We start from the raw sequence: 62152 nt of genomic DNA on the forward strand, positions 1-62152 counted from the left end.
TCAATTTACATGCACGTTTTAATTTATCCAGATCAACATCGAAGTTATCGATCTTAATAATTGATCAATGAAAAAATTAAATGTACATTGTACAGTATAAATGTGCATTATGTCAATACGTAAATTGGAGAAAAAAATCTCATTTTTTTAACTACTAGGATATTTTTTAAATTAATTTTTTACCAAAACTTAATAAATAGCTTGATTTAAATATATGTATATAGGGAAAGATTATTTTGTCAATTCTAATTATCCTACATGTAGACCTTACATTGTATGTTTTTGAATTTTTGTAACTACTTGCAAGACAAAAAAAATGCTTATCACTTTCCTTCGCGTCGATATATATAATTATACAGGTTTACATGTTCACGAACCTCTTACATGTACTACATGTAATTTTCGAAATACTTCATATGGATATAAAAAAATACTAGACAGGTACGTTTTGTACTTGTGCATAAAAAGTACACGTAATTCTAACATTAGTAAATTGAACTTGCAAAGATACCTTAATACGAAAACGTACATATATCTTTTCATTACATAGGTACCTGTATTTGAACTTTGTAATTGTCACAACTATTTAATTTTAACACTTTAATAATTATTGTTTCGAAGTGAAGCTAAGGTCATCACGTGTCGGTAATCATCCACATGTTTCGAAGATATTTCGGGTGCTAAGAGCAATTGCGGTGGGTTTTTTTTAATTGACCTTGCTAGCTGGATGTATACTGTCTCCATGGTCACGGTATACCTGAGTATATACTCCCCCTACATTCGATGCCCCTTAAGTTACATGTACCTCGTCTGGGCATGTTATCAATGAGAAATTCAATTATATATATATTTTTTTTTTCTTTTTTTTTTTTTGGTTGATTTTTGAATTTGGAAACGTCATAGCTCTTTGGTACGTTGCATGAAGAGTACATGTTTGTGTAATTTGCTGCCACCTGAATGCTGAAAATCAGTAAAATAGCTTTACGAGAGAGAGAGAGAACACTATATATTATTTGAAATTAAAAACGCTACAACCGGCCCATAGAAAACAATTCGAGTACGGAGAGGAGTGGGGGGCTCATCGAAATAAAACAATATAAAAAAAAAATCGGGCGTTATTATCTTGATTTCATCTACTTAATCATGCGAGTTTACAGTTATTGAATTCTTGTTTTGTTTCTTTTCTTTCTTGTTTTTATTTATTTTTAAACATTTAGAATTTTGTTTGTTATCATGCCGCTCCAGTATGTACATGTATGTAGTGGGGGGGGGGGGGGGGTGTCATGAACCAGTAAGGAACACAAACTATTCAAATGATCATTTACATGTATTTCAAAACAACTTAAAAAAATAATATGTCCTTATCAGTGGACCAGTTATTAGTTTTTGTTTGTTTTGGTTTTTTGATTGTTGTTTTTTTATAAGTCCTCCGTTGAACTCGCCTTATAAAACAATGATTTATAGCATGGAAGTAAATTATAAACGAACTGTAAAACGAAACTCAAGTTACACTTTATGAGAATTTTTAGTGATTATCACGACCTACATATACATGTAATAGACGACAACCTAGCTTAAATGTATACTGCTAAATATGAAAACTTTTTTACGTGTACAGTATGTCTCAGCTATTTCATAGATAAGATCATAATTCAGTTGTTTGTCTTTTAAACATTTAAATTACGATTTAGCAATTGCAATTACAATTGGAAGTTCCAACTTATTTTGAAACGCACGAAAAATGTAAACAAATGAATTTGAAAACTTTTTTTTATTAAGATACTCTTATCAATATCACTCCATCCGATACATCGAAAATAAATTTGACAATTTTTCTTTCGAGATATACTTAGCTTATAAGTTAAGAAAAATAAAAGTGATAGTTCTACGTCGAATGTACGGTGAAATTCTTGAAAATTTATATCAACGTTCTCCATATTGTCACTTACATGTACATGTTTCGATCGCCATAAAAACAGTAATGATCGATTTCACTACTGTATTTGGAATATACAAGGGGCGGGGCTTACTGGCGGCAAGATTAAAGCGGGGTCCGCTTCACGCATGAGTGCGTAAAGCGAACCCGGAAAGCGAACGCCGGGTTCGCTCTAGCGGACCCAGAGCTGACCCCGAGCGAACGCAGAGCGAACCCGAAGCGCACCCAGAGCGGTCCCAAATTTTCTGAAAGCGCACCCGCAGCGGACCCCGAGCGAACCCAGGAAGCGAACCCGGGGTGCGCTTTGGGTTCGCTCTGGTGTTAGGTTGTGTCCGGTCGGTACTGTAAGTGTCTTGATGCCAATGACCTTAAAGTGGCTACATATACACATGTCTCAAAGACTAAAGTAAGTTTGATTTGGCAATAGGATATCAGTTTTTGTCAAAATACATCCATAAAGCATTGAATATTGACTGTAAAAAATGAATTCAAGGTATACTGTCTAGATAAATGTTTGGTTTTATAATGAGTGATTACTTGCATGGTTATTTCTCCAGGATATATCTTACTAAATAATGAGGAAACCCTTCTCAAATCTTCACATTTCAACCACTTCAACATGTAAAAACAACCATATTAAGGAAACGCCTCAAGTAATATTTTGCCTAGGATTTATTCATAGCTGCAAGTTCCTTGAAATAATTAAAAAAATGAATACAAATATTTCTAATAATTCGTGTTTTAAAGTGTCTTTACTGCATACGTTACTTCAAGATCACAAAATAGGAAGATAATACGTTACGATACCTCTTCCCATCAAGTCATTTTAATGGTTAGGACATTAAGATTGGTGATGCACTTGCGGTCAAGATACTTTAAACAGCTATTTCTTTCCAGTATATTTATTGCTTTTGCTGATCTTATCTTAATCATATTATAAGTTTTTCAAGGATCCGAATCTGCACTATTTCAGTTATATATCAGCGATGGACCAGAAGGAAAATATATGCCTATTCCTCATAAGTAAACAAAAAGAATATTAAAAACAAAAAATACTAGTTATAATTTTAATTTAAAGAATAATTTCATCGACGTAATAAATTTTATCACAAATACTTTAAACCAAATGTTAATATGTTAAATTGACGCAATATTTTTAACAAACACTTTAAACCATGTGTTGTCATGTTTCATCGTCAAAATAGATTTTATAACATACACTTTAAACCATATGTTGTTATGTTTGAGTTGTTATATTTGTTTCCTTCCTTCCTCGTACTTGTTTGTTGATTTCTGGTATCAATATAACGTCATTAACTTTGAATATATGAGTACTTTCAGCTCTTGTTAATATATTTTTTTAATACGGATGTAATTTTTTGAAGTAACATGTTACCAGTTTAAGCTAACCTGAGCGGAAACTCACGTGAGATTTTCTTATCATTTTTGACTGGCTTCCATCTGTCTTTTTATCTGTGTGTACATTTTTTAACATTTTCAGCTGCTTCTCAAGAACCACTGTGGCAACCAAACATGCCACGAAGCATTTTTGCGTGAATGAAATTTAAGTTTGTTAAAAATAAGTACCATACCCTCTTTCTAGGGAGATGATTACGAGTTGGTGATAATTTGGTGGTATTGAAAATCTTCTTCATGAACCTCTGGGATCAAAACGAAACTAAAATGAAAGCTTCCTGACATACGTGTAGTGTAAATTCAAGTTAAGTTTTGTTATATAAAATGGTATCCTTTGTAGGTTGATGTTCTCACAGGAAAACTTTTTTTACATACATATTCTATTAATAACAACTTTTGTTAATGTTATTAATAAAGCATGTATATAAAACCAGGTGTTTTCCTGTGAGAACATCAATCAATAAAAGATACCATCTATACTTATAGATTAACAAGTTGCTGTCCTTTAAAAAAGGACTGCAATACGTGGACCATATCCATGTGTTTCTAAACGAAATTCAAAGAAAATTTCTAGATTTAGTGATTTCACAAAGGTGTAAATAAATTTAATTTTTTTTTACTTGTATCTTGTAATTTTTTTTCGTTATTTATGTTTGCTTAATTAGACTGTAATGATAAAAAAAAATCATGACCTTGAAATGGTGTGAATATGAAATGTTGATCAAGGTATCTATCACAATTGTTAAGTGGCCTTTAAAATTAACAACAGAATTAAAAGAGGCAAGTATCGTAATGGTGGAATTTTAACTCTATTGGCGGATCCAGGGAGGGGGTCGGGTGTTGGAACCCCCTTTATTTTTGCAGAAAGAGGAAGAGAGAGAGAATGTTTTTCTGTAATATAGATATTTTTACGTCTAGTATTTTCAATAAAAAGTACTTCAATCTCTGTCCTTTCTGCTCTCTAGATAGAGTTTTGCTTATTGCTTTCCTCCGTGTACCTTCACAACCCCGGCCCCGGGCCTCGACCATCCACACGTAACATGAAAGATTTCACTTTGATATCATCGGAAGATTCCGACGAACGTACATAGCCATTTCTGGACCATCTTTAAAGTAACTAAGTAAGTGTACATAAAAAGTCATGAAAGGGCATATCCATAAGAGAATATTTATCTCCTTATATTATGGGGATATTTTAATCAATGAAGAGAAAGGTTCAAAATGTCCTCGTAGTATGTGGGGGAGGGGGCTCACTTTTTCTTAAGAAAATAATCTTCTGTTATAATCTGAATATGTAAGTTTTGATTTGCATTGGAAGCTCCCCCGCACTTTTTGTTGCGGGAAGGTTTAAAATACGGTAAATCAAACATTTAAAAGAAATCAAAATGTACCGAAAAGTTAGACGAACCCCCCCCCCCCTTCTCGAAATAAGATTTTACAGTGTGGAGCACAGGTTGCTATTTTAAGTAATTCATTTATTTCTGCTTGTCAACTCTTTTGGAGGTCTGCCCTCTTTGAAAACCGTTGCTACAGGCTTAAATGTAAGTGCCTGCGGTGTGACCTAGAAACCCTTCCCCTTTTCAAAAACTGCTGGATCCGACCCTGTACTTGAGCACTAGAGGGTCTCGGCACAAGAGGGTCTCGAGTTATCTAAAACGATAATAGGTTATCGATTAACTCGATCGATTTAAAAACACAAAAAGATTAATTTTGTGTTTGTGTTTTTTTTCTCTGTCTCTTTTTAATATATTCGATCAGTGCATATTATCTATTCAAGATATATTACTAAAGTCAGGTACTCTTCACACAATTGCTCCGAAGAAAATAGTTCCATTCATGATCAGTAGATACAACATTACAACAAATGTTAAGAATAATGATGTATATTTAATTCGTTAAAGAAAACAAAATTAACGTAAAAAGATTTTAAGAAAATCACTTTTCCCCAGAAAATGAAATAAAAAGTTTTCATATTCCTACGCTCTCTGCCTCCTCAGTCTTTTTCACGAAAATATATAGGTCATCCTTCGATTGATAGTGATAAATCTTTTCACCAATTATATACCTGTCATGATTATTGTTCGTTAATTGCCGTATATTTTCTTTTGAGTGAGAATGTTAATCATTAACTGTGTGTGTTTTTTTCTCTCTTTTTTTTAAATAACGGAATGGATATTATTGTTAAACACCTGCAATCGTAACTTCTCGGCAAAGCAACGTGATTTGCCGAGCTCGTCGGAAAGGATCTTCGCACGTGTGTAAACCTAGTCTATTTGGTCTTGCAAGCACCGTTCGCTAGCGACGCTTAGATCATGTAGAATGGGTATCAGTATTTGCTACGGACATGAGGAAGAACTATACACCAGTTTCATAACAAGTGCAGGTTTTTTTACTCAAGCCCTAGACTGGGCTAGAGGTTCTGAGTTATCTAAAACAATGCTAGGTCATTGATCTACTCAGTTTATAAACACGAAAATATACTATTTTTGTAAATAAAAAGATTTCTAGAAACAAAAATGTAGTTTATCTTCAAAACGTCTCTATATTCAAAGTCTATATAAAGTGTTAAATGTCGGATTTTATTCTATGACGAAGGAATGTTCAGTGACGCTCCACAGCCTCAACCGATCTCGCGCTTTACTTTGCGTTTAACAACGGCCGTCAATGCATCGCTAGACGAGTCCATTGATTACTCTTGTTGACCCATCTTTAACATCTGCCTATACTTTGAGTGATAGTACTTTAATAGCACAAAATTAAAAAATAAATTAAAATCTATCCTTGATAGTTCTATAGTTTTGCTATTTAAAAAATTGGGCTATCTTTGATCTTTGCTTGGACTTGTTTCGAATTTACAGAAGATTCTATCATTGGAAAGTTAGATGGTACACATGTAGCACAGGCCCATAGTACGCGGGATTTTTTCGGAGCCCCCCCCCCTTTCACTTTGAAAACGTTGCTACAGGCCTGTAACATGCTATCTGGATTAAAATATTCCTGAAAATGAGTGAGCTGTTAAATACATCTTTAAAATTATACGGTTAATTATATTTAGTCTATGTTCTATGGGAAATTAAAACTATTTTTTAGGCATCTGCAACGTTGTGATAATAAGTCACTACACGCATGTAACGTTATATATGTACATGCAGTTTCCTTAACACATGCATATTTTAATCAACAAAAGATGTTGAAACTCAGTAGCTTAAATATTATGTCATTTTAGGATATTTATGGCCATTGTATAGTTGACATTCTACAGCTTGAGTATCTCTGACCTTTTATCAGTAAATATTTTTTTTTAATTAGAAATCATCTGAGCATAATGAAAATTCGAATAAATTAAAAGTCGAATATCTTGGATATGGGGTAACCCATATATCTGTTCTTGTTAAATAACGGAATGGTTAATATACAACACCTGCAATCGTAACTTCTCGGCAAAACAACGTGTTTTCCGAGCTCGCCAGAAGGTCTGAGGAGATGCGATTGACAATCACGTGTGTAGACCTAGGATATTTGGTCTTGCAAGCACAGGTGTGTGCACTGTTTGCTAGTGACGCCTAGACTGGTGACAGTATTTGCTACAGACAAGAAGAACTATACACCAGTTTCATAACATGTGCAGTTTTTTTACTAGTGAAAGTTGGGAGTAAATTAAAAGTCGATATGGGGTAACCCTGTTCTCTTTAGAGAAGTGGACAGGCTTTCGCCTACATCCAAATAGGGGTAACCCATATATCTATTTTTGTTACAACGACCGTCAATGCATCCATGGACGAGTTCATTGGTTACTCTGAAAGGTGGCACAGGTTAACCTTTCGTTAACATTTTCTACAATGATCTGCCTACTTTGAGTGATTGTACTTTCATAGCAAAATTGTCAAATTTTATTCCCGATTGGCGTAGGCTATAGTTTTGTCATTTAAAAAAATCGGACTATTTCGATACATATGTAACTCATGACACCTGACGGCTGGGACTTGACATCTGTTCTAGATTTCTACGGAAGATTCTATCATTGGAAATATAGATGGTACACGTGTAGCACAGATCTGTAATACGCAGAATTTTTTTTATGTTTCTCCCTCTCCCCCACATGGAAAAACTTTGCTACAGGCCTTTATCAAGCTATATTTGGATTGCTGTCTATCAAATTATTTTGCGAACCTTGATGCACAAAATTAATGCCGGTAAACATGGTAAAAGCTACCTTTTAAAACGTAGTAGTTGAATTAAGTTTTTAATTCAACATGTTAAGCTATCTATATAAGTTCTTCCTACTTAATTAAAATGCTTGTACCATAGAATTTAGTTTGTATATAAGGATATATGTATTAAAGAGAAATTCAGATTTTGGTTACTCCAAAGAATTACATAAATACGATGTGCAGATTTTAGAGCGAGGTTTGCCAATGATTGCCATATTCTAATTCGAGAGGGCGAATTGTTCTAAGGGCAAGTTATCTTAGAGGCGAACTCTCTAGATTCTCGCGCATGCGTAGCCTGACGTAAGCCCATGGCATCCGGTTTAACCCCATTTATATATTTTCTGCGTGGACCTCAGGGTCCACGCAATAATTTTTGCAAATAAACTCCGAAACGGATGCACCACAGTTCTTAATTACTCCTCTAACAATACACTGTATACAAAATGATGTCCGTAAACTATATTTAGATTTCACTCCCATAGTAAGTATCGTACATTAAATTAAAAGTCTACTTTCATTTTCTATAACAGCCATGAAATAGGAAAAACGTGAGTACGGTGGCGTTTCCGGTTGGCGGATCTAAGTTACTGGCAATTTTTAATGAAACTGACAACAAGCAATCGTTTATTTATTTCATAAAACGTCATCACCGAATCATTCAATCAAAACTTGAATTAAATGATATAAAAGAAATATGTTGTGATAACCGATTAAAAGGGAAATGTGCAAATTATTTTCGTCATTCACCAATCTTAATATTGACGGAAGCTTCAAGATCATATAGCATCGAGCCCGATGTTAAAAAGAAAAAAAATAAACGAGGTGATTACAGCTGCATGAACATAAAAAAATCTTTTGTTTGAATGGCCATTGAAATAATGGTAAATAATTGATAACACTATATGTTGTGAATATATTTATCTATCGAAAGACTATTACATATATGTAGTAGGTTTTCCTATTAAACTTATCGGTAACCGGGAGCATCGTGGCAAGGAACCCGAAGTACAATTTGTACTTCGTAATAAACTTGCTTACATGAAAAGAGAAAATTAATAAATAAGGTATAATTGTTCAAATACAATTAAAGCTGCAAAATTTTGTGCTTTAATCAAAACATTTCAGTTTTTTTTCTGAATACAGTCTTTTATATCAAATACTAGGCCTATTCATAGAGCGTAAAAAAGTTTTTTTTTTACACAGGTACTTGGGTCTTGGTTTATAAAGATGTATGTACCTTATTGATATATGTAAAAAAAAAAGTAAAAGTTCATTTTTTTTTACATATCAATAAGGTACATACACATTTATAAACCAAGACCCAAGTACCTGTGAATTTTTAACCCCCCCTCCTCCCCAAATCAATTTATCAGTAAAATGTGCATATTTGCTTATTTCGCTGCTTTTATCCTTGACGAAAATGAAGAAGAGCAACTGAAGTACAATATCCATAACATAGTATTACAGGTTTAAATAAAAGTCAATTAATGAAATCGTTATTTTTCAAGCTTTTACAAAAAAGGGGGTGGGGGTGGAGACGTACATCTTACTTCATGCCGGATTTTGAACAAAGTATTTCTTCCTGCTGTAAGCCTGTAGGCTGTCAGTAGAAACTACAATATATTTTCTGTCGGTAGTGGTATAAATGCAATTCCCCGCGCATGCGCGGGATTTCATCTAGTTTTAATAAATTATATATATAGATAATAGATAGATAGATAGATAGATAGATAGATAGATAGATAGATAGATAGATAGATAGATAGATAGATATATATATATATATATTGAATACCAAACAAATTCAGCATAATTGACACAATACATACCAATAACCAATATTGACGTTCATACATTCCAATAACCAATATTGACGTTCATACATGTAAAACAAAATTCTATTTTGTTGTTATAAATAAAATAATAATAATACGTTTAGTCGTTCTATTTATTTTGTATACCTTCCCCCGAAAAAAGGGAGCATATTGGTTTACACCTGTTGATCAGTCGATACATGTATGTCGGTTTGAAGGTAGTCCAGGCCAGAACCCTTTTCTTCATAGGCATCAAACTTAGAACATGATCCCTTACGGAATGGATGACCCCTATTGAATTTGATGTCACAAGGTTAAGGGTCAAACTTCTCAAGGTTTAGGAATATATTGTCAGTTCAGTATCTTGAGAACCCTTTGCTCAACTGACATGCAGCTTGGTACATTGGTTCTTTAAGGGGTAATTGAACCCTGTCCGTTTTAGGTCACAAACCCAAGGATCAAATTTGACATGTATTTTTATTAACCGCTAAGTATCTTGAAAACACTTGACAGCAAACTTGGTACACTGGTTTCCCTTAAAGACAAGATGACCTCTGTTGATTTTGACATCACAGGATCAAACTACTCTGGACATGATAAGGTATTGTCCGCTCATTACCTTGAAAACTTTTTGCTTGACAATCATCAACTTATTACATTAGTTCTCTCTAGAGCGTAGAAGACCCCTATATATTTTAAGGTAATAAGGTCAAGGATTAAACTACTTTGGACAAAAAAAAATAAATTAGTTAACAGCTAATCTTATCTTTAGAACTAAATTGCATGACAAACATCGTTTGGTTCACTGGTATCCCATTGAGAAGTGATTTGGGGGTCATGATGTCAAAGGTCAAACTTCTCTGGACACAGTAATAGACTGCCCGCTCAATTTTTTTCACTATCATTACAGACGTTCTAAATTTAAAGTTTATTCTTTTTTAAAATTTCTACACAGGGGGCATATAATTACAATTCATTTTTATTCAAGATATCCTCGATCAAGGATCCTTAATTGTAAATTCAAGATTTCTGAAAATTCCGGATAGCTTAAATTTATAAAATATGTGTAGATTTATTTTAATTTTACAACTATACAGAAATAAATGATTCCATTTGATTTATACTTTTTTAAACATGTTTATGTGTGTTTGAAAAAAGGAGACAGATAAATATACAAATAAAAGTCTTCTGTGTGGTAAAGGTAGTTAGGTGCTAAACAGAATGTGTCATATGAAACATTCTCTTATTATTTAATGAATGCTAACTCTCGAATCCCGCCTACATTTTACACCCATTTTTAGCTCACCTGAGCCGAAAGCTCAAGTGAGCTTTTCTGATCGAAATTTGTCCGCTGTCTGTCATTGGCGTTGTTGTAAACTTTTCACGTTGTCATCTTCTTCTCGAGAACTACAGGGCCAATTTCAACCAAACTTGGCACAGAGTATCCTTGGGTAAAGGGGATTCAAGTTTGTTCAAATGAAGGGCCCCGCCCTCCTCCAAGGGCAGAAATAGCGAAAGTTAATGGCATCATTGAAAAATCTTCTTCTCAAGAACCAATGGGCCAGGAAAGATGAAACTCATGTGGAATCATTGTCAGGTAGTGTAGATTCAATTTTATTCAAATCATGGCCTGCTTGGGTAGGATGGGCCACAAGGGACGATCAAAGTTTTACATAGGAATGCATAGGGAAAATCTTTAAAAATCTTCTCAGGAATAGCTAAACAATGATTGGTATTGTTTTTGTAAAATCATCCTCAGGTGGTGTACATTTAAGTTTGTTCAAATCATGACCCCCAGGGGTAGGATGGGGCCACAATGGACGATAAAAGTTTAACATAGGAATATGTAGGAAAATACTTCAAAAATCTTCTCAAGAACAGCAAAGCCATGATTTCCGGGGGTAGGGTGGAGCCACAATGGGTGATCAGTGATCAGGGGAAGTTTAACAAAGGAGTATATAGGAAAATTCTTCTTCTCAAGAACAACAAACTATGATTGGTCATATTTATATGGATGCATCATCAGGTGGTGTAGATTCAAGTCTGTTCAAATCATGACCCCGGGGGTAGGGTGGGGCCAAAATGGACGATCAAAGTTTAACATAAGAGTATATAAGAAAAATCTTCTAAAGTACAGCAAAGCTATGATAAGGTCATATTTAAATGGAAGCATCCTCAGGTGGTGAAGATTAAACTTTGTTCAAATTTTTTTCTCAAGAACAACAAAGCCATGGTTGGTCATATTCATATGGAATCATCCTCAGATCGTGTAGATTCAAATATGTTCAAATCATACCAGGGGTAGGGTGGGGCCACAATGAAAGTTCAAACTTGTAGGGAAAAAAGTCAGTCAAAAAAAAAAATATGTAAGCATCCTTAGTTAGTGTAGATTCAATTTTGTTCAAATCATAACCCCCACTCCCTTTTATGGGTAGGTCGGGACCACTTATGCATTTAAGATTTTCAATACTAAACTGATTTTTGCGTTTTTCCTAGACACAGTGCTCATGTGAGCGATGTGGCCCCTGAGCCTCTTGTTATCAATACTAAAGGCAATTTGGCCGCAAAATCTTTGTTGAATGCAAAGAGGCGTTCAGTGGTAACTGATTAATAATTTTAATACCCATGTTAAATAGTTACTTAATTGCTTTTAATTCTAACTCTTTTTATATGGAAGGTATGCGATGTTTTACATTGAAATCGGACTTTAAAGCATCACCATATTTTAAAATATTCTTGGATATGGATAAATGATAATTAAATCTTTTATGTTACGCATAGGCTATAAAATAAATATATATAATTGATAAAATATTATGTTTTAGTTGTAAACCCCATTGAAATTGGTGAAAAAATAAACATTTTTGTCGTTTTTTGTCTGTAAATATATGCCCCCCCCCCCCCCCCCCCCCGTGAAACAACAAAAGTTTTGGTATGAATTTGTTAAATAACAATTCTTGATATCTTGAATTCTCAAGATAAAGTCCATTTTTTCAACTTATTACTTTGCCTGTTAATCATTTTATTTTTTAAACTTCTTATTAGTCCCCTACCGGTGAAACCGGAGGGGACTATAGGTTTCCTCTGAATCTGTCCGTCCGTCTGTCTGTCCGTCTGTCTGTCTGTCTGTCCCACTTGGTTTTCCGCACTTTTTCCTAAACGCTTGCAGATATTGAGCTGATTTTTGGTATGTGAGTGTATCTTGAAGTTTGGATTTCGTTCCGCTTCATTGATTTTTGACGGAATTACGGCCTTTTCAATTTTTAGGGGTTTTCCGCAATTTTCTTCTAAACGCTTTCAGATATTGAGATGTTCTTTGGTATGTGACTTAACCTTGATTAGTTATAGATCAAGTTTGCATTTCGTCCCGCTTCATTGATTTTTGACGGAATTATGGCATTTTCAATTTTTAGCGGGAATCAGATTACACTTGCCGGTAGGGGACTAGTATTGCTAATGCAATACTCTCAGAATGCTTGTTGTACATGTAATGATTTCAAGGTTATCTGGAATATGTACAGTACCACTTTTAACTGTCGAAATTGATACACTTTTACATTTTGAATCAATTAAAACAAAGAGCAGTATTAAACCACAGTAGAACATGTTTTAAAAAATATATTTATATATGATACACATTTAATAATCTTGCACAAATTAGGTCCTACAAATACTGAATTCTTAATTTAAGTTTATCTTGTAGGCGAATATATTATATGGACAGTGTGTTATGGACTTCACAATAGATATACATAAAATCACCAGAAGAGAACCCCAATTGGTGATGTGTACTCGTTTCATACAAAAAAAAAATATTCTCCTTTTTTCGTACACAGGGAATTGAAGTATCCATACAACTAAATGAGCCATTTTTATCTTGATTCAAATTAAAGCACATGTTTTATTATTATTTTTTTTAATCCTAAACAGAAATAAAAGTACTCGTGCAATTAAATTAGCATTTGTTTAGCTTGACTGAAATAAAATAACATATTTCATTAATAAAAATTCTTTTTTTTCTCCAAAGGATACACATACAACTAAATGAGGCAGGTTTAGCTTGACTGAGATCAGAAAGTAGTGTTAACATACACCTCCTGTTCCTCCTCGTGTCCATTCTCATTATTCTGATAAATTTCCTCACCCTCATACTCCACGTATCCACTCGGTCCACAGCATGGTGGCGGGGCATTTGATTTTGTGGACATGTTCAGCAGACGACAACCACCAAATTCTGTATTTTGATAGACCTCTCCTGGATACGATATATTGTGATTTTGCTCTGGAATTTCATTTATTTTGAGGAATTGTATATCATGATTGACTTGGGGTTTCTTCTTTTTTGTTTTGGGGCGTTTAGATAGAGACATTAAGCTCTCCTCTTGAGCGTAATCGTACACCTGTGCTTCTTCCTCGTCGTCGTCATCAATTTCCAAATCATCAGATGACGCTGATTCCCTGTCTTTTGATGAAGATTTTGCTGTAGAGGCGGAATACTGGTTCCGTACAGAACGCTGAGTTGGTGACTGCACCGCCGAAGGTATGTCAGCCTTCTTTTTGTTTTCCCTATTAAACAGATTGAAAAAGATAGTGTATGAGTTTCATGTCCTTTTATTTTCATTGTGAGAAAAGGTTAAAAATAGTATGCCGAAAAAGAGCTTCTTTTGGTTAACAATAAGACTATGCCAAAACTCTGATTATTGATTTGGCAAATATATTTAGCAGGCTTAAGTACAATAAATTGACAAATCTTTCAATGGGTGCATTTACATGAATATTTGAAGGTTTATTAGACGCGGAAATGGGGGAGAGAGTAAAAAAAAAAGATTAACTTATCTTTACATCGATTTTACAAACCACAGTCACACGGCTTTTGATAGGAATGCTAACAATGAATATAAATGAGCTGTTTGATAAAGACATGTTAACATTAGGTCTGGGACCTCCTGAAGCTCCCACGGGGTCCAGTAAAAGGAGTATTTATTTTCCCTTAGGGCTCGCGGTGGGTGTGATCGGTCGACAGGGGATGTTTACTCCTCCTAAGCACCTGATACCACCTCTTAAATTTCTGGGGATCCTTGTTTTATGCCCTGTTCACAAATTTGTTTTGTTTGTGGATTTTCTTTTTTTAGATCACTTACTGTTTGTTATCTTCATCTTTTTCATTTTAACCAAAACGCATAATTTTATAATACGGGGCTAACTTGTTTGCAAATGTGAAAGGGTGAAAATTATCACATTTTATATATATTTACAAAACTATACAATAGTGTATGAAGATATCATCACGATTTTTCATGTCACAATGGATATAATTTTTTAGTAAAACTTTATTGAATAAGTTTGGTCCAAAAATGTAGATATGAGTGAAAGATTTCAAGGACCCACACATAATATTAAAACATAACAACCGCTGAACTCAAGTGCAATGTATTTGGATATGGTTTGTCAACTATTTAGTTTTGTTTTGTTTTGATTGAAATATTGCAAAATACTAGTAACTTAATAAACTTATATAAAAGGAATGAAAGGTAGACTTAAATCGGATGCATTCTTCAATAATGTATTAAGGTTCGTCTTACTCTGATAAGAGAGATAACTCTTAATGGCATATATGTCTATTATTCCTTTATAATCTTGTCAAGTTGAAGTGTCTTTTTTGTCCAATTTTTGCCCCGCAAGCTATGATTTAATTGTTTGTATTTTACTTAAAAACGACTTTTCTTTTGGAAAATCATAAGCGTTAAAGAAACATTTTATATGAGTGAGCAGAGGGTTTATGAACCTTAAGTCTCAGAGAGAGAGAGAGAGAGAGACGTACCATTTCCGTTTGCAGAGATATACTACTAACAGTGTCAGTAGTACGAAGGCCACCAACGCCGAAAAAGCACCAATCAAAACGGACACTGGATGGACTTCAAATTCTATTTAATGGAATAAAAGAGACTGAAATAGATTTAATTTAATGTTGACAGCATATGAGGTATCAAACATTTATCCAATATTTCATAAATTAATTTACGGAAGCCCATTTAATATCTATCAAAGAATAATTTTGAATTCGAATAACGAATTATCAAATTTGTTGAAACGAATTCATTATATCATTTCTTTTTATTCGTTCTAACGAATTAAACCTTTTCTAACAAATTTGTTGAATTCATTTAAACTAATTCTTAAAATATTTTAATAAATTTCCTTAAATGAGTTCGATAATTCGTTACATCGAAATCAAAACTATTTTTCTATTAGGCCTTAAATATCAAATTCCCATTAACGAATTCAATTCATTACAACATATTTAAGAATTCGATTTAACGAATTTAATTCTTTTTAACAAATCTTGGAATTCGTTGAAAAGAATTAATCTGTTATTAAATAAACAATTTTTTGAATTCGTTATAACGAATTAAACAAATCCGTTATAATTTAAAAAAAAATTGTTCATTATACCGAATTAAAAAAAAAATATTTTACAAATTTGTTTTATTGAATTCAGGAATATTTAATTGGTCCAAAATTGGCTTCTGTGTTGATTTTTGGGATTCATTGTAAGTTTTATATCATACAGTATTTTATTTGTATAAGTAATTTGAAATTCATCACTTTATTTCTAAATAACCATTTCTGGAAAATTGTTTAAAAACTGCAAATGAGAGAGAGTGAGGAGTTTAGAACCGTATAGCAGGCATTTTAGCGGGATGCTAACTTTGGCTCATTTTAGCGGTTTTGATTGGCTGTTTAACGCCCCTCTCGAGAATTTATCACTCGTATGGAGACGCCACCACTTGCCGGTGGAAGGCTACAAATTTTGACCTATACTCGGCACTCAGGGTCATTGAGCAGTGAGGGAAATACCTACTGCGAAACGGGACCCCAGTTTATACGGTATCATCCGAAAAACCGGTCTCCACGTCCCGCAGTGGGATTCGAACCCGCGACGTGAGGATCAACTTCTTACTCCGCGACTCTAGAGCAGACGCTCTAACCAATGCGCCACGCGGGCGACGAGCGGTTTTGAAGTAACACGCTAAAATTTTAATCGCTTATTTAACATCCTTGCTTATAAGTACTGAATGCTAGAAAAAGAACAGACCCATAGGCCACGACGCTCACCTGAGTTACTTGGGCTCTGCTGTTCTTCACCAGATCCCCCTTGTAATACTTATTGTGGCCCCACCCTACCCCCGGAGGCCATGATTTGAACAATTTAGAATCTACACTACCCAAGAAAGCTTCCACGTAAGTTTCAGCTTTTCTGACCCAGTGGTTCTTGAGAAGAGTTTTAAAGATTTTGTTATCTCAGTGTAAAACTTAGATTTCCTATTGTGGCCCCACCCTGCCCCCGGAGGCCATGATTTGAACTATTAGAATCTACACTTCCCAAGGAAGCTTCCACATAAGTCGGCTTTCTTGGTCCATTGGTTCTTGAGAAGAAGAATGGTTTTTCAATGACCTCACCCTATTTTTGTTTTTCTTGATTGTCTCCCCCTGTAAGGGGTTTGCCCTTGATTTCAACAATTTAAACTCCCCTTTACCCAATGATGCCCTGTGCCAACTTCGGTTAAAATTGGCTCAGTGGTTCTTGAGAAGAAGTTGAAAGTGTGAAAAGTTTACAGACGGACGGATGGACAACTGGTGATCAGAAAAGCTCACTTGAGCTTTCAGCTCTGGTGAGCTTATAACTTTGATCAGTCTTTTGTTAAATAATATATATATTTCATCTGGTATTTGCTTTTACTCAGATTTATCTTAATCGGTATTCAAACGTACATTAAACTTGCTAAAACTTATCTTGATGAATTTCTTCCCGTTTGCAACTTCATAGGACCCAGTGTCCGCCAAAATAAGTTCCGCCAAAATTATTGGCATACCTTTGAACAAACAAAACGCCAAGTTTTGCACCCGCGAAAGAAACCGCTGCACGGCACTATTCAAATGTTAAATAAAAAAAGGTTCTGATCAAAAGCAGGGATTTTGTAACTGACTTTACAACTATCATTTTAGACTCGGTTTATTTAGGTTTTACTAAAGATACTCTTGAATATTTAGGTAAATTTTCTTATAAGCAGTTGGAGACCGAATTTATTGTCCATCTGTGTCTCTTTTCATTTGCCTCTATATGCCCATTATTATATATTGTCATCGACTTTTTAAAATAATTTTTGAAACCATATTCACAAATGCATGTTTTCTGAAGGATTGTATAAAAAAAAATACAGCGCTGTTGCTCATGACTCACATCATATCAAACTGTCTTAATGTAAATTTTGTATTTACTGCCTCTTGGTAAATTCAGAATTTACAATTTGACATTCCTCCAACACCCAACACTCCCTCCTCTCAATTTATACCATCACTATAAGACCCAAACCTCACGATTATGCATGTAGTTCTAATGAACTGATTCTTAATGATGAAAGTGCTTTTAAAAGACGTTACATTTATTATTGAGGAAATAATGTTAATGAATTGTTCTCCAGTTTTAAGGCGTAAAAGTGCGCTTCATGAAATAAGTCCAAGATTTTTACACATAAAAAATCACAAAACTAAAAACAATCCGTATATTTATATTTTTCATGTTTAAAATTTAACAAAAAGACGCTCTCGGTTTGATTTTATTGTTATGATTTCATTATAACCTGTCGGTACCCTCACTGTAACGTCACTTTAATGAAAGTGTTACCGTGTTTTCACTTCGCGTGATAATTACCGTCTTCTTTGGAAGACGGTACACATAGTTGGAGTAATTTACATTCTTCGGTCTATGCACTTCCACTTTCCTTTGACTGATAGAAAATGCATGAATTGAAATACTGTTTAAGGCAAGGGAGATAATTTTCTAAGTGATCTAATTTTTGTAGATTTCCAATCTTTAAAAAAAAAATGGCAAAATCAACAAAAGAAAATTGCAGTGAATGAAATATTGATACTTCATTTTTTTTTCAAAGCAACTATTAAAAAGTGTTTATATTCATGGTTAACAGAGATTGAATGCAAACATCAAAATTTGAGTTTATTCTTTGTATTCTAACATTATTTTGCACGTCCTTTTATATGGTAGGGCTAATGTCTGTAAAATCTGTTGAAGAAATACAAAGCCAAGAACTATTCATAAATAATATGACCTCGTATTTGAATTTCAGTTTACTGTTTAAGGTTGTTGCTAAAGACGGAAAGCTTTTTTTTTTAAATATATATATACTTGTTATACACAATAATGGTATTATATCATTTTAAAGATGGTTACGTCAAAAAAAAAAAAAATCAATTTTGTAAGATTTGTCGTTATGGCAAATATTGTGTGCTACATGTTGTTCGTTCAAAGTTACAGACCATGTGACATAAAATGAAGATTAATGTGATAACCTTTACAAATTACCCGTCCACCATGCCTCCAAACACCGTTGGTCTCGCAAGTTCCTTGAACTACTAACTGGGTATCTAGAAAGCGATCGCAGGAAACGTTACATTTATTTCCCATGTGTTTAGAACACTTGGGATCTGTTAGCTGACCTCCCGGGATTGTTGATGAACAGCAGGATCCTATCCCTAAAAACAATACAAAACCATTACAATGAAACTTTTTTTGGCAAAAGCATTAATTTTTATACGATCTGTTCTGCATATCAATTCATTCAAGTCATTTTAAGTCTCTTTAGCCATTTGATAATATTTTCCAAAACATAATGCTTCAATTAAGCTCTTGAATTTAAATTAAAATGATGTATTTATTTTTATGAAACATATAATTATTTAATCACTTTATATCATCATTATTTTATTATTTATCATTTCAAACGATATTTGCATGATCATTTTTTTACTTAAAAGAATGAAAAGTAAAGGGCCTTACATATGCTTTTGCATGTTATCATTCAAAATACATTCAGCCCTCCCCCTCTATAATTTACTATAATTCGTCCTAATTAAGTCGGCTCCCTTACTTTCAGTGAGTGTTCTTTCTATGAAATCCGAAGAGTTCTTAGAGTTGTTGGGCGAATTCAATTCTTTGAAGGAGGTAAAAAATGAGTATTTCTCTGTTTTAATTAGGTTAATTTCCCTGCCTTTGTTTCCGACTGCAATAAAGAATGGCTTAACCCCCATTTCCTTCAGTCTGACCAATTCTTTTGATCCATCGCTCCATTTTTTTATTTGATCTGTGACCACCATTACCAATACTTTTTCGCTACATTCTCTTTCTCTATTTTCAGCCCTGTCATCATCAAAAATGGCCAAAACAAAACGAAGAGCATGATCTAAGTACGGATTGTCATTTCCATTTGTGTAGTTTAGACTTTCTATGTTCTCTATCACCTCTGTTTTGGTACTATTTTGATCCGACCAAATCCTGGTCTTTGGATAAAGCCTTATAGTGTCATCGTAAGCAAACACTCCTACACGTATACTAACATCCTTTTGGTCATAAATGGTCTCTGTCACTGCTTTGAAAAACTCGCGTTGAAAATTAAAATCCTCTTCATTCTTGGTGTTTTTAGACGCATCAAGGCCCAGGATTATGTCTAGTTGTCTATTTCTGGCTATAATTGTAAAATTATATACGAATCGCTGAATTGAGAAATTTCTAGGGAAAATGGTTGTAGGAAGAATATTTGTTACTATATACGTGTAATATTAGTTTGATTGACAAATTGTAAATTCATTACGAGAACGACGGATATATCCTTACATGTGTGTAAAAAAAAATCTTGCTTGAGTCAGATCTTATACATATAGTGTTAGTGACTAGAAGGAGAGAGGCTCATAAGCATCATTTGTCGCCTGCAGAGAAAGTCCGGCGTCTGTCTGTATGTCACACCTGTCGCACCTTATATATCGAGGACCGTTAGAGGAAGGGTTTGATATTTTAGACAAATATTGCTTTGAACAATGGTTTTTCTTAAATATCAGGGTTATTGACCTCGTAACCTTTGAACTTGACCTTTGACGTACTTTTCAATATATTTCTTATTGCTGATATACACAATATTCTTTCCCATTGTGGGACGTGGAGACCGGGCCTTTGGATGAGACCGTATAAACCGAGGTCCCTTGTCGTAGTAGGTGCTGGCACGAAAAAGATCCCTCACTGCTCAATGGCCCTGAGTGCCGAGTATAAGTCAAAATTTGTAGCTCTCCACCGGCAAGTGGTGGCGTCTCCATATGAGTGAAAAATTCTCGAGAGGGACGTTAAACAATAAATAAACAAACAAAAACAATATTCTTTGACTTTTGTGCTATTTAGCATGAGAATTGCTTGTCAAAGACAATTTGAAAAACAACAGCGTTGTAGTCCTTTTGACCTTGACCTTTGATCTACTTTTACAGAATATCGTTACTTGCGTCTTTTGAATTTTTAGAGGTAGGACTATGATACCTAGCATTTATTACATGTTCTTTGACCTCATGATGTTACTTTCATATTGAACGATATATATTTATGATACAATAGTTTTTTTTAAAGTTTAATTTGAATTATTTGATTTAAATATTAAATTGAAATACTTTTCAAAATGAATCGGGATAGGTATACCGACTTTAGTTTGTAGTTTCAAGCAATGCTGTGGGCTGACAGTAGAATCCAAGGGGTTGTTGAATTAAACACATATGTATAAATGATTATTTTGCGGATTTCAATTTAATTATTCGTTTTAGTCTTCGGGGTTAAGGCATTATTTTATTTTTTATTTGTTTGTAATTAATATGTTATGATAGTTTTTCTCTCCGCGAGTGTTTTTTTTTTTGATCACGCAGTAGTCTCTCTATCCGTGAGTGTTTATTTTCTTTGTTTGAACTGTAATGCTAATTTGCAATTAAAAGATTGATTATATTTAAATTATGTTTTAGCAGGCGACACATGGGTTCCTCTGAACACTCTATTTTTTTATGCCACATACATGTATAAGACAGTGACGTGTATAAAATGTTTAATTGTCTCGTCTAAATTGTTTCAGCTAAGAATGCAGTGTAATCTTAGGGTTTCTTTGTTATTGAATTCTTTGGGTAATATGCTTTACAACATACAAGAACGACATGTATCGTTTATTATCATTTTCCTATCAGACTACTTTTTTGTAAAAAGGGACTTTGTCATCATTAATGAATTTATGATGGTTATTATGGAAGGCCATTTCGGGTTCATTTCGGGTTCTTGAACTTCCACATCTAAACAACTGATTCCTAGCACATGTATCCAGTAATTAACATATTTATTTGTTTAATGTATGAAAATTATTCTTATGTTTGACATTAAATGAGCTGTCAGAAAGATGTTTTCATAGCAAGTGATTTTCAAAAATACCTACAGGTACCAGAAAAATATACACTACAATGTATTTTAAAAAGTCAATAATTCTGAAGGAACTACAATGATAATTTAAGGACATTGGCAAGGTTTTCCGGAGAAAAAAATGTAACACACTGTGTAGAAACGGACTAGGGTAAAATGCATTACCCTAGTCCAAATCTTCGATTACGGGGGCATATAAGAAACACTGATTTGACAAAATCAACAAAGAAAGGGTGGCCTCATGTGTTAAACTTTCCAGAATATAACATGTTTAGTATCAATGCATCTGCTCAAGAGTTCTGTAAAATGTCTATACTAAAGTCAGGAGCCTTGCCAATGCCTTTAATAATGTGTACCAATATTACATGTTTGACTGCAAGTTTAGCAATATCATTTTCAAAGATATTCTTTAACATTTTGAAGTTGACGAAGAATAAAACATAACAACCTAACATGACACTATAGTGTTATCTACTTTAAAATTCGATAATTTTCTTCACACATGCTACGTATGATAAATATTCTTGGTTCACAACAAAATTAGCATTGAATTGAAATGCGAGTTCAATCAACAATTTGGCAACTGCTTCTTTCGAGTTTAACTTTGTATGAAAGCAATAAAAATGTTGATGACAACTAATTATTGAACTTCTATCACCAATTTTACAGCTAGAATTGCTCTACAACATCAGGTAGTAGTATACTAGTATATTTGCTAGTTTATCTCAAATAAGTATTGGCCGATCAAAATAATAATAATAAATTCCACGTCAATAAAATGTTGTCTTAACCTTATATAGAAACAATTATCTATTTCAGTTACTATTCACAAAGTTACTAAGAATTAAGATGTAAATTATATATACCGTCTAACAGGCTGATCAATAGAGAAATAATCCACAACTTATTTATAACGACCAACATTTTAATAATCAAGTTAATGTGTGATTTGTTGGTATAAAAATCACATTATTGTACTTCCCTATTTCCAACACCGGATTAATTTCCTATGCGTCCATACAGGATATGGCCCTTAGATGTAAGGTTTCTATTTCTGACATTTCGAGGAAATTATTTCATGAATACTCAGGTTTAAAAAAACAAATCCGAGAATTTTGTTCGATTTTGTATATGTTTGATTAGTCTTCCAATACCCGGACAATGAGGTCGTTGATTTCAAAAAGAGTGAATACTGAGATCTTTATAGATTATTTTTATATTAACCGTATTTTCATTTTAAATGATGTGCAATTGTACATGATGGTCTATTTAGAATACGCATAATAGCGGGTCACTGAGTTCTAATAAATGAATGAAAAAAAAAAGAACATTTTGACAAACGTCCCTTTTTTCAAATTCGAAATTTTCTATTTAAGCTCGTCATTTTCTATGAAACCACTTGTGGGGTTTGTTGAAGTTCTCGTGGAGGAATTGGTTTGTATGTTGTTTAACGTCCCTCTCGAGAATGTTTCACTCATATGGAGACGCCACCACTTGCCGGTGGAGAGCTGCAAATTTTGTCCTATACTCGGCACTTACGACCATTGAACAGTGAGGGATCTTTTTCGTGCCAGCACCTACTGCGACACGGGACCTCGGTTTATACGGTCTAATCCGAAGGACCAGTCTCCACGTCCCACAGTGGGATTCGAACCCGCGACGTAAGGATGAACTCCTTACTTCGGGATGAGGGATAACGATATATTTTCTCTTCTCTAATCGAAAAATTCCCAATATATGGCCGAAATACTGCCGACACGGCGTTAAAGAATTTAATCAATCAACCAATCTAATAAAAAAAACTTCATTTTAGAACAATGAAAGATAACAATATTATAATAAAGTTGGAAAACAAGTCGAACAAGATGTGTTTGTGAAACACTGATGCCCCCGTATGGCAACTTATAGCAAATGTTGTCTCGAGAAATATACCTGTAAAATATGAAAACCCTAGCAGCAACCATTGAATAGATATGGAAAAGATTAAAGTTTTTCAATAGCGCATGTGAAATATGACGGCCGTAGCTCCAATCGATCAAAAGTTATGACCAATGTTAAAGTTTTTCAAAAGTAGGTAAAACTCCTAGGTCAAGGTCAATGGATTACAAAGGAAGCTCTTTTCACAAGGAATAAACATGTTAAATATGAAAGCCCTAGCACCAACTGTTCAAACGTTATGGCCAAGGTTAAAGTTTTCCTAAAGAAGGTCAAACTCCAAGGTCAAGGTCAAAGTTGATGGTATCCAAGCACTCTCCGTTCAAAAGTTAAAGCCAAGGTTAAAGTTTTCCAAAATTTAAGTAGGTCAAACTCCTAGGTCAAGGTGAAAGGGTCAAAGTTGTTGGTATCCAAAGGAAGGTCTTGTCACAAGGACTACACGTGTGAAGTATGAAAACCTTAGCACCAACTGTTCGTAAGTTACGGCCAATGTTGAAGTTGGATAAAATTTTGCAAAAATGGGTCAAACTCAAAGATCAAGGTCAAATATGATAGTATCCAAAGAAAGGTCTTGTCTCAAGCAATACACATGTGAAATATGAAAGCCATAGCTCCAACAATCAAAAACTACGGGCAATAATAATTTTTTGCGGACAAACAGACTGACACACAAACAGCCAGACAAGGCAAAAACTATATACCCCCGAATCTTCGACACGGGGGCATAAAAAAGCATAAAGCACCCCACTGTTTAGTATAAATCCAACAAAGTGAAAATCACGAAAGGAAATGCTTTTTTACATTGTGTCCAGTCAGACTGGACTTGGGATAAAAAAAAAACAAGTCTCTCAGATAGCAGAAGCATCCTTAAGAGATCACATACTATAATTAGATTTTCCCTGATAAAATGTTCTTTTCAACCTGAAAAACTTTAAACAATAAGAAAACATTTGTATTTTCCTATTTCCGAAGGAATTTGAAACAACAAAGTAGTATGTCAACACTTATTGGGGGAGGGGGATTCTCAGTGTGGATTCGTCTATTCTTTAAAGCAACGAGCTGCATTTTGAAAAATTTATTTTCTGTTAAAATGTGCTGTTATGATAAATCTGTATGTGACAAACTTTCATGATCAGTTAGACTATAATAAAGTTTTAAATTGTTTCAGAAGAAAGATTTCTATACTGTGCAATATATAGTATTATATAAAAAAATCAATATTGTACAGAATGACAATAATGTAATTTTACTTCAACCAAAGCTTATAAATAGTACTTCCATCGCAAAAATTAACAACATAAGTTTATAAACGTTCACTTTTTCTGTTATTGAAATAGTTAAGTACAATATTGCAACAACAAGAATTTGGACATCAAAATTGCAGCTCATATTGCTTTAAGAAAATAATAAGTGTATAAGAAGATGCTTGGTAGTTGTAATCGCACCACAAGAAGAAACAAGCTAATTCAGAGAATTTGTGTCCCCCGCTTAGGGAAAAAAGAAGAGCATGCACAGTTCGGGGGAGGGGGGATCGGGACCCCCCCCCTGGATTTGTAGAATTTTTAAATGTATACATGTATACAAAAGGGGGGAAAATGCCAATATGGTTATAAATATTTGATTGCTTTTTCTTTAATATGTGTATAGAAGAATCTTTTTATATAAAATATTTATCACACTCTAATAATGATTTTAGGAGTTTGTACACGCCAAACGTAAGAACTTTTTCATTTCACATGTTGAATACTATCATTTAGTAAATAAAAAAAAAAATTATGGTCCGGGATTTGAACCCGATGTAACGAAAAAAAGTGACCCCCGTAGAATATTAACCGGGGATCATTTTTCTGTCTAGAAATTAGACTCCCCCTGGTCAATATTCTACGTAGAAAAATGACCCACGTTTTCGTAGAAATTATGGCCTTTGGGTCATTGTTTCCGTGTGGATTGTAGAAAAATGACACAGTAGAATGACCCTCTGTCATTTTTTGATAAAATATGGTTTATAAAGAAATTTTTTGTTAGGCAAATACATAGGGGTTATTACAATCACAAAGTGGTCATTTCTAAAAGCTTTAAAGTTTAAATAACAAAATTAAAAGGTATTACTATACTTTACATAAATAACACAAGGTGGCTTATCCAATTTAAAGAGGCTGGGGGGTTGTGGCCATTTTTAGACTATATTGATCTCCTTTAGAAGAAGAGCTCCATATGAAGATGTAGAAAATGATCAAATTTTAAAACTAAAATTTTTGAAATTTTTCTTTGCCAAATGATAGTTGACAGCTTAAGATATCATATCTAAAAAATTAAGTTAAATCTGGTGGTTAATTTGTTGACCCCCCAGCCTCCTTAAAGGAAAACATAATAAGGCTATAATGATGTTCTTTGACTATTAGAACAAGAATACACGCTTTCTTTGAATTCTTTTATCACATATAAGGTTTTCCATCCCTAATTAATAGGACCAAATTCTCTATCCTTAATTATTCATCATGTACATAATACTTTGATATTAATTTAAAGCATTTTATAGTACAAAAGGATTTACCAAGAGAAAGTTTCAAAAATGTAATTTACTAAGCAGTAGTTAATTAACAAAATTGCTTTGAAGTCTATGGGGACAAGAAATTTTTTTTAAAAATTCAAATAATAATATCAATAAATATTGTGGTAGAAAGATGCATTAAACATTAGAAATAGAATGACAATTGAAAACTTTTTTTTTTACCAGACAAGTTTTTAAGATTAATTTTTTTATTAATTAAAAACAGATAACTCTTTCCAAAATTCAAGATCATAAATTAGGACAGATCCCATCCTTCCATGCTTATAGTAATAAATGGGAATTATGGCTAAATATACTGAGTATTCAATACCTACACATCTGATATGTATTCGATTTCATTGAATCTTTTGCTGTTAGGGATTAAATACCTTAATAATAATAACTTAAAAATTTTCAGGTTCCACAGTTTTAATTATCTAAATGTGCAAAAAATCAAAATAAAGTCTTCTTTCTTCATTAGATTAACGTTTTAAAACTCTTCCCAATTAGTTTTAAAAATAGCGATTGTTAAGAAAATTTCATCTCATAATTATCTTTTAATTTCTATGAATGAAGTCTTAAACTTCTTCTCATAAAAATATAGGGAAGATTAAAATATGTGAAATATATAAATGTTAAAAATATCACACAGGACTGAATCGATATGCTTCTGACCTTCGAAATCAGGGGCAAAAAACGTGATTAGCTCAAAACCTTTAACAGTGTCTTTTGTTGTTTGCTAGTTCAACAAAGCCTTCACAAAATGAGGCTTTTTACAAAGAAAGAGGTGTTAAACACAGTGTATACACAGTAATATCTTTTATCCTTCTCCCTCCCTCTCCAAATCTCCCCCTATTCCTCTCTCTCCCCTCCCCACTCCCTCTCTCTCCCCACTTTCTCTCCCTCCTTCCTCGCCTTCTCTCCCCAACTTCTCTCCCTCTCCCCCACTCTCTCTCCCCCTCACATCTCTCTCCTCTCTCTCACTCTTATCTCCCTCATCCCTCTCTCTCTCTCCTTCCCCTCTTTCTCCTCTCTCCCCCACTCTCTCCTCTCTCTCACATCTCTCTCCTCCCACTCCTCATTCACTTCCCCCCCCTCTCTCTCTCTCCACTATCTCCCTCTCTCTTTTTTTTTTTGACTGTCTGACTCATTTATTATTAGTCCATGTGAAAAAAACTAATATAAATGCATAATACATAGATGTTTCAAAGTTTTTTACAATAAAATTAATGGAAAAAATACTTATTCCAGAATAAAGACAAGATTCTTACTGTTAGTAGAAAAGAAATTATAAAATGTTTATTCTTGATCTTTTTACTTTAAATTGGATTTGGCAAATTTGTTTATTTTTGCAAAAAAATGAATGTAATTTAAAATTTTAGGAGCGATAACTTCAAACAACAAAAAATACTGCTTCCCTGTTCACAATTTGTTCATTGCGTTATATGTTTGCGCATTTAATTTTATATGCTTGGAAAACAATATTTATATGCTTACTAACATGCAAGGAACATTTGTCAGCTTGAAATCTAAGTTGGATATTATTTGTTGTACCGTTATGAAAAATAGATGTGCGGCTAATGCCATAAATTATCCACATGCAGAGAGGAGGTCTATAAATATCCTTTATTTGATCTAGTATGTAATAAGGGTTTGACATTCACTATCCTTTTCCCTTGTAAGTTTTCAGTTTATATTTTCATAATTTTTATCTTGTTCAGACCTCGTGTCGTTGCTTTCAATGTTAACCAAAATGCACTTGCATCATGACTCACTCGTTGTTCTACGGATTACCCGGTATATCATATTTTCTTAGTGCATATAAACGTTCGTTTGGTGTTTGTTCAAATACGTACTCTTAATAAAACTATGTATAATCTTTACTTGTTGCATGGTTCGACTCTGCTAACCATAGATTTCTACATGCACTAAACGGTTTTGAATGGACAGTGTTAAATGGTTAACCGTTGGGCTATCAACGTAATTTGAGTAAATGTTCACCTTATTAAAGGCCCTAGCAAAGCTTCTGGGAAAACTAAAACCATTCACTTAAGTAATAGAGCCATTCGATCAAAAAAAAAAAAAAAAAAGTCAAGCAAATCGTGGGCTTAAAAAATTGTACCAAAGTTGCCTCTGTCGCGCATAGGAACCCTCCTCAATCTACATGTACTGTACATAACATTATAGAGATAAAGTGTATAAATTGTAAAACACTTGAAGTAGGCATTTAATTCTAAGTCTGAAGGAAGAATTTAAGAAGGAATGCCACACCAATTTTTTTTCATAGATCTTTAAGACATCCCCTTTAAACTATGGTTTCTGCATTAAAAGGCCGATATTAGCTCTCAATTATTTTATAAGATTTTTTCCCAAATGTTTCATAGAAAATGAAAGAAAAAAAAGATTTTATTTGCAAATAAGACGTTTTAAAGTTAAAAATTTGCTATTCATAAATGCAGAAAATGAATATCTAATAAAATATCTGAACAAAAGCAAGCTGGACATTTTAATTTTTTTACTTAAAAAATATCTATGAAAATAAAACACAGCATTTGCGAATATTTTCGAAACCTATGGATAATATATTCAAAAAACAAGTCACAGCTACAATGAATATGCTGCTAGACAATCATATTTTAAAAAGAAATTAAAATGAAAATGCCAAATTTTAGAAAAATTAATTTTTTTAAATTTTGGCCAATCCCGATCGAAATTTGAACTGATCCCAACCAGAACATAGGGGACTCAAAATCACATTACATCAATCCCGAAACTGAAATAAGAGGGTGGCATAGGTTTATTGTAAGAAATGGACTTTTTAAAGATAGACAATGAGGAAGAATTTCTTACAATAAGAGGTACTGAGTTCAATTCGTCAATAACAAGGGGGATGACAGCTGACTTATGTGTTTGCAATCTGCATTTAGGTATGTTATAGTTATATGGATTTCTCGTACTGTAACTTGATGAATTACAAAGCAAATTTGGGATTATATCAGTTAGATATTCAGGAACTTCGTTATTGTAGATAATCTAGTATTTTTTTCTTCTTTCATGTAATAGTTCCCATCCAGATTCAAAGTATAGTGCATCTTTAGAGCTAATAGAGTTAAGAGCTAATTTTTTGCTATTACCTACATTACATCCACCCCACACCAAGGAAGCATATTCTAGGTGGGGTGTAAGAAAGGTTGTGTACATGAGTGAAAGCGTTTCCCGATTTACAACAAATCTGATTTTTTTTAATAAGCATCTTTGCAAATAAAACTTTTTTTTTTCATTATCTCAGAAAAAATACCCGAAAAATCGTATTAAATAATTGAGAGCTAATATCAGTCTTTCAATGCTGCAACCATAGTTTAAAAGGGATGTCTTAAAGATCTATTAAATAAAATTTTGGTGTGGCATTCCTCCTTAAATTATGAAAAGGACTGGGGAAGGAGGTAGAAAACATGTTAGAAATTCTATGACTGCAGTGCATGATTTGAAGACAAGCCAAGGCCATCTTTTAAAAAATGTTTGTTAACCTTCTCCCGACCGACTGGCTAAAATGGCCCGACTCAATTTTTTTTTACCTCCAGAAAACAAAATATTTTTTTTTCTTTTCTCACCCGTCCATATGTATGTTGAAATTTTCTTTTTCTTCTTTTTCTAAAGTCCGCCGACAACCCGTATTATACGTAATAACTCTCCACATGCCCCTGGATAAATAAATTTAAAAAAAAAACGGGGCGGGACACTTTGAGAGGGGCGAAAAAGGCCATAGGGAGTTATAGGGTTATAGAAAAAATTTAACTCACGAACTTGTCCGCTTGCGTTCAACAAACCCGAAAGACTATTGGAGAATTTTAAATGCATCAAGTCAAGATAAAAAATGCACTGTTGATATTCATGATATGTTCCAATTTTTAAAAGAAATGAATGAAGGTATTACCAATTATGTTAATGATAATGAAAACCTAAAAAACAGTATTATCAATTGTGAAATTGGCGAAAAGGAAATAAAAGCGGCTGTTCAGAAACTTTAAAATGGTAAAGTTGCAGGGTATGAAAACATTGAAAATGAACATATTCATACAACATTGTCAACTTTTTTACCTTTATATAAGAAGGTCTTTAATGATAATTTTTGATAGTGGCTATGTTCCAGATGAATGGTTAATTGGTATTGTTAGACCAATTTATGAGAATAAGGGCGACCCAACCCAGCCTGAAAATTACCGTCACATATCTTTGTTAAGCTGTCTAAGCAAGCTTTTTACCCGCATATTGGCAAATAGACTTGAAGTTTATGCAAACGAGGTTGACCCTCTAAATAATAATCAAACAGGATTTAGGAAAAATTTCTCAGCACTAGACCATATTTTGACTTTGCAATTTTTATCTGATATTCTCATGAAAAGAAAAAAGACACTTTTTTGTGCATTCATTGATTTTAAGCAGCATTTGACATTGTATGGAGAATAAGCTATTCAAAAAATGGAATAAATGGAAAATGTTTTAGTTACATAAGAAATATGTACATGGGAATTAAATCTTTAGTGAAACAAAATGGTATGTCCTCGGGATTTTTCGAATGTAATGTCGGGGTAAAACAAGGAGAAAATCTGTCACCTTTTTTATTTTCTATGTACATAAACGACCTTGAAGTATTTTTGTTAGAAAAAGACATAATTGGACTACAAAGTATTAGTAAGGAAACCGAGAATGAATTTTTGCAACATTTAAAACTTATGATTTTAAAACTTATGAAACGAAAGTGTTAAAAAGACAAAATTTATGACCTTGACCTTTGACTTTTTGACCTCAAAATCAATAGGGTTCTTCTTTAGAACACAGGGAGTTGCTATGCAAAATTTCATTGCGAAAGCTCAAAGTGTTCTCGAGATATCGCGCGGAAACGAGAGTGTTACAAACAGAAATACAGACGGACGGACGGACAGATAGACCCAATTTAATATCCCCCACTTTCAGCGAAAGCGGGGGACATAGATGAGTTATACATATTTCTACGGAAGATAAGTTAATTCAGAGAGATAAGTGAATTCAGAGAACTACATTTGCATGAGTGAGATTTGTATGCAGAATTTGGCAATCCTACCTCACCCTCTTACAAAGTTAGATTCATATTTAAGTATGATTTGAAGGTCGATAACAAGGATTCAGTTCTAGGATTGATAGCAAAGTTCACCACTATTTTGCATTTCTTGGAATTAATTGTTTTGCATAGTGTTTTAATGATGGCTATGATTGATTTATGTTGTTTTACATCCTATTCAAGAATTTTTCACCGTATACCTATGATAAACCATACCCTGAAGTAATATACAACAAGTAATCAGGTGAACTTCTTGATAATTTTGTAATTTTTAAGTAATCAGGTGAATTTCATGATAATTTTGTAATCTTTTTCCTTTTTTGATAGCTAATCATTCTTTTTCTTTCAATAACAAATATATAATTATTATTTTCTCCCCCCTAACCATTTTTGCAGATTCAAGCTGTATGCTTTCGAGTCTGAATTGGCCCACATAAGACCAGCATATGATGCTCAATACAGAACTCAACAAGGAAAAATATTTGTTCTGTAGTTTTACATCCAGCATTTAACTCTATGCATCACATCATTTTTGCTAGCAACTATTACGTCCAAATGAACTTCGATTTCTTTCAACAGAGTTTTCGAATATAACTGATGCATGAAAAGATCCCCCCTAGATATTATTATGCACTTAATGCCCATAATTTAAACTCGTATGCAGTTATTTAATTATTTTAATATAGCTATTGCCAAAGTTTGAGTCAGACGACTTGTAATCCACTTTTACACATTAATATGTTGCCCCAAACAAATTCAGAAGGACAACTAGTCTAGCTGTGAGCTAAACATTTAAAATATTCATAGCAGCGATGATTGCCACGTAAACAGAGGAAACTTTAAAATTTTAAAGCTGCCTTTTCCCCTTTAACTGCCCAGCTGTTTTTTCTTGAAGTATTAAAAGAGTATTTTTTTTTTACATTTCTGAAAGAAAAAAACCGAATCGGATGATGGAACACTATGGCACAAAGAGCGGGGAGGGGGGGGGGTAATTTTTACCTCTATGGGTATTTCATTTTGCATAGTATAATGAGTATTATGGTTGCCATTGCCGTGGAAACAAAATTAAGATTAAATTTATGAAAATTAGAAATTTTGAAAAGTTTTAAAAGAGCTAGAAGCTGCTTATTCTGCTTTCAATTTCATTATTGAATATTGGAGTTAGTTTTACTATAATTGTCTTTCCTTTCTATTAAATATCTTTTCCATCACGCAAAGACTTCAAATACAAGTGTGTATATGCCAGCAACGTACTCATGTTAAACCAACTATTACCATATACAATGAAAGATATCTATCTGATTTTAGCATTTTAAAATACATGTACTTCAAAATTCATCTTTTCTCGTGTACATGTATACATGTATTCACTTTATCAAGTATGCTTTATTTTAAATTAAGACGAAAAGAAATACATGTACAAACACCAATGGTTTATTTATTAAAATAACACAGAGAATTCGTTATTTTTATACGTTTTCATACGCTCCTTTCTTAAACACGTTGTGATAAAGATGATGCTTCTTTTTCTTTTCGTGGCTACAGGGAACATTTCTTCCTGGTTTCTTCAATTCGTCCTTTGTTTTTGCCTCTGTTCTGTCAAGTCCCACTTCGTTTACACGAGTAGACTGCTCAGAGGTGGGCGATATAAAGCTCACAGTTTCTAAGTAGTCGTTCCGCCGTGCGCTTTCTTCACCCGGTCGTCTTTGTAGAGAGAAGTCATCACTATCGTTCAACTTCCTTAAAAACATTGTAAAACCCCATATAATATACTTTTAAAAGTAACATTTTTAGTCATATGATAAGAAATGAGCATTTCCTTCTTTTAAAAAAAGTGTTATTTTTTAGTTCAAATCTGACTATTTTAAACTATCTTGCGACTTCACTAATTCTACCAAATGTTCTACTCTAACACAATATTTACTTTTTGGATGTTGTAATTTTTTGTTTAGAAACGCAAAATAATTTATTTACGATATTAATCTGATATTTACTTTATTTTTTGTTTGACCATCATAACAACAATGTACACAAGGAAGACGCTGAGGAATCCTGTAGCAGCTCCGCCCAGAACAGCCTCTGTATTCAGTGATGATTTCTCCAGGACGGTTTCTGTTGTACGTATGCAATGAATTATGCATCTTTAATAATCTAAAGTATTGAATCAACCCTAAACACATTTAAAATTATCTTGTTTTTATAAAGTAAAAAGGTAATTTAATTAAAATGCAAGATAATAAATGTATCAGAGGAAGTGTACCTTGAATTCTCTGACATATTTTTGTTTCTATGACTGACCATCTCCCGTCTCTATTGCAGTATATCCCCAGAACATCGTCGTGCAGTCGGAAACCATCCTTACAGATGACTTCACAATAGGAACCGACGTGTCCTGTGCAGTTTATTTCAAGAACTCCATTTGGGATATCGCTTGGACAGGTAATATCTTCAATGAGAATTTAACAGCATTAGAAAGGAATGCATGATTTAATATTGTTCTGAAATACTAGTAGATGATAATAAGAAAACATGTATACAAATAAACAAAGATTCTAGTTTTAGATATGTAAGTGGCAGAATTGCTATTGTACGACAACGGGTCAATGTTATTGAGCCTTCGAAAGAAAGCAGTTATATATGTTCTGTATTGTACGAGGGTTGTCCCAGAAAAACGCGAACATTTTGAATATATTTTGCTTCTTTAATACTATAAAATTAAAAATTAGCATGCAACATAATCAACATTGTTTAATCCTACTTCGAAATTTAAAAAAAAATATATATCTATAACTAACATTTTTCTCACCGATTTATCCTTCTCACACAGACTAGAACTACCAAGAGAATTTATTCTTTAAATAAACAATTTCCCAACCCTGATCATAGGCCTAACTGCTCGCACAGTTAAACGGTGGTCCCCTTTTTGACGTCCAGCTCCTGACTTTTCAGTTTAATTGTCATCATTTTTGTTGATCTTCCAAACACTTTTCCACCAGGTAATCAGTCCAGCTATCATTGAACCTCTTTTGCCGGATATGAAACAGTGTCCGAGACATGTGTTTGTTTCCATCTCTTTCCTGTATCTACAGGATGCAGTACTGAATGATAATTTGGTGGGCCGCTTTATCGCCCGACGTCGCCATTTTTGAAAATATCAAACGAAAAATGTTTATGCATATCACACCATATTTTTGTCATTTATGGTGCCAAAATTATTGAATTAGTACTCCAGGTCATAAAGATTTTAGGGATATAAATTTTGTCACCGATATTTCCGCATAGCTTCGTCTTAAAGAAAAGAATGGCAATGTTATTTTTAAAAGTCAAAAATTTGAGTTGCGCCGACCACCGATATCAAACACTCTTAATATTGCCGCTTCCACATGCAAATGACATTACAACCTTACAATATTTTGTCAAAATGGCGAAAATTCCATTTACAAACACTATAAAAAAATGAATAATTTTGGTCAGGTAGTTTATGAAATATTCAAAAACTTTGCGTTTTTCTGGGACGATCTTCGTACATGTACATAAAAACCATGGCTCATCTTCTGCCTAGATAGGTCATGAGCCATATTGTAAACGAAGTTTTATCAAACATGTAAAAAGCGAACACTCAGTAAAGGCAGAGTAATCAAGACACCCCCCCCTTCCCCCAAAAAACTTTTGTTAACTTTCTGTTGATAAATTTGCAGTACGTGTATGATTTCCTTACCTTGTAGAGGGTTTGAAAAACAAACTCCTACTTTCCATAAAATAAACAGAAAAATTGAAATGGAAAGAGCACATACGTTCATGACTTTCTTTGATGTGAACACCTGGATGAATGAGAGATGGTGTTTTCACCGCAGACATCTTATATGTCAAAGAATGAATCATGAAACATGAAATCAGAACAACCCACACATAAAATTCAGCTCCTCAATATAATCTCATGTTTAACTGTTTACTTATATTTTTGACAGTTACGGAGTCATGAGATTTTTAAAAATGATATACGTTATGTGGAATGCATTGGATGACTGCCTCCTCTCCAGAAACAATGGCCCATGAGATGATCTTTGTATTTTGCAGAACGAGGTTTCCATTGTGATATTTCTATCAAGTTACATCCGTATAATGGAACATTGTTCTTCTTAGGGACACGAAGACCAGAATGGCTTCCTTATATGGATAAGATCAGGGAACATATTAAAACATTGCACCTAGTACACCTGTGCAGATGTCTGACGATATCGTTGTTCCAAACACAACTGAGTTTAAAAGTACTCTAGAAGGTATGAAAAGTATTTTTAACACTTCACAGGTAAAAAAAAAAATTAGATGCTTAAGTGAAAAAAAGACATCCATTATTGTTTTTCTTTGGTATTTTTCAGGTTCCTGGTATCATGATGACAGAGCAATATTTTTCTCTGTGAAGAAAGGGTACATGGCATATCCATGCTTTGTCATCTTTTGCAGTACACAAATTTTGAAATAATAACAGTAGCAATTTTGTTATATTCTATCAAAATCTTTATTTAGTATTAAAATTCAAACTATAAAATATTATTTCAAATATCGACAAAATACATCACACAATAATTTGTTTACATTCATACAAAAATAATCCCCAAAAATGACCAAACTAGTTTTATGATGATAATATAATAGTTTATGCATTGTATAACACCCGTAGTATAACAAGAACAGATATATGGGTTACCCCATATCCAAGATATTCGACTTTTAATTTATTCGAATTTTCATTATGCTCAGATGATTTCTAATTAAAAAAAAATATTTACTGATAAAAGGTCAGAGATACTCAAGCTGTAGAATGTCAACTATACAATGGCCATAAATATCCTAAAATGACATAATATTTAAGCTACTGAGTTTCAACATCTTTTGTTGATTAAAATATGCATGTGTTAAGGAAACTGCATGTACATATATAACGTTACATGCGTGTAGTGACTTATTATCACAACGTTGCAGATGCCTAAAAAATAGTTTTAATTTCCCATAGAACATAGACTAAATATAATTAACCGTATAATTTTAAAGATGTATTTAACAGCTCACTCATTTTCAGGAATATTTTAATCCAGATAGCATGTTACAGGCCTGTAGCAACGTTTTCAAAGTGAAAGGGGGGGGGGGGCTCCGAAAAAATCCCGCGTACTATGGGCCTGTGCTACATGTGTACCATCTAACTTTCCAATGATAGAATCTTCTGTAAAAATTCGAAACAAGTCCAAGCAAAGATCAAAGATAGCCCAATTTTTTAAATAGCAAAACTATAGAACTATCAAGGATAGATTTTAATTTATTTTTTAATTTTGTGCTATTAAAGTACTATCACTCAAAGTATAGGCAGATGTTAAAGATGGGTCAACAAGAGTAATCAATGGACTCGTCTAGAGATGCATTGACGGCCGTTGTTAAACGCAAAGTAAAGCGCGAGATCGGTTGAGGCTGTGGAGCGTCACTGAACATTCCTTCGTCATAGAATAAAATCCGACATTTAACACTTTATATAGACTTTGAATATAGAGACGTTTTGAAGATAAACTACATTTTTGTTTCTAGAAATCTTTTTATTTACAAAAATAGTATATTTTCGTGTTTATAAACTGAGTAGATCAATGACCTAGCATTGTTTTAGATAACTCAGAACCTCTAGCCCAGTCTAGGGCTTGAGTAAAAAAACCTGCACTTGTTATGAAACTGGTGTATAGTTCTTCCTCATGTCCGTAGCAAATACTGATACCCATTCTACATGATCTAAGCGTCGCTAGCGAACGGTGCTTGCAAGACCAAATAGACTAGGTTTACACACGTGCGAAGATCCTTTCCGACGAGCTCGGCAAATCACGTTGCTTTGCCGAGAAGTTACGATTGCAGGTGTTTAACAATAATATCCATTCCGTTATTTAAAAAAAAGAGAGAAAAAAACACACACAGTTAATGATTAACATTCTCACTCAAAAGAAAATATACGGCAATTAACGAACAATAATCATGACAGGTATATAATTGGTGAAAAGATTTATCACTATCAATCGAAGGATGACCTATATATTTTCGTGAAAAAGACTGAGGAGGCAGAGAGCGTAGGAATATGAAAACTTTTTATTTCATTTTCTGGGGAAAAGTGATTTTCTTAAAATCTTTTTACGTTAATTTTGTTTTCTTTAACGAATTAAATATACATCATTATTCTTAACATTTGTTGTAATGTTGTATCTACTGATCATGAATGGAACTATTTTCTTCGGAGCAATTGTGTGAAGAGTACCTGACTTTAGTAATATATCTTGAATAGATAATATGCACTGATCGAATATATTAAAAAGGAAATGAACAGAAATAACCATTAAAGAAAACAAAATGCTTGTAGATTGATGACAAGATGACTTGAAGTGTTGTATGGAAGAATTAGAAGACGTCTGTTAAATTCTAAACTTTACATAAAAAATAAAAGATTTTTCTAAATTTCAAACACATATATATCTTTATGTTTTAAGATAGAGTAGATAAATATCTTTGAATTACAGTAACGAAATGAATTTTAGCAAAACCAGTGAAATCAACTGCAATGAACAGAAATATAATTTCCTTTAAAACAAATATGAAACATCAGAAGTAAAGCTAAAAATATTTAACCTAATATTCTTGAATAAGTCTGGAATTTTAAATGCGTAAACACATATAAAAAATTTTTTTAATAAGCTAAATGACCCATGACTTGTAAAATGTTAGCCAGGATAGATTATATATCTAACGTAAAACGTACTGTATGTTTAGCAAAGTTTAAATAGCAAATACTTGTGAAAAAAAATGGTTGAATAAAATGTTTGTAAAAACTATAGTAATTTTAACACACGTAGGTACATTTTCACATACATTATCATTCATTTATCATCACAAACATGCATAGCTATTCCATTTACATATATGCTCACTCATTCATTATCCTAGCATTCTAACTCTATTATTACAAACGTGCTCACTCATTCCTTATCACATACATTCTTATCAAAGCAATGCTCACTCAGCGATCATCACAAACATGTTAACTCAATCATCATCTTATGAACATGCTCTCTCTTTTAGCATCAAGACCGTCTTCATCATGAATGCACCCATTCATCACTACAAACATACTCATTTCTCATCACACGTTCTTTCATTCACAATCACAAATGTACTCTCTGATTCATCATTACATATATTCTTCACTCACTTCATCGTCTCAAATATGCTCACTCATTCATTATCACAAAGTTCTCTCTTTCATTATCACAGACATCTCCAATATACTCAATCAATAATCATTACAAACATTCCTATTCATTTATTGTCACAAACATGCTCACTCATTCATAATCACAAACATGCTCACTCATTCATTATCACAAACATGCTCACTCATTCATTATCACAAACATGCCCATCATTTATCATCACAAACATAATTAGTCTTTCATTACCACAAGCATCATTATCACAAATGTACTCACTCATTCATCAATACAGATATTCCTATCAATTTATTATCACAAACAAACACACTGAATCATTATCACAAACATGCTCAAGCTCTCCTCATTCAAACATTTTTACTCATTTATTACAAATATGCTTACTCATTCATGATTACAAACATGTTTACTCATTTATCATTTAATTCATGCTCACACATTCATCATCTAAATTACTACAAACATGCTCACCCATTCACAACAAAAGAATCCTCACTCATTCATCATTACAAATAAACTCTCTCATTCTTTATCCAGAACATTCCAAACATGCTTACCCATTCATCATTATAAATATTACACACATGCTCACTAATTCATCAAAAAAGTATACTCATTCATTCTTCATTTAAAACAGTTATTCTTACACCACCACAAACATACACACTCATTTTTTTTTTTATTATTCTCACATATTCAGCATTATATTTTCATTTATTTATCATTACAAACATGCATCATTACATTTTCATCCATTTCATCATTACACAAATTTCACTCATTTGCTACAACATGCACAACTCATTCATCTTTACCAATTTGTTCAGGTACTCTTCCTCACAAATATGTTCTCTCATTCATCATTGGATACATTCTTTATACACATTCCACTCACTGACATTCTTGCAGTATAAACACTTTTCTTTCTCACATTTACAAACATTCTTACATTATACTGTCTTTCACTATTAAACAATTTTCAAATGTCAGTGAGTACATGACTATTTGTAATTAGTCATGTGTTCATTGACAATTGAAAATTGTTCAATAGTGAAAGACAGTACTGAGGTTGTTATTCATTCTTCCATCCATACAAGCATTTCACATCATCTTCATTGTCATCCTTCCAAAGTTGATGCTTTAGTGTATCCCTTTGTCATCATGGGATATACTGAGGCATCAACAGCTAGAAGAAGATGACATGAAATGTGAATTAAGTGTTGTGTTTTCTCTTTGGTCTAAGATTCTCCTTCATTGCATGTCCTACAAAAAAGCATGCAAAAGAAGCATCTTAAACCAAAAAAATCCATCCTTTATTGTGAAGAAAAATCCACACACAAACCTTATGCACTTGTTAGTCAGAAGATTAGTATTTGGAAGAAACTTCACAAGAAATAGGGAAATCTTCTTTTATTAGAAAAAGACCATCCACAAACTCTCTCTGTCATGAAAAAGTTAATGAATGGAAGATTTTTAATGAAAGAAAATTCCTTTGGTGAGTTTTCTCTAGCCACACATCTTCTGCATTGCAAGAAGATCTGTGGCTAGAGAAAACTCAACAGAGGGAACCACTATTTTCTTGGCAAAGCTGTTTCATCCAACTATGAAACACCTTTACCAAAAAAGGATAGTAAACACAACACAAACCACCAACCCTCCATTATCATTCATTCAAAATAATGTTTAGATCATCCGGAAAATAATTATATCAGTCATAAAAATATCTTAAACATTATACAATCATAAAAAATATATCTAAAATATTATAATCACTTGCCATTAATTAGTAAATCTCTCCAAAAAAACATACATACAATCACACATCCATCCTCTCAAACAACCATGCTGTTATACACTATCCTTTTAAAGAACCATACTGTCATATATACAATCAATCATCCATAAACTCAATCATTCGTGATATCATACATACAATCAAACATCCATCCTCTCAAACATTCTTGCTGTCATAATAACAGCCAATCATATATCCTCTTAAACACCCATACTGCCATGCATACAATGAATCATCTATCCTCTCAAACAATCATACTGTCATGCATACAATCAAACACCCATACAAACTCAATCAATCATGCTGTTAAACTAACAATCAAATATCCATCCTCCCAAACAACCATACTCTCAAACATACAATCAATCATGCTGTCATGCGTACAATCAAACATGTATCCTCTTAAACAATCATACAATCATATATACAATCAAACTTAACATCCATCCTCTCAAACAATCATACTGTCATACATACCATCAAACATCCACCCTCTCAAACAATCATGCTGTCATACATACAATCAAACATCCATCCTCTCAAACAACTATACTGTCATAAATACAATCAAACATCCATCCTCTCAACAATCATACTGCCATACATACAATCAAACGTTCATCCTCTTAAACAATTATACTGCCATACATACAATCAAACATCTATCCTCTCAAACAATTATACCGTCATACAAACAATCAAACATCCATCCTCTCAAACAGTCATGCTGTCATACATACAATTAAACATTCATAAACTCAATCTATCATGCAATTAATCATCCATAAACTCAATCTATTATGCAATTAATCATCCATAAACTCAATCTATTATGCAATTAATCATAAACTCAATCTATCATGAAATTAATTATCCATAAACTCAATCTATCATGCAATTAATCATCCATAAACTCAATCTTTCATGATGTCATAACTATAATCAAATATACATTCAAGCAAACATGCATTCAGGTGTCATACATTCTACGAACGATCCATCCCCTGAGATGCTGACATGTATACACTCAAACATCCAACCATTCAAACAACCATGCTGTCACATACATTCAAACACCCATTCATTCAAATATTCATACTGTCTTGAAAGTTAAAATATTAAAAAATTTCAAATACATGTTTATCTTAAGGTTTAGCTGTAATGATGACAAAAAGAACTTGTTTAAAAATAACTATGCATATAACACTGGATTTGCTTTTGTTGAGATGAAAATAGTTTTTTTTATAACCTTACAAACTAAATACAAGCCATGAGTCCAACAAAAATCGAACTGGATTTAAGGTTGTTTTTTTTTAAATAGACCTTATATTCTTAAAATACATTTTCGCTTCAGTTTTACAGTTTCAAATAAGCAGTAATAATTCTTTTTAAATGAAATTTCTATCGCAAATAGTGGTAATGAGTTTCAAATAAAAAGGTTTACATGCACATAGCAACTGTTTAAATTTAGTTAAGTCTGCCATTTTTCTACAGTTTAGAAATTGTACTAATCAGTTATGGCAAATACTAATAAATAAGCAAATAAAACAAAAAATACCATGTGACAAAAAATGTGAAATACTTTATAAAACCAACAAAAAAAAAAAAAAAAAAAAAAAAAAAAAAAAAAAAAAAAAAAAAAATCAAGATTCCTGTTGGGTGGAAGAACTTATCTAAAATGCTTGGGTTTCTTGCTTATTGATTTCATCTCCTTTAATTTTCTCTCAATTTGCTGGCTTTCTTGGATTATGAGATCCTCTTGGAATACCAGCTTTTCATGGTCAATAGACATTCTTTTCACTTCATTACTTAGCTGTTTGTCTTTGGATTTACCCTTCTTCAGTTCCCTTTCTGCCATTTCTAATTCCTTTCGAAGCTTTTGCTGCTTCTCTATCAACAGTCTATTGGTGACCCTAACCTCATTCAGCTCTTTCTGTCTTTGGCAGATCTGCTCCTTTGCCGTTTCTGCTTGTTTTTGCATGTTTGCCAGCTCTGACTTTTTTACTGCTAGACGATTTGTGAGTTTCATTTCCTCCAGATTTGATTTGGCACCTAAAGACTGAAGCCTCTCTAAGAATCTGGTAATAAAAAAAGGCAAAAGAATAACTTTCCTTCGGTCTTGTAAAATGTATTGCCTCATACAGGCTTGTTAGGTGGTTGGGTTAGATAAGGTATATTACATTGGTTGATTGGTTGTTTGCTTCAAATCCCAAGACTTTTTCCCTCTTTTTTGACGCAACCATTTGCAAGGGTACAAATTTAGACATTTATGGCCATTGAATGATCTTTTTTGTGCCAGCATCGACTGTTACATGGCCTTATAGTTTATATGGTCTATCCGAAAGACCATGCAGTCTCCATGTCCCACAGTGGGATTCAAACCTTGCTCTTCACTGTAGAACTATTGCTCTAACCACCTCACCACAGGAGATTGGAATTACAAACTCATCCCACAATTTTGTATATGTACACGTTGTTTTTATTTCATGAATGTTCCTTTGTTACAATAAATTAATTTCTCTATGTCTTACTTTCAGTGAATGGAGAATAGTACAATAAAAATGATTTATTATTGTTTACTGTTCATATTTTAAATATATAAAAGCTAAGAACTTATAAGTTGAATAAGAGTATTACTTACATTTCATTTGTACCTGGAACTTTCTGTGTCTTCCTCTGTTTGTTTTCTTGCACAGTACCATCTAATGATTTAAAAAATACAATTTTAAAAAGGCATACATATACTTAGCTACATACATATAAATGTAAAACTTACTGAAAATATATGTACATTTTATTTTATTGACGGTATTGGTAATTGTTTTTTTCCAAAAGAAAACTCTTATATTGTCCCTATACTTTAGAAGAACACTTATTTTAAATACATATAGTTTTCTTCATATATGGAGACTATTACCTTTCTTCTTTAGAGATGTCTTCTGTTGATGAAAACTTTTAACTGGCGTTCCTCCTGTCTGCTCCTCAACAGCTTTCACATCAACAATCTCATTAGCTGATAAGCAAGACTCTCCATCAACCTCCTGAACTGGGGACAGGAATGTTCGGATGGGATACACAGCTGAGGAAGAAGATTCTCTATCAACCTCTTCAACTGGGGAAAGAAATGTGTGAGGGAAATACCTAGGTGATTGCAATGTTTCATCTGTGAAATCTTGCTGAAAGTGCAGATACAAGAAGTCATCTTGGTTTCTCGAGTGAATAAATCTGACATCTTCTGCTGTCAGGCTTTCCAGGTAGTCTTCGTACATGTTAGGTGTGACTACAGCCTTGTTTCTTTCTTGTGCATCAAGGAACTGGTTGTTTCCTTCAAAAGGTTTGAATGGAACTGTTATTGAGGCAATATCCAAGCTATCCAACTTCTCTTGAATATCAGCTTGTACTAGTTGTTTTACTGCATAGTCCATAGAAAGGCTGTCCATAGACAATTGTGTTTGTGCAGGAAGTACTTCACACATTCTGAATTTCTGTTTCTCTGAAACTAAACATGTATAACTATAAGGTTTTATAGAGACTAAGATATATATTACCAATTCAGAAGTAACTGATAAAAATGTGATGATCTTTACCTTTTATGTAGATGCAATATAGTATGTTTTAAACCAAGAAGTTATTATAAACTGATTTAAAAATATAAATAAATTGTTTTTGTATTACCATTTTGAGAATGAATTGGACTGGTAGGAGCCTCTAAACATCCAGTATTGCATCGAGAAGAGCGGGGTGGCAGAACAACTTTAAACACATCATTATCTTTTAGGTTTGCAATCTGCTGTCTTGTTGCTGGAAAGACAGAATCATTTAACACTCATCAACAATGTAAATAATTCAAAGAGAACAATATTAAACTAGAAATACTTGATAAGAATGATAAAAAATGACAATCGGAAATAATTAACTTGTAAGAGTACCGTCAGACAAAGGCGTATCTGGAGGTGTTTTATCTGTTCCTGGAGTTTTGTCTTTAGATGTGTTTAAACGTATTGGAGGAACAACAGACAATTCTCTTCTCACATCAGGAACTAAAATGAAGCAGTTCATTTATTTTGAGTCCAAAAGACTAACAAAGCATTAATTAAGTCATTATTCATTAACAAACACTTGGAAAGGAATTTTTGTGCAACGTAAATTTACCTTCCGGAGTCATGGTGCATTTGGCTTTTTCGTCCAAGACTGGGGTTGCACACTTTTTAGATATTGGAGGCAGGACAGGAAATGCTCCTTTTACTTTCATGAATTCTAAAAATATTAATTTGTAACTCATATGCGAAATCGAATATTTGTCCAGATGATAATTTATGCCACAATTATAGGAGGAACTTAAGATCATGTTGTCATTTTACTGTAATAATTAAGCATGATAAAAAAAATTAATAATTCTATATATTAAACTTGATTAATAGCATAGAAAATATAAATAACCTTCAGGAGGTTGTTTCTTTGGAAATACTTCCATAATAGCAATTGGGTGATAAGAGGTATTTGGTCTAGGAAAAACTGGTCTGTCTACATTTGGAAGAGTGGCAGACTTGCATGTTCTGAGAGGTACTTTGACATCAAAACCTCCAATGGCATCAAGCTCTTTCTGCAGTGCTGTTTATTAAATAGAATTGTAGAATGTGTTTTTTGATTTGCATATAACTATTTCAACTGTATTTGGAAATTAGTTCAAATTACCTTACATCAATATGTATCAGTTCTTTATGAGATATAAATAATAGTTTTACAATGTATAAGGAATGTTTCTACAGACTCATTCTGTGTTCAATCTTGTACATACCACGTGGAGACTTGTTGGACTCCATGATTTTCTGTAAGACTGAGAAAGGAAAGAAGACTTAAACATCTCGCATTGTTAAACAATCAAAAATGGAAAAAAAAAATGCATTTTATTTTAGACATGTGTAAAAGTTTATAATGAGTGATGTCTGTAAAATTTGGAAGTTACATGTAAACAACCAGGCTTCAAGACCAAAAACTTGATTAGAAAAAAACTTGACAAAATTTAGATTTTGAATATCTTGTTTTCTTTTATTTAAGAAAACATGTTAAAAAATTTGCAATTCTGTATAATATTCTAGTAACAAAAACTTTTTGCGATTTATTATCTTCAAAATTATTTTAAAATAAAATTGCTACTAATTTTAAATTCTGATTTAAGTCGGTTTCAATTTATTGTTATCGTATATAAATTAATGCATATGATTTAAGAACAGCGATCTACATGTAGGTATCAATCTAAAGACAGGGCTCAACATTAACCAAGAATCTACTTGTCCATTGGACAAGTTATACAATTATATGTCCAGTTATTCGGAGAGGCACGTAGTATTGTTTTTGAAAGGAGGGTGGGGGCAGAAAAATTTTGACAACTTATCTGGAAAAATGCTGACAAGCCAAAAAAAAAAAAAAAAAAAAAAAAAAAAAGAAAATGAAAAAAATCTTATTCCAAGGGGTGGGGAGTTCCATTTCCATTTTCTTTCACAACCAAATTTTATCAATACGTTACCAAATTACCATGATTTAATTATGCTACAACAAAGGGGGGGGCCTGCCTTTCAACGAACATTTTCAATAGTAATTTGCACCCCCCTCCCTCCTAAAACTACGTGCCTGCTTAAGATTGTTATGAATTCTGTGAGGATTTATTCAAACTACAAAATAAGTTTACTTGCCCTGTTTTATCATTGACGTTGACGTGTCAGATCGCAAAATGGACTGGACATGCACAATCGGACAAACTTTAATATTGAGCCCTGGAAGACCTAACATTTGTGCACAGAGTCTTCTAAAGTGTTAGAATTAAATGAATCAGTATTATTGATATAAGTGAGAGCATTGTCAATCTGCAGGCACATACCCTTTGGTGAGATCTTGTTTGGAAGCAGATCCACATGAGCAAAGTTTTTCACAGCAGCATTCTTCTGAGAAGCTGAAGGAATATTTAGAGCAGAAAATTATAATGGGGTGAAAATTATCAAACATATATCATGTATTGATTGATCAAAAATAAGAATAAATTAAACATTTCAATTATTTAAAGTTTTTTATCCTCATGTAATGTTACACATTTTTGCTAAATATTTTATTTATTAAACTGTGCCCGAAATATATTTTGTAGTGTTGTTTTTCAATAGGTATGACAAAAATACACAATTTATCAAAAAAAGTAACTTTTTAAATAATGAATCAATTATGAAGCAAAGGGCAATAACTCCTACCTATATAAAGTAACAATTAACTTCATAAGCGAAAACAAAAAGAAATCATTAAATGAAATAGCTCATTACATGTATTATCAAATGTTTGAAAACAAAATATATCAATTGATGCATAGTTGAGGTCAGCAAATAATTAAAATTTAATTTTCAGTAGAAGTTGACAGAAGTTACTGCACACTTTTGATTCTATACGTGTTAGCTAACTTTTCTATACAACATGCATTTATACAGTATAGGGTAGTCATTAAGAAAATCAGAGAATGCTGTGAGTATCACTGTGAGAAAAGGTTTAGAAAAGGTTTTGAAAAAATAGGGGAAAATATCACACAAATTTAATGTGAAATGCATAAAACTATAGAGAAGTAGAAAAAATATTAATTCAGTATTTGAATTAGAAAGGAGAGGGTTTAGGATAGTAAAAGATGTACATAATGTACTAGAAATGTTAACAACATTAAAAAATATTTTTTTAAAAAAAGCAAACAAATAGGTATAATTTTAATACCTTTCATTCAATACATCTGAAACTAAAACATTCATCTTATTGAGATTTAAGGTGTGTCATTGATAAAATAAATTAAGTTCTCCCTGCATTGCAGTAATTATTTGAACTAACGGTTTTGTATCATGCAATTCATGTTAAAACTTAATTCCAAAAATTAAGTCATATTTTCTGTAAGCTTAATAATGTAAAATACTTTGTGATCTTAGAGCATATCTTCCCAGCAGTGATACAAATACTTCAATATTTTATTAAATGGAACTGAAGATAGGAAACAAACTTTATTTGCTTACCTGCAATGGGAGCATCCTTTTGGGAAATGACATTTCCCTGACTTCGATTTCTCATCATTTTTGCAAAGCTGAAATTAAATAGGTATGTCTAGATATAATATTTTTTATTTGTTACTGCATCTTTGAAGTAAAATACTAAAAAATTTGAAGCACATCATGCTGTACTCTCCATATCTATAATGGCCAACTCAAATAAAAAAAACTTAACCTTCTGTCAGCCTTATTATTATATTATTTGATGATTAAATTACTCAGATTGGTTAAAAGTTGTATTGAATATGAACTTTCCCTTGTTGTCTATATAGATCTATTTCTCTCTAAAGGCGGTTTTGACAAAATGTGATGGATAAAGTAACGCAGTGGATTAAGAAACATTTTAATTACCTTACATATGTTTTGTACCAACATGTATTGAATATTACATGATATCTAGAAGAGGGTACATCCACCACCCTTGAACTTTATAATTTAACACATGTAGGTGTGGTCAACGTTACTGAACATACTCGATCATAATCATTACGATTCTCAGATGCAAAATCACTGTTAAAATATTTACGTTTAACTCCCAAATGAATGTAGATAAACTCACCAAAATATATAAATAACCAAATCTATCGCTAGCAGGCAACAAAACGTTGTCAAAAGATGGCGCGGTTGCTACTCTATGATTATTACGTCATCTTATTTCCCACAATTCTAATCTAATAGGACGATTCCATTATCTAAATTATGGGTTTGACAAGATTGTATCGAGTAAATTTAATATTGCATCGCCAATCATTACAAACAAATTTAGCTCAAATTAATTTTTATTTAGTCAGCGTAGTCAGCTGTAGTACTATACCTAACTCGCCCACGTTGACTTACCAGCGTATGTTATAGGCCTAGATTATCCACGATACTTGAAAAAATGGCAAAATATCTCGATAATCCGATTTGAACTACTCCATTGAATATCAGTCAAAATCAGTTTACCAAAAATATGTCTTAAAATGATACATTTTAAAGAGATTATAAAGGTTACTCACTAAAGCTGCCAATCCGAAACAATCAGATGATGAACAGTACTCTACAACAAAATCAAACAATGGCGCCGTTGCTACTATTTTCTATGACGTGGTCGCTACTGTTTTCTATGACGTCACATCATGTCACATCCCCTCTTTTTAAATCTGGGGTAGAGTCAGCTTTTCCCTATTTTTGCATTGTAATATGCACTATAGAATAGAATAGAATAGAATTTATTTGCCAATCATGGTCCCACTGGGGGCATAACATAGATACAAGCATAATTTGTAACACTCAAGAGGACAAAAAATACATGAACATACAGCAATACAGAACATAAAAATACTAGATGTTGAGTCTAAGCAAAACAGAGTTGATGAATAATTTCAATTATCTCCCTTACACCAGGAAGCCATATATGGCATTACAATTAAGTCCCTAAACTACAAAAGATTTCAAGGGACAGTGCTCTAGGAAATACATGTCTCAGACGTGTAACTGTCTGGACAGCATTCCTCCTCATAACTTATGTAGAACAGTAATTCAATAATGTATGTATCACATAAAATAGAGAAAATGTACATAATCGAAAAATTTAAACAAATTTTACCATGGTGGGTGTATAAATGTAAATAGATTACAAGATAAAGGTGCATTAATGGTTGCCAGTCTACAGAAGACATCAAGGGACGGTGCTCTAGGAAATGCATGAATTCTAATCAATTAAAAAAAAAAAAACATGAATAAAAGGTTGCATTCCTCCTCATGTCTAATGTAGATAAGCAAAATGAGCACAATTATAATTAACAAAATGTAGCAATATACAGTAATATTGTTTAAAAATCATATACAGTGTTTTGATATGAATTGACTTAGTATTCTTAAGATTGACTCATTTTCATTTGAAAATAGCCATATAAGCTTCTCATTAAAATCAAGATTAGGGAAATTGGTACATAATTCTGAGACAGATTTTAAGAAAATTTCTCGTTCATCTTTGAATTTAGTGCATTTGAAGAGAAAATGTATTTCATCCTCCACCTCATTCAAATCACATTTCGAACATAATCGCATGTGTGCTGGGATATCCTGGAACCTTCCAACTTCAATTTGTAAATGATGTGAAGATATTCTAAATCTAGTCAGGCATCTCCTCAACTCGAAATTCTTAATGATATTAAGATAATTTTCGAAACCAAATTGATCTTTAATTTTGACATAAGTACGTAGTTTACCATCCATATAACTGCCCAAATTGTCATGCCATAATTTTATGTAAGTTTTCTTCAGAATTTTGTGTATTGTATATTTACTAACTTTTTTCCAGTTGTTTAAACATCCCTTCAGTTCTGGTATATTTTCTAGAATAGTGTGTAGTGACCTGTACCAAGAGGATCTATTAACAGCATCTAGTTTCTTAGAATGTTTATATGCATTTCTAAGTAAAGGAAATTCTCTATCATTTTCTTCCAATCTTTCAAGTCTTTGCCAGTATCTAACCATGCTTTTTACTATGTCAAAGTGTAACGGGAATCTACCAAGCTCTGATAAAACAGCAAAATTTGTAGATTTTTTATGCACACCAAGAAGAAATTTACAAAGCTTTATGTGAAGTTTTTCACACATGGTACTAGAGTATATCTGATCCAAAGAGACCTTATCCCCCCTTCTGAATTTACTAGCTTTGCAATTGAATGATCCCCAAATCTCGCATCCATATAGAAGAATTGGTTTAATTGTGTGATCAAAGACATGTAGGCATGTTTTAATTTTGGGATTCATTGAAAGAAAATTTTTTTGTAGTTTGAAATATGCTTTTAAAGCCTTTTTATATAAATCACCTTGAGCAAAGGAGAAAATGCCTGATGCACTGAAGTATATACCAAGATATCTACAATGTTGTACACATTCAAGGTTATATTCTTGATATCTAAAAATATATTTGATATGTCTGCCCGCTTTGTTGAAGACCAGAATTTTTGTTTTCTGTGGATTTAGGGTAAGACACCAATTTTGGCAGTATTTCTCTAAGATGTTAAGCTTAGACTGTAATCCTTCTGCTGAGGTAGATAATAAAATAATGTCATCTGCATACATCAAACAATGTATAGGGGAGTCGTTTATGAAAACAGGGTCCATTGATTTTTCAAGGTAGTTGGGAAGATCATTTATGAAAATCTTAAACAGGTTTGGGCTAAAATTATCTCCTTGTTTAACCCCTAATTTTATTGGAAAGAAATCTGTTACACTGTTTTCAATTCGTATGCAAGACCTGCTAACTTTGTACATTTGTTTAATAATATTATAGAATAGTGAGCCTACTCCAGCTTCAAGTAGCTTGATTTTCAGTCCTGTGTGAACAACAGTATCAAAAGCTTTCTGGAAGTCAACAAAGCAAGCAAACACTCTACCTTCCTTTCTTTGACAATATTCATCAATTATACATTTGAGAATAAACATATGATCGGTGGTTCTAGCACTCTGTGTAAACCCCACCTGACACTCATGAATTATTTTGTTTTTTGTTAAAAAATCATCAAGCCTTTTATTTAATACGCTATTGAATAGCTTACCAATGGCACTAGTTACAGCTATACCTCTATAGTTGTTTGGATCTGATATATCATTTGCTTTATATATAGGAACTATGAACCCATCTGCCCACTGTTTAGGATAATTACTGCTAAACAAACAAGCATTAAATAATTTTTGAATACATGGAATCAGAACTTGTTGGCCACTTTTTAACATATTGTTAGTTAGGCTATCAAGACCAGGCGCTTTATTCCATTTTAGGTTTGAAATTGCTTTCTGAATTTCATTTCTGGAGATGGAATTATCTAATTCGTTAAAAATCTTTTGCTTCTCTAGAGTGTCAAGTACATTTTCCAGATGTATAATGCGATCCTTAAAATTGCCTTTGATCTCATTAAGTTTTTGAAAGTGTGATACCCAAGTTGATGGATCAACGGCAGAGCTTCTTTCCTCCCCTTTTTTATTGCCCCGAAGTTCATTTAAAAGATGCCAATACTGTATGTATATGTTATACTGTATACTATATGTTATCGATAATGTAACCCTTTTTCTCTGTAAGCTGTTTTTAAATATATCGTTTTCGACTGATACATAAAAAGAGAGAAGGCTTCTTGGGGGTCCGTGTGTTATGACCTGTCAAATCGTATAAGGGACCAGGCAAAATTTGTCACAATGATGGGACCGGTACAAAACAAATTTCTCATTTAAAAAAATTACATGTCCCATGGCTTCCATATTGAAAAAAAAATTGTCCCATGCCTTTAGAATTATAAAAAAGTTATTGTCCCATGGTTTTATCTTGATGTTCGTGAGATTATTGACTAAGTAAATGTATTAAGAATATGCTGAATATTACTACTATCACATTTTGTGAATAATTATTATACTTATATGTTCTGTTTAATAATCATGTATGTAATATGCTCAAAAGGGCCCTGGTTTGGAATAATAAATAAATTAAAAAAAAATATATCGCAACCATAAAAACCCAAAAAGCACAATTTTAACAATTATTTTTTATATATTAACAGAAGGAGTCTTTCAGAATTACAATTATTCCAAACATTGAAGAAAGTTTTGTTTAAAATATATTTTATTCATTATAAATGAATTGGATTGAACAGCAGGCATAAATGCCTAAAATTATTCTATGAAAGTTTTCCGAATGGATGAAACTTGAGAGACCATTCGTGTTTTAAAAAAACTTTGTTTTTTTTGCATGCAGCATTAATTTGAAGATTTATGTTGCGACTTTGTATCCCTTGCTTGACTTTAAAAGATATTATGAATTTTCTGAACAATTTATTTTTTTTTGAAAGAATATGTTTAAATATAATAAATGAGTCTTTTGAGTTAAGTACTGTAACCCATTTAAAAAAGTGTTTGCCCCATGGGTATAATACTAAAAAAAGTTTTTGTCCCATGGTTTTCTTCAATGAAAAAAATCATTGTCCCATGCCTGTATGTACCGGTCCCATCACTGTGATAAATTTTGCTTGGTCCCTAAATTTGTATTGTTTGTAGATTTTTTTTTTTACATAGAGCACTATTCTTTATCTTTAACCTTTTCATTGTGTATAAGTTTGGCAATATATGGAAGATGTGTATCATTATTTTTTCCCCTCATGTTCTAAGACACTCAATCCAGAATTATCTGAATTATTCAACAACATATTAAATGTTGAAAACTTTAATATCGTTGGGGCTCGATCAATATGTTATACTCTTGGATGATGAGTCCAATCATGCAGTAGTATAGAAAACGAAGGTTTTTTTAAAAAACAATATCCATAGGTACATATTGTATACATGTACATGTATCAAGCAAACTGAAGATTCCACGCCACAAGTCATCTATGTACATGTATGATTTAATAATATAACATATTTCATATTTGAAAATTAAGATAGGATTCTTCTGTTAAATGCAATGCCTTAGCTTATGAAAAAGATACCTTTATGTCCATGATGTAATTCATTAAAAACAAAAATCTGTCATTTACATGTATGGGGAGGACGTCCTTTCAATCCCATGCAGTTGTAAAAATGCGTTCAATTTACAGCCGGCTAGCTAATATTTAGTCTTTCCTGAACTCTTGCTACACTCAACATGAACTGCTTCTCCTAGGACTCTATATTAGACAGACTGATTTGTAAAGTTATGTTGAATGTTCACAATAAAATTATTGTTCTTTCCTCAATTTTCGTCTTTGATTATTTCATTTCCCTTTTTTATTAGTTTTTTCCCAGTTTATGTTTAATTCTGTTTTAAAGAGTCTCTCTCGGTCTGGAGTATAACTATTCTTCACAATGTCCAGCATTTTATGTCAATCAATACGTTACAAGAAAGGAGAAAATGTATGGCTCTACCGGAATCGAATCCAGGACCCCTGCGTCACTAGTCAGGTGCTCTACCGACTGAGCTACCAAGTCCGATGTCCACTACACGAACCATTACATTCCTCCCTCCTTAAATTGTCTTCGCCCCTGGCAGGAACTTTCACCTGCTAGTCCAGGGGTGATCAACGGCACCAAATTATGTGACAGGAAAGAAGAAAATGCATGGCTCGGGTCTCGAACCCGAGACCCCTGCATCACTAGTCAGACGCTCTTTCGACTGAGCTACCCACGTCGATATCCACGGCCCAAACCATTAAAAATCAATGAAGTGACTAAAAAATCACAAACTTTGATCTCTTTTGAAACATTATTATTAAGATTAATTAATCTAAATTATCAAAATTTAAATAAAAATTGATTTATATGTTGAAAGTACTTGAACATTATGTAGCTGTACTCAGAATTCTCAGCGATTGTGAATCTTATACGAGTTGTCTTTCTTTTAGGAGAAAAAATTCATCTTTGGTTATCATTCAGGAGAATTTAATGTCATTTTCCATTTGTTTGCTGTTATTTTTTACTGCAATTTTTGATTCACTGTACACATCTCATGTGTGCAAGCATCAATGAAATAGGAGATAACGAGCAGTATTCGAGCTCGAAAGTCCATTCAAACAATATACAACTCAGGAGCAGAGCAAACAAGGACCCCTAAAACATCAGAGGTGGGGCCATGTGCCATGGAGGAGTGAACATCCCCTGCCGACTGGTCACACCTGCCATGTGTTCCTCGTCATGATCGGGAAAAGGGGAAAAATCCGTAGACAATTAGAATGAAAAACATCAGTCAGCGTTTGACTTAAATAATGATAGATTGTATTTGCTGACAAGATCATTGTATCGACCATAGAACTTGAGAAATAATGACTTTAAACGAGTCTGTAGATATCCTTGTTTCATCAACTTGTTTGTCAGTAGCTTGCCTCGTTTTAGAAATTGTTCCTACGCAGAGCATGCTCTTGCGTATTGAATCAACTGAGAAACATAAACCCCATATACAGGTGATATGGGTATATTGCTATATACATAGGCGTCGGAAGCAAATTGAAAGTGGGGTGGCTAATTGAAAGGGGGGGGGGGGCTAAACCAACGGAAAAAGGTAATCCCCAGTTTTCAATGCTAATATTATGCCTATCTTTGAAAAAAAGTTGGAGGGGCTAAGCCTCCCCCCTAGCCCCCCCCCCCCGTTCCGACGCCTATGATATAAGTAAGGGAAGTTGACGATTGAAAAGTTGAAGTCTTCACGTTTATCATAAAGTTTGGTTGTTAGGTTAGCATTTACGTCTTTTTCTAGTAAAATATCCAAATATGAAACAGATGTGTCAGACTCTGTGTATCTTATTTCAAGCTCACTGGGATATATCGAGTCGACATTTTTAAAATGGAAGTTACTGTTGTTAATTAAAAATGCGTCGTCGATATATCTATAAATGTTGAGTTGAATGCCACAGCAAGTGTTTTCTTCTTCTCGTGTAAAAGATTTTGAATAAATTCTGCTTCATGTGAGTACAAAAATGTGTCTGAACACTAATAATGGGGCGCAAAGGGAATTCCAACAGAATGTTTGAAAACCTGGTCTCCAAAATCTACATATATTGTACATGAATCAAAATCTCAGGCATCTTTTTAATGTCGACTTCAGAGTACTAGTGTGTACAATATCAGTTTTTTTTATATATATACAAAATAGACTAAGTAAATTTACAAGTTCCAGTTTTATTGAAAAAGCAGTTGCCAATGATGTCAAAAAGCCTGGACCTTAATTTATTGTGTGGAACGGTTGTATAAAGTATTGAAAAGTCGTATGTTTTGGTGTTATTGATTTTGGTAATCAATTTTTTTAAAAAAGTTCCTTGGAATTTTTTAGTATCCACATTTAATTTACACCACTTCTTGAATATTGTTGTACAGTACTCATGAAGTGTCTCCGTCACTGCTTTTAAATAATTTAGTGAGGAGTAAAGAAAGAGGCTTGGTCAAACGTTTACTGGAACGCTATGCATCTTCGTAATTTCTAAGATCGGGCTCGATGTACGAAACGCATGCGCGTTCACCTCAATATTTCGGCGGCTTTGGAAAACAGAAAAAATGGGTATGTGAGGAAATAAAGCTATTTTAGTGTTATTTCTAATCTTATCGATAAAAAATATCAGGTTAAGGAATAGGAGATACATTAAAAAACTCAATTATCGATTAGTAGATTCTAAATCTTGTTTAAATTAAAAGACTTCTGTAAAAATCTCAGACAGCCCATCCTTTACTTCCGTCAACACACATCAATCGAATATGATTATATCGCCGAAAAATTATGTTATTTTCCGCTGAATAAGAAATGTAGGCTGTTGAACGTTAAACGATATTTATTGTATGTATGTAAGTAAAAGTTTCATGATATGAAAATGCGGTTTTTAAGTTTTTAGAGGTTTACTCGTGATTAGCTCGAATGTCCTCAATCAGAGGCCAGTCAATCACACAATTTTAAATTGGATTGAGTCATCCTTATGTTCTAAATACTTTTGATTGAAATTAACCTTAAGTTCATAGTGATATTCAATTAATTTTTAATTGTAGAATTTCATAAATGTAAGATTACGGAAATAATTTATTGACTTCATAATATAACAAGCCCATTTGTAGTCAGAACGTTCTATCGTTGAAATGATATTGTCCTACGGACCCGGTTTAACAATAGAATTCATTCCATGTATTGGCAATGTTGCAAAATAAACACGGGTGATAATTCGAACGCAGTTCATTTTCTATGAACAATCCAGAGAGTACCGAATGTCAACATGGCGTTAAATTTGAAGCGAGGAAAAAACGTTGAGAAAATGAGTTGAATTTTTTTGTATTTATATGGATCATTTTTTAGGTTAAAAGGCATATACAATCTTAAAAAGGTTTGTTATGATTAATTTGGTAGTTATTTTCAGTGCAACTCCTTTTGTATTCTTCAAAATCATTTCGGAGGGGATCCACTCCGATTTGCTACATTGCAAGTATATGGGATGTATTCTAATTGTGGTGAGGGCTTGTCCCGAGACACAGTTAGATTATTCTAACTAACTCATTGGTACTACGTTTCAGGATGGTGTTTTTTTGGCGTGTGTTTTTTTTTGCATTGTGTGTTTTCCTACGTCCGTCTAAATACACTCATTCAAATATAAACTGAAAATCGCTGAAATCAGCATTTAAAAAAAAAAGTCAATTGTATACCCCCCCCCCCCCCCCCCCCCCAAGAAAAAGAAACAAACCAGAAGGTTCACCATTCACCATCATGGATTTTAGGGGATTCCTCAATTAACACTTGATTTTAATTTAATATCTACATTTTCCCCACAGATGGGTGAAATCTAGCTTTGAAAATGATTGACTCCTTTCTATTGTCTGCCGTTTCAGAGAGTGGCAAACCTTGCACTTTTTCTTTTTTAATGTTCATGATTACATGTAGGGCTGGGTATCGGCTGGGAATTTCATATTGCAATATATTGTGATATTTTTATGTGTATTGCGATATGTCAGGGCTCGACATTAACTTTTTTTCCTACTTGTCCATTCGGACAAGTGACCAAGACATTTACTTGTCCGAACTTCAACTTCACTTGTCCGAAAATTTTTCAATAAAGATCTAATACTGTCAACTTGAAAACTAAAATAAAGTCCATTACACATGACATGTGCTTGATTGATTAGTGATGTTATAGATATTTACAACAAACACATAAAACGAAATTTTATCTAGGCTTTCTGTCCTGACAACAACATAAATGTCCACAAGTGAACCAAACTTCGTTACATTCGTAAGAGTGAACTTCGATCCCAGGGTTCTCATTAACGCAAGAATCTGCGTCCTAGACGCAGTAAAATTCCTTGGGACGCAAGGTTCTTAAAAACGATGCGTCCGCGGACTCGTGATCGGACGCGTCCTCGTTAGCGAGAAAATTCGGGAGATTTCGAAAACGGGGAATTTAGATGTTAGGATTTGTCAAAGAAATATTTAATTGAAACCTTCATGTAACTATCATAAAGTTTATCCAAGAAACAACTTTTCTTGTACTTATTTCACTTTTTTTAAACAGGGATTGATCATAAGATATTTCATGTTTATTAGTCCAGTCATAATAGTGTCGCATGCCAAACTTAAAAAAAAAACACTTTTGAATCTTGAGTGTTATCTACATGCAGAAACCATAATTACTGCTTGTATACACAATGGGGCTTGATTATCTCGTGAATTTCACCCAGTGCAGACGACCGACAGGATTAGTTACGCCTCATTGCACATGACACCTGTGATTGTACACAGTCAACTTTTGGGTACTAGTTGATTATGCAACAGTTAATTTTAGCTTTATAAACACCAAGTTATTTTATGGCAATTGATTACGCGTGTATTTTAGAATATGGCTTGAATGCATTACCAGTTTATATACTTGAATATGTTAATATTGCGTAAACAAACTGATAAAATGAAAAAGATTTTTATTGATGTTTGGATGGAAGAATACTGCAATATTTTAGTTGGGACTCAACATAATTTTTCTGGGACGCATCAAATTTAGCTGGGACGCAACCTTCTCAGAAATCTTGAGTCCTGGGACTCAAGTTAGCAAAATCCTAGTGAGAACCCTGGATCCCGATCCAATGTGAACTCAATTAATAGCGATCCCTATCGGGATCGAAGTCCGGTTTTTATGTACAGCTTCCGTCTTGAAACTACCGATTAACTTTCACAGTCGTTCTTATTATTATTTAGAGACTCCTTTACATTAAAATGCACTTGTCCAATCGGACAAGTGCCCAGCAATATTCACTTGTCCGTCATTTTTTTTCACTGGTACCGGGCAAGCGGACAAGCATTAATGTCGAGCCCTGTATGTATTGCAATATTTTCAGTAACAGTTAAAATGGTCATTTCTAATTTTTTTTTAACCTCTATTTATAAGCAGAGTGTATATAACTGTTGTAAGTATATTGTAACAAAAAAGTTCTTGTTGATTTCACTAAAGTTTTGCAACAAAATACAACCATGCAACAGCAACCTTACTGTTTGGCTTGATTGAAAACTTTCTGACATATTAATTTTCATATTTTACTTTAGAAATCTGAAACCAAAGTATGTTGCCGGTATATCAGTACTGGAAAAATGTACTGCTATATGAATTTTTTTCTTAACAAATCGCAATATATTAATCATTATATACCAAAATATTGATATTTATATTGCACAGGCCTAATCACATGTAGGAAATTTTTTTTAAAATGCTGATTCAGGGTTGTCTGTTAGAATTGAAATAGCAGGGGACATTAAAATTTAAAAAAGTAGAGAGGGATCTGGTGTTCGATCCTCACCTAAACAGGGATTGAGGGGGAATATCAGAATAACCCTGGGATTACATCATGATCATAGGCGGGGAAATTCCCCAGCCCCTGGGTCTTAGGGACAACCCTGTGCTGATTTCAGTGATTTTCTGATTCATTTATCCTAAGAAAAACTAAGTGGGGTTTAATATTGCTTTCATTTAAATGCTAGAATGGAAGCAATATTTCTTATAATAATAAGCACTTTTGTGACAAATCAAAATGGTTAAAATTTAATACTGAACATCAGATATTTCAATGTAAAGATTGACACATTGGATGCACTGTGCATCTATATCTGTATTATCTGATGCATCAGGTCTGACAGTCTGGTGCATTTGCAAATTAAGACTGATATTTACCTGCATGTACCGGTATACATATAGTTTATTCACACATGTATGTAATTTGATTGCTTTTCTTTTCTCTTTCATATTACCTGGAAACTGAATGAACAGCCACTGTAAGTACTAAATAAATTTAAAATTGAGTAAAATCATTATAAATGTTTGTCACACTGAAGAAGAAGTTATAGGAAAAGTACTACATAAGGGGCTGAAATCTGAAAAATTTTATGCCCCATGATGAATATGGCTGGTGAATATAGTGTGTCCTGATATTTTTTTTTTTGCACAGGTGTATTCAAATCTTTTAACTTTGCATGATCAAACAAAGTTGAACACATGAATATCTCGCTTTGGTGTTTATATAGAAGGAACATGACATGGTCAAATATTTTTTTCTCTCAAATGGAGATATGTTAAAAAGACCAAAAGGAGGATGGGTGTATCTTTAAAGAAAGCTTCTCTGGGGCCACTCTGATTTAAAATTCAAAGCATATATATACATGTATATGTAAAAGCTTCCTTTGTATGACAGTTGTAGTTTTCATGCAGTTTTTTAGTTTTTTGAAATCATAAGCATTGGGTATAAATGGGACTATACAATAAGGATTCAAATATACATGGAAATTTTTAGGAAAATATTTAAGTTAAATTTTTTTTTTTAAATTTTTAAAGCAAGTACGTTATAGAAATGTTGACATTGCTTATTAATCTAGATGTTAAGTACATATGAATATAATGAATTTGTAGAGCATATACTCAAAAAAAGGAAAAAAATTATAAAACCTTAATTTTCCTCCAGATCAACTACATCCTCATAACAACAAGGGTTCAAGGGATAAACATTAACTTTCATATTCACTTGTCCTTTGGGCAAGTGAACTCAAATTTTGACTTGTCAGAATTCAAAACTTGGTTGCCCAAACCTTAGAAAGAAGAAAATATGGGTAATTTAATTCAAATTTATAAATAATATGTGATAAAGTACTTTAAAAAATGTTGATGTGATGGTGATCCTACAATTGTATATACATGTATACCACTGTCCTTTCATTTATCCTGTAGATTCACATTGCCATGCAGCAGTATATATTTTCTTTAAAATAATATTCATATTTTAAAAATACATATACCGTAATTATTTTATTTTGATTTTTTCCTTTGGAAAACTGAGGCCTCACTAAAGGAAAACTGTTGCCATGTTTTGAAACATACATATCCTGATCAGAATACATCGTGTGCTGAGAATGAGTGAAAAAATAAACTATTCTAATTTCATAATAAGAATGTAACTAAGTTGTCAGACGCATAGCGTATTTTTGTTGTACTACCGGGAAAGAAAAGAGAATAACCAGCCCGATTTCTGAATAAAATGTGGAAACGCTACCAATGGATTCCAAATGCAAAAGCAATATGTCATGTTCTTGGTGGAAAGTGTTACTGTTTTGTTGAAAACTAAAGCAAGATTTTAAAAAAAAAAACGTTTCTATCGGAAATATTCACTTGCCCGATCTGACAAGAACATTGGCATTTTCACTTGCCCAAACTGGGAATTTACAGGGTGTTTCAGAAAACGTGACCATTTGCTTTCCTCGCTTTAATGAAATGCAAACAGAAATATGTAAAAGTTTTATTTAAAATTATAGTAAATAGGCTCAAGATTTTATTGATAACAAAAATTTGGGAAATAATTATCATTTGAATTAATTATGAAGTCATATTTGACATCATTGAGAAACAGGTCATTTCATTCTGGATATGGGATTTACTAAAGAGCAGAAGTTTTGACACTATTTTATCGAAGCGTGTCACTAGTCCTTGTGATTAGGATACTATAGATAGGTATTCAGAATGCAAGAAACTTAATAAAAAGTGGAAGTTGTACAAAATTGATAAAATTTTTAATACATTTATAATAGAACGTAAATTATAAAAGAAAAGGAAAAAAATTGAAGAACGAAGACAATTAGAACACATGAAAACATTGAGAATGTTAGAGATGTTGATTCAGGGACTTGCATGAAATCCTTAAGTACAATAACTGACCTTGTAAACGAATGCGACTCAAAAATGAGAAGTCAATAAGATGCTGGAAGTGGGGGACCTCAATTCTTGCACATTACCTGTAATAAGATGTTTCAAAGGTGCTCTAACTTTTGACACTGTGACATTGACCTTGCATGAAGTTAGTAGTAATTTTCAAAAAAAATAACATTGGTGATAACTTTTGAATGAGAAAAGATGGGGCTTTCATATGTGACATGTGCATTACCTGTTGATATTACAATTTCATTTGTCAGAAAGAATTTGTTTCTCAAGGTGACCCTTAGGTGAAATGACCTCTTGTTGAATATGTACTTGCACTAGTAGACCAGTACATGCATATTTATTTCAAAATTTAGACATAAATTGTACTGCAAAACAAATTTATTTTAGGTATGTAATCTAACTCTGCAATAAATTTGTCAATCTTGCCATTACTCTATTTTCATTGATATAATATCAGTTCACGTACTTGATTGAATAAGATACTTGTGCAGATCGAGTTCTAAAAGGTACAGTTTAACTTTGGTTCCTAAAGCATTGACTTGTGGAGTGCAAGGAAACACTTATGTGTTCAAGTTTCACCTTTATTGACATTGTCTTGAAACCCAAAAATGTTCAAAATGAACTCATATCCACTAGTCGAAGAAGAGTGAAATATATATCACTTAGACTGGTAAGACCTCCATCCCACTAGTTCATAAAGTAAACATTCCAGAAAGATGTCAAGATTTACTTTAATATTAGTTATCCTAAACAATCGATCTTTGATATAATCAAAATCGTTGAATAAAGCATTTTATCAACCTTGATACCTACCGGTAAATTAAAATATTGTTTATTTGCATGCCCTTAGCTGACTGATCAACCCACAACAATTGGCCCTACTCAAAATATTTTAATCCTCTTTTCATTTATGTATATTTTTTCATTTGAATGGTTTTATGTCTGTTATTTTCATTGGGTTATTTTTTTTTTCCATAAAAATCCATTTGAGGTCATTCAGACACTTTGATTTAATGTTCGTCCAGAGGCATAAAGAGTTTTAAGTTCTTAACTTTTATAAAAAGAATTGACAAATTTGTACAATGATTAATGTACATGTAATAACCATGTTAACAGGAAA

The 62152-nt window shown here is 32.9% G+C and overlaps 3 protein-coding genes and 1 long non-coding RNA gene across 4 annotated transcripts; all 4 read right to left on the reverse strand.

Moving 5' to 3' along the window:
* Positions 1 to 12980: 12980 nt before the first annotated feature.
* On the reverse strand, positions 12981 to 22603 carry LOC133205361 (uncharacterized). The gene is made up of 5 exons (XM_061341159.1): positions 22533 to 22603; positions 19325 to 19918; positions 18747 to 18929; positions 15199 to 15301; positions 12981 to 13943 (listed from the first exon to the last, which is right to left on the reverse strand). The coding sequence occupies exons 1-5, from the start codon at positions 22588 to 22590 to the stop codon at positions 13448 to 13450; spliced, it is 1434 nt and encodes a 477-aa protein (XP_061197143.1). The 5' UTR covers positions 22591 to 22603; the 3' UTR covers positions 12981 to 13447.
* Positions 22604 to 32719: 10116 nt separating this feature from the next.
* On the reverse strand, positions 32720 to 35457 carry LOC133171605 (uncharacterized). Its single transcript, XM_061306392.1, has 4 exons — positions 34969 to 35457; positions 33511 to 33696; positions 33245 to 33362; positions 32720 to 32990 (listed from the first exon to the last, which is right to left on the reverse strand). The coding sequence occupies exons 1-4, from the start codon at positions 35048 to 35050 to the stop codon at positions 32720 to 32722; spliced, it is 657 nt and encodes a 218-aa protein (XP_061162376.1). The 5' UTR covers positions 35051 to 35457.
* Positions 35458 to 41967: 6510 nt separating this feature from the next.
* LOC133204693 (DNA ligase 1-like) lies at positions 41968 to 43774 on the reverse strand. The gene is made up of 3 exons (XM_061340435.1): positions 43216 to 43774; positions 42940 to 43000; positions 41968 to 42376 (listed from the first exon to the last, which is right to left on the reverse strand). The coding sequence occupies exons 1-3, from the start codon at positions 43772 to 43774 to the stop codon at positions 41968 to 41970; spliced, it is 1029 nt and encodes a 342-aa protein (XP_061196419.1).
* Positions 43775 to 44000: 226 nt separating this feature from the next.
* LOC133206145 (uncharacterized) lies at positions 44001 to 44515 on the reverse strand. Its single transcript, XR_009723705.1, has 3 exons — positions 44451 to 44515; positions 44228 to 44338; positions 44001 to 44099 (listed from the first exon to the last, which is right to left on the reverse strand). It is a non-coding gene; the product is annotated as an uncharacterized LOC133206145 (long non-coding RNA).
* Positions 44516 to 62152: the final 17637 nt, after the last annotated feature.

Source organism: Saccostrea echinata, unplaced genomic scaffold, assembly GCF_033153115.1.
Source record: "Saccostrea echinata isolate AGI-Se365-2 ecotype Australia unplaced genomic scaffold, CSIRO_AGI_Sech_v1 ptg000054l, whole genome shotgun sequence".
In the NCBI taxonomy this organism is placed as follows: Eukaryota; Metazoa; Mollusca; class Bivalvia; order Ostreida; family Ostreidae; genus Saccostrea; species Saccostrea echinata.

What these genes read in the sequence shown, in the direction of transcription:
- LOC133205361 (XM_061341159.1), bottom strand. Translation starts at nt 22,590, where the DNA reads ATGTTGGTCGTTATAAATAAGTTGTGGATTATTTCTCTATTGATCAGC. An exon ending in AGAAAGAACACTCACTGAAA is followed by an intron (nt 18,930 to 19,324) that starts GTAAGGGAGCCG and finishes TATTGTTTTTAG; the next exon opens with GGATAGGATCCTGCTGTTCA. An exon ending in TATCTCTGCAAACGGAAATG is followed by an intron (nt 13,944 to 15,198) that starts GTACGTCTCTCT and finishes TCTGTTTAATAG; the next exon opens with GGAAAACAAAAAGAAGGCTG.
- LOC133171605 (XM_061306392.1), bottom strand. Translation starts at nt 35,050, where the DNA reads ATGAACGTATGTGCTCTTTCCATTTCAATTTTTCTGTTTATTTTATGG. An exon ending in TTTTTCAAACCCTCTACAAG is followed by an intron (nt 33,697 to 34,968) that starts GTAAGGAAATCA and finishes TTCTCATTGAAG; the next exon opens with ATATTACCTGTCCAAGCGAT. An exon ending in ATGGTCAAACAAAAAATAAA is followed by an intron (nt 32,991 to 33,244) that starts GTAAATATCAGA and finishes AATGTTTTTAAG; the next exon opens with GAAGTTGAACGATAGTGATG.
- LOC133204693 (XM_061340435.1), bottom strand. Translation starts at nt 43,774, where the DNA reads ATGTGTGAAGTACTTCCTGCACAAACACAATTGTCTATGGACAGCCTT. An exon ending in GACATCTCTAAAGAAGAAAG is followed by an intron (nt 43,001 to 43,215) that starts GTAATAGTCTCC and finishes TTAAATCATTAG; the next exon opens with ATGGTACTGTGCAAGAAAAC. An exon ending in GTTCCAGGTACAAATGAAAT is followed by an intron (nt 42,377 to 42,939) that starts GTAAGTAATACT and finishes TTTTATTACCAG; the next exon opens with ATTCTTAGAGAGGCTTCAGT.